We start from the raw sequence: 72,089 nt of genomic DNA on the forward strand, positions 1-72,089 counted from the left end.
TTATTGACCAAAATAGCCCTGAAAAGTTTCAGGGTATTTTGGTCAATTTTTTCTTGTAAAATATTTTTTATATATTTTTTGAAGATTCCCCTATTTTTGATGAATACAAGCACCAAATTTCAGGTCATTCTACTTTTTAGAAAAAAAATAAAAAAACTATGGACAATCGTGACCGCACGATGAACTTAGGACGGTGATGAGGGTAGACAAAATCACTGTTTATTTTCACCTATAGGCGTTGCGTAGTGTTTTCCTATATATATATATATATATATATATATATATATATATATATATATATATATATATATATATATATATATATATATATATATATATATATATATATATATATATATATATATATATATATATATATGAAAAATGTTTAGATTAGCCCACTAGCTCACATGAACATATGTGTTCATATGAGCCCAACGACTCGGATTGAATCTAGGCCGATATGGCGGTTACAACTTCATTTTTTATTTTAATTTTATTTTTTTTTACGAATCTAAATAATTTAAAATTTTAGTCGTGCATTATTCAAATATAGGAGAATCTAATAAAAATATCAAAAATAATAATTTGTAAGAAATAAATTGACCAAAATACCCCTAAAACGTTTCAGGCGTATTTTGGTCACTTTAGTTTTTAGGAATTATTTTTCAAATATTTTTATTAGGTGCTCCTTGATGAGAAAAATACATTCCTCAAATTTCATGTTATTTGGATTTGTAGAAAAATAACTAAAATTCAAACATAAAATGAGTTCGTGACCATAAGATCGGCCCAAATTCAATCTGAGCCGTTGGGCTTATATGTTCATATGAGCTAGTGGGTTAATCTCAGCATTTTTCTATCTATATCAGCGTTTTAAAAATCGCCGAGTCGAACCGGACTTGCCCGGTTCGACTCGGAATTCGCGAAAAGGGATCAGATCGTTTTAAAAATCGGAAATCGACCTGTTCTAGAGAGAACCGGACGATTCCGCACAGTGACTCGCCGATTCACTGTGCGGAATCGGCGAGTCCATGGAGAACACGGGCTGCACAGTGTTCTTTACGAGATTCTTTGAAATTTGTCATTTTTTGATCATTTTTCTTGTTTTTTTTGGCATGTGATCTGATTTGCAGGCTGTAATCAGCTTTATTCAGCTTTTTCAAGGATTAAATGGTGGAAAAATTGGTTGTTTTTGGATCACGAAAACTTCGGGGTTTAGGGTTTCCGCCTTTTCTGAAATTTCATGCCAAATAGGGCATGAATCTTTCAAAATTTGTAGGCATTTTCATCTTAAAGCTGTGAATCAAAACCTTTTGTTACTAATTTGTGATAATTGTAGAAAAACAGAGTTTTTTGGAGATTGAAGGCTTCGGTTCACAAAAACAGGTAGAACTTTGGGTTTTTTGTTTTTTCCGCCATTTGATTTATTTCACGGCATATTTTGAACATAATGAGTTCAATAATTAGGGTTTTTAATCTTTATTGTGTCTAGTATGATTTAAAATTTTCAATTTTACGTAATCTGGTCAATTACAGCAAGGAATTTGATATGAACAGTGAGATGTCTGCGGAACCAAATTCCGCTGTTTTTTTTTTTTTTTTCCGCCTTTTGATTTTGTTTTCATGATATATTAGAAATAATGTGTTAAAAATTTAGGGTTTTGATTCCTTATATTGTTGTTTATCAGAAAATATACTCAATTGGATGTAATTTATTCACTTAGAGGTGAATTTTTGAGTTAAAATCGCTTATGTAAAACGACTCTGTGAAGAACAATTTTTTTTTTTTTTTTTGTAGCCCATGATAGAATTTTTTGTAATCCATGATCGAATTTTTTGTAATCCATGATCGAAATGTTTGTTTTTTTTTCTTGTAATCCATGATCGAATTTTATTTTTTATTTTTTATTTTTGTAACCCATGATAGAATTTTTTGTAATCCATGATCGAATGTTTTGTAATCCATGATCGAAATGTTTGTTTTTTTTTGTAATCCATGATCGAATTTTTTGTTTTTTGTTTTTTATGTAACCCATGATAGAGTTTTTTGTAATCTATGATTGAATTTTTTGTTATCCATGATGTAATTGTTTTTTTCTTTTTTTGTATTCCACGATCGAAATTTTTGTTTTTTTTTGTTTTTTTTTTTTGTAATCCATGATCGAATTTTATGTAATCCATGATCGAATTTTTTGTAATCCATGATAGAATTTTCTGTAATCCATGATCGACTTTTTTGTAATCCATGATCGAAATGTTTGTTTTTTTTACTTGTAATCCATGATCGAATTTTTTGTTTTTGTTTTTTTTCTATAACCCATGATTGAATTTTTTGTAATCCATGATCGAATTGTTTTTTTCTGTTCTTGTAATCCACGATCGAATTTTTTGTTTTCTTATGTTTTTTTTTTTTTTTTTTTGTAATCCATGATCGAATTTTATGTAATCCATGATCGATTTTTATGTAATCCATGATCGAATTTTTTGTAATCCATGATCGAATTTTTTGTAATCCATGATCGAATTTTTTGTAATCCATGATCGAATTTTTAGAAAATTTGTGATTTTTTTTTTTTAATCCATGATCGAATTTTTTGAAAATTTGTTAATTTTTTTTTTTAATCCATGATCGAATTTTTTGAAAATTTGCTGTACTTTTTTTTTTTTATTTCTTTTTATCCATGATCGAATTTTTTGAAAAATGATGATTTCTTAAAAAGATGTGAAAATCGTGATAAAGTTTTGATTATCAAGATGTATTAAACCCAATTTTTAATTTTTATTGTTTGAGTTTGCTGTAATTTTTTTTTTTTTTTTTCCATGATCGAATTTTTTGAAAAATGATGATTTTCAGAAAAGATGTGAAAATCGTGACAAGGTTTTAATTATCATGAGGTATTAAACCATATTTTAAATTTTTATTGTTAAAGTTTTTGTTGAAAAAATTGTATGTTGATGGATTATTTATGCAAAAAAATGCATGTTATTATATTTTCAATACAAAATTGTATTTTTTTCATCTGTTGTTCATGGATTTTTTAGTTGGAATGACTGATGTTAGCCGGCTCTTTGAAGAATTGTTTTTATTATTAATTTTTTAATGCAAAAAATGTATGTTCTTGATAATTGAGTTGTAGCCATTTTTTGAGCTTGCATTTTGTATTATTCTAAATGTTTGTAATTGATATGTACGAAAATATTATTGTCAAAAAAGGTATTTTGCAATAACAAATAACAACGAATATGACTACATGAACTACCGCAACATATTATCACTACATATGGTGATTATTTTTCTTTTTGAACTGTCAGGTTAATTTAAACTTTTTACATCTTAAAACAGCTGAATCATGTCAAGATCTACAGAAGACCCTGCATGGCAACATGGGGTCAGACTTGATCCCAACAAGAAAGACAAAATTATTTGTAATTACTGTCAAAGAGTGATAAGTAGTGGGGTACATAGCTAGTTTATATACACCATCAAGCAGGAATGACACAGAAAAGCAATATAATTATGACCTAGAAGAGCAATATAATAATGAGCTGGACATGGCCACAAGATTGAGTTTACATGAACAATATCAGAGGGAATGTGGGTTTAGAATGCCTGGTGGGTCTAGCTCAGACATGCATGGTGGGCCTAGCTCCGATATGCATGGTGGGCCTAGTTCAGATATGCATGGCGGGTCCAGCTCGAGCATGTATGGCGGGCCCAGCTCAAATATGTATTGAGGGGTTGGTGGCAATATGTATCAAGGAGAATCAGTTGTTGAAGAAATTATTTCTAAGTTACCTAGGAGTGCCAGTATTGCAGGTCATGATCGTAAAGACCCATTTCTCTCAAAGCCTAAGTCACAACAGATGACCCTAAAAGGCATGGTTAAAGGTACAAGAAACATGTTAGGGAGATATGTTGGTAAATGGTTCTACGATAAAGGGATTCCCTTTGATGCAGCCAATAGCCCATATTTTCCACCTATGGTTAGTGCAATCCAGAGAGCCAGGCCCAGGGTAAAACCCCCGACGGCATATGAGCTTAGTGGGCCAATATTAGATGAAGAGGTAGATGAAGTTAAAAAGTGGATTGAAGAATATAAACAGAGTTGGCCAATGACAGGAATTACTCTCATGAGTGATGGTTGGTTGAATAAAGTTAGCAAAAATGAGTTTTTAAACTTCTTGGCCTATTCCCTAAAAGGTACAGCTTTTTTGTCTAGCAAAGACGTATCAGGGACTAAGAATGATGCAAACTTCTACGTACGACTATATGTCAGATAGTGGAGGAGGTGGGAGATAAGCATGTAGTCCAGTTTATTACGGACAATGCGCGTGCATGTGTTTCTGCGGGCAGCAAGTTGATGGATAAGAGGAAGTATCTAGTATGGACCCCGTGTGCTGCACACAGCATCGATCTTATGTTAGAGGAAATCGGTGAGATCAAAATTGTGAATGAGACTCTAGATGAAGCAAGGTTGGTGTCGAGATTTATATACAACCACTCTAAAATATTATTTCTGTTTAGAGAACACTCTAAGAAAAAAGAGATAATCAGGCCTGCCATAACCCACTTTGCGACCGATTACTTAGCTGTGGACTCCATTCGACAATCTGAAGGTGCATTAAAGAGATTGTTTACTTGTGAAGAGTGGTTAAATGACCGCCTCTCGAAGTCCAGTACCGGTATAAAAGTGGATAACATAATCTCAAATAGGCTGTTCTGGTCTAGATGTTCCAGTGTTGTAGAGGCCACTGCCCCTTTGGTCACGGTGTTAAGAATGGTGGATGCTGATAAGAAAGCTACCATGGGTATCCTTTATGAAGGTATTGAGAGGGCGAAATCAGCTATTGGGGAGAAGTGTAATTTTGCTAGCAAAGTGATCGAGATTATAGAAAAGAGGTGGAACACCAAATATGGACGTCCAATTCATTATGCTGGTAAATATATATTTATATCATTACAATGTTTCAGTTTAAATCATTTTTTTATGAAATTATAAATGACATTTTTCTACCTATATATTTTTTAGGTTACTACTTCAACCCAAAATTTTTCTATTTGACACCTGAACAACCCCACAAGATTATGGAAGGGGTCAGATACATTATTGCAAGGTTGGAGAGAAGCCATCGAAACCAAGTAGCAGCAATACAAGAGGTATTATTTAATGTTTGAGTAAGAACTTCATTGAGTTGTTATATTTGTGAGGAATAATGCACTAAAATGTAATATATTTGTTTTAGCTTGCTATGTATAGGGATGCTATAGGATCCTTCGGAACTAGACTTGCCAGAAATTCTCGAACTATGATGGATCCAGGTTATCCCCTCGCTAATGATTTGTTTATTCATATATTTAATCTTATGAATTGTTCTTGCCCTTACAATGCTTTTTACATTTTAATCCAGCTGAATGGTGGGAGATATATGGTACTGATGCACCTCACCTAAAGAGGATAGCAATCAAGGTGCTCTCCCAGACATGTTCTGCTACTGGCTGTGAGCGCAACTGGAGTACGTTCCAATGGTTGCGCACTACTAGGAGGAAGCAACTCGCTTCTGAGAAGCTTCATAAACTAGTCTATGTTCATTATAATTTAAACCTCAGAGAGCGACAAATAAGAAGGAAGCTTGAAGACTATGGGCCGATAGACTTAGACACAATATTTGTCACAGACACAGCAGACCAATGGGTAGTAGAAGAGGAGGAGCCAGTGTTGCACAAGAGAGCGTTCCTTGAGGCTATCGGTGATGAAGATATTGAAGAAAGTGATGAGCAGCATGAAAGAGGAAGCAGCCAGCCAATGTATCCACAATATGTCAGTGATATTGCACCTAATGAGGGAGAGTGGGAAGGGGGTCTAAGAGAAAATGAGAGAGATGATGATTCTGAGGCCACCCTATCCCAGCCATTTTATTCACATATCGAGTCCCAACAGCAACAATATAGGGATGAGCACGACAGTGCAGGTGAGCATGAAGGATGGACAAGCTTCGGGGATTTTGGATTGGGAACACAACAAAACACTAACACTCAGGGATTTGGGAATAGTCAGACGCCTGCTAATATCGATGATTCGTTTTAGATCGAATCAATGAATTGTCAAACGCATTCAATCAATGGCACCAGCGTGACCAAGAAGAACAACAACGTCGTCTATCATTTTATTTTTAGATCGTATGTTACTAATTTTATGCTTTATTGTAGTCCATGTATGTTGATATACTTATTCCATGATAATTCTATGTTTATCCTTTTGTGTGATGTAAATTAAATGTTGAATGGCGGTTCATGCAGAGAAAGAACATATCAATATTCGCATATTCATTCAAAAACATGAAAATTCTTAATGAAGTACCCTCATTTTTTATTGAATTCCTAAAAAACAATATTTATAATGAATTTTAATAATTTTTTCGGATTTTTTTGAAGCTTTATTCTGACCGATTCACCCGATTCTCGATCCGGATCGCCGATTAGCCGATCCTGATCGGTTTTTGGAAAGCCCGATCCGGGTCACCGATCCGGTTTTTAAACCATTGATCTATATATATATATATATATATATATATAACATTACGCCTATAGGTAAAAAAGAACAGTGATTTCGCCTATGCTCATCACCGTCCAAAGTTCATCGCACGGTCACAGTTGTCCGGTAGTATTTTCATTTTCATTTTTTTTATACAAATCCGAATGATCTAAACTTGTGAGTTTGTGTTCATAAAAAATAGGAGAACCTAATATAAATATAAAAAATAATTCACAAAATATAAATTGATCAAAATACATTTGAAAATTTATGGGGGTATTTTGATCAATTTATATATTGTGAAATATTTTTTTCATATTTTTATGAGGTGCGCCTCTCTAAAATTTATGCACTCTCCAATTTTCAGATCATTCCGATTTATAGAAAGGAATAAAAATTGAAATACTATTGGACAATCGCGACCATGCGATGAACTTTGGACGGTGATGAGCATAGGCAAAATCATTGTTCACTATTGGTGAAAATGTACAGTGATTTTTGCCTACCCTCATCATCGTCTAAATTTCATCGCACGATCACGATTGTCCAATAATATTTTATTTTTCATTTTTTTTGCTACAAATCGTAATAATCTGAAATTTGGAGCGTGCATTCATAAAAAAAAGACGAATCTACGAAAAATATCAAATAATCTCAAAACATTTTAGGGGTATTTTAATCAATTATTTATTATAAATTACTTTTTTTTATATTTTTATTAGATTATCTTATTTTTAAAAAACACACGTCTAAACTTTCAAGTTATTTAGATTTGTAGAAAAAATAAAATAAAATTCAAATACAAAATGAGATCGTGACCGTCAGATCGGCCCACACTCAATCCGAGCCATTGAGCCCATATGAGCAAATGAGCTAATATCAACATTTTTCATATATATATATATAGGGAAAATATGGGATTAGCCCACTAACTCATATGAACATATGAGCCCAATGTCTTAGATTGAATCTGGGCTGATCTGACGATTATGAATGTTCGGTAGTCCTTGAATTTTATTTATTTTTCTACAAATTCAAATCACTTAAAATTTTACGTGTGTGTTCTTCTCATCAAGGCATACCTAATAAAAATATATAAAAAAATTATACAAAAAAAAAGATCAAAATACCCCTCAAAACTTTTTAGGGGTATTTTGGTCAATTTATTTTATATAAAATATTTTTTTGATATTTTTAGAAGATTCACCTATTTTTTATGAACACACACCTAAAATTTCAAGTGATTTGAATTTGTAAAAACAATATTAAAATTCAAATACTAACGGACATCTGTGATCGTCAGATCGGCCCCAAATCAATCTGGAACGTTGAGCTAATCCCATCTTTTTCCATATATATATATATATATATATATATATATATATATATATATCGTGCTGGTCTTTTTCTCGCTTAATATATACTAGTGGGTTTATGTGCTTTGCACATAAAATTAAATAGGCAATGACATATTTGCCACAGTTATAATACATGCAATGATATAGTATTTTGATATGCAATAAGTCTTCACACAACTAATCACATTTTCTTGAAATGGGAGATTGCATAGATATAAAATGAAAATTAAAACAAATATCATATTCTATTTTCAATGCAAAAATAGTCACAGCAAATAATTTTAATTTAGATAATTACACAATACTTAAAAATTAAAAAGTTTTGGATTATTATTTTTATTTTAATTTAGATACTTACACAATATTTAAAAATAAAAAGGTTTGAATTAAAATTTTTAAAAAAATTATAATTTTGAGCAATATTCAACAAAATTAGAATTTTAATATGAAAAAATATTCTAACAAAAAAGCCAATGGGTCAATTATAACCATAATGGTAATATAAGGGAGAAGTGATAGTTGTAATATTTTAGGATAATTTTTTGTTGTAAATTGTACTGGTAAGATTATGTATTTCTTATTTTTAAGAAGTTATTTTTTATCTGTTTTATAATTTTTCAAAAAGGATATTGAAATTAGAGAAGGACCAAATTTTTTTCCTTATGTAAAAGATGGGTTTTGATGAAAATGTATCATATGATAAACGTGAGCATTTGGGGTGGTTGGTTTACAAACCTAAAAGGTGGCTTTCAGGCTACAGTTTTTAAATTTCAGATAAACCATCAGTATTTGAGTGGTTTACCACAGTTTTGAGGTGGAGTAAAATTTTTTTTTCAAAATCAATCTCTACCATATAAAAGGTGTATTCCATATTGGAATTCCATTAAAAAATTAAAGCTACCCATCTTCTCCATTGGAATTCCATTTAAAAATTCAACAAAAAGCCACGTATATGCAGTTATTGAAAACCATTTAGTGGGAAAGTACAGAAATGATCTTTTTCAATATTGTGATATTTGATATTTGGAGAAGGCATAAGAAATTTTTTTACAAACTATTCCAAATTACAGTTTGTTTTTCATTGCATTGAAACCAAAAATTAAAGAATATATTTTGTATCTTTATTTTCATGATGACTGCAGGTTTTTGAGACTAAATAATGCAAGAATATAAACATTAGAATTGGATTACAGCGTCGAACAATTCCCATAGGCCACAAAAAAACCATACGCTACAAAAAAAACTACAATGACTCCCAGAGGCCACAAAAAACCACAAGCCACAAAAAAAAATACAATGAGTATGAAATCTATATTAAAAAGGAACATGACATATATAGAGAAGGAGAGGGATAAGGGCTTACTTTTCATTACTTGACTTTATCTCTAGGATTTCGGTCCTCTTTAACGATATGGTCTCAAGGCTTTCAGTTATATTAAACGATATCGATAGAGAACGATACGGTCTTGTTAAGCTTTCAGGAAGGGAATGCGAGTATGATGAAATTGTAATAAGTAGAGAAAGAGAGATCGTAATTAGTAGAGAAAAAGAAAGATTGTAATCAGTAGGGAAAAAGATAGGATGAGTAACAGTAGAGAGAATGAGGAAAGTGAAAATCATAGAAAAAGAGAGAGAATTGAAAGAAAGATTGATGAATATAGTTTTTTTGTTTTTTGTTTTCACGTCTTTTTTTTTATTTTTCTTTTCTTTTGGCGAAGATCAATTACAAGTAGTCTTACTACAATATTTCTTGCTTCAAAGAAAATAAAACTAATAAATCCAATATCTTAAAAACCTTAATGGTATTAAACCAAATTTTTTTAAACAAAAAAAATATCCACTACTTGGGAATATAAATATAAATATGTCAAGAAACAAAAAGAGAGTGTCGAAATTACTTCAATCGGGATCATTATACCCCATACTGAGTCACCACCATCCGATGGCATAGGATCAACAGTCAACCTTCAGTATCAACAGGGAAAGCAAGCCCTCTAATGAAACTATGAAGTCCTTTATCACAAATCTCAAACCCTTAAGTGAATTCCTTTAGCAACCTAGTTTGCGATAAATACTTCTCTTTTCTACGTAAACCCTATAGTCTAAAACCCCAATGAGAGATGAGAGATCATAAGAGCGTTGAAAAAATTACCGTGAGACAGATATCAATGATGAGAGAGTGAGAGATATCAAAGATGAGAGAGTGGGGCGTATCCCTTTGGGTCTCTTGAGAGAGAGTAAAACTTTCTTAAGAGAGAGAAATTCTAAAGGGGTGCCCCTTTGTGGGATATGAAAGAAAAAGATGTGAATCAGGTGTAAGAGATAAGGTGTAGAAATTTTGGGTAGAGATAATATCTTTTTATAGGCTTTGAACATAATTAGGGCTTTTTAGGGTTTTCTTTGGCTTGTCTCTTCTTGTGAGATTGAATATAAACCATTGAGCTTAGGTGACTTGTGGGGTGAGAGATTTGAGCCATCCATTTCATCAATAGGTCATCAATATTATGGAAGGTGGTAGAACCTTTATCCCCGATTTTTAAACCATTTTCCTATCAATAGAAATTAAATAAAATAGTTTCATTCATAATATAATACTTATCAAAATTATGCACAAGCTTTCTCAAGCTTTCCAAAAATCCTTTGAAAGCTTCCTCAAGGCAAAATCTTTCCAAAACACTTCAAAGCTTTGTCTTCAACCCAAAGTTTGAACTAACGCAACGAAAGTTTCATTAGGGTGGGGTGTGCCACCCTAGGTAGTACTTCATGAGCCCCCACTCAGATGCAATAGTGGGCCCATTAACATATTGGACCTGCTATGCAATATTAAAAGTATTAAAATTAATTATATGATTTTTAGAAATCCATAAAATCAAATTTGAATATTTAAATCAATCTAAAATTAATATCTCTATTTTTATAAATCCAAATTTGATAAATAAAATATCTAGAGATCTAGAAAAATTTAAATAATAAATATAAAAATCATATATCATTAAAACATACATAATTAAATTCATTAGATGGGAAAATGATCCATTTGGCTTAGGAATTAATAAATAAACGAGGGACACTCCACCCTCAATTGTGGACTACGGTCCACACTTGCTTTATCAAACCGACCAGTGTTTCTCATGACCCACAATCCATGCAAGAGCTCATTAGTTGGTCACCAAAGTCTGTGTTTCTCATGACCCACAATCCATGCAAGGGCTCATTAGTTGGTCACCAAAGTCTGGCCATTGAGCCAATCAATCGTAATCTCAGTTTGTGGATTTTCTGTTTTCCCTTAGAGACGTACCAAATTCACGTAGACCTGATACGATCACAGCTCATATGGTACATATGGGTATCTCTAGCATATGCATAAACTTCACTCTAAAAGATAATTCGCTTTCCCGAAACGGCTATCATAATGCATGCCGCGTGATGGTTCGTGGATGAGGCTTTGGCGCCATCTCTGAAGACCACCATCACACACAAGGGTCACACAGTAAAATATGGGTAAAATCGTTATAAAATAGTCACACTTTCCTAACGATTTTTTAAAAATAATATCTTATTTTTTTGGCTGTTTAAATTTAAAAAACTCACACTTTTTTACTATCTCTCACATATCTCTATATCATAAAATAATATCTTATTTTCTTGGCAGTTTGAATTTAGAGAAAATTACGTATATACCTGAAAATGGGTAAAATCATCTTTTTTAAAAAATCTCATTATGAAAGTGAAAAAACGGATATGGAGGTAATAACGAAAACTGAAAGGTGGATATGTAATAACGCATAATATAACAGATATATAGATAATTTTCTCTTGAATTTAAAAAACTCACACTCTCACGTATCTCTATATCATAATATCTTTCAACGATCATAGTAGTTATCCTTTGTTTTTGATGAAGTGATTCAACCGTAATAGTAGTTATCTATTTTTTTTCTTTTTTCTCTCTCGTAAAAGTTACCTCAAACCCTATATTATCTTTAGGACATAGGGTATTTTTCTAATTTTTTGACACTATCATCACAATATTGTAGCCAACAATTTTAGAGGCACGCACTATTCTTAAAAAGATATTAAAATCGCTATCCCAGATTGAGGTACTCCATGCTAAAAGCAAAATATGTTAAAATCGCAATCCTAGATTGAGGTACTCATCCAGACCAAAAGCCACATTTTGTGTGTCGATTCATATATGGTAACTATTTGAGTGACGGTACGTTTCGTATTTGCTCCGATACCATAAGCCATATGACATTTACAAAAGAGAATGAGGGAGTGTAGATAGAACGAGGAAAGATAAAATAGTTATATAATAGACACACAATTGGTAGTTATGGGAGGTTCGAATTTTGTAAACTATATTTACACATATTTTTCATTGTTTTTTTTTTTGATAATTTAAATTTAAAAAACTCACACCTTTTCACTATCTCTTATCATCTCATGTATCTCTCGATATCATAATATCTCTCAACGGTCATAGGAGTCATCCCTTCATTTTTGGTGAAGAGATTGTCATAGTAGTTATCCCATTTTTTTTTTGTCATATTAGTTATCTCAAGTCCTACATTATCTCTAAGTCATAGGGTCATTTTCTAATTTTGTTTTACACTGGTTAATCCCTCAACCTTCACTTAATAAAGTAGTAGAGAATATATATATATATATATATATAGCCTTGGAGTTTAGCATCTTTTGCCCCGCATGATGCAACCTTATTATGGAAGGAAAAAGGTTATATAAGTCCCAGGTTTACGATACAAAATAGCGCTACATTTCAAAATCTCATTAAATTTTCTTGAAACCGTTACTTGTGATATAAGCGTTAACAATTTCAAGCCTAAAACTACTTTATCTTAGGAATAATTGACTGTTATTTTTTAAACTTTAAATTTTCAATCGAGGAGCAAAAAAAGATTTTCACATCATCATCGAGTTTTTTGGCACTCAAATTGCATTTTGCACGAGGGTTTGAAATGTAGCGTTACTTTTAAATGTAGGGGACGGTTTATAAAGAGATCATTTATTTTTTGTACCTAACACCACAATCATTTCCACTTATTAGATATCAAATTGGATGGTTTGGGATGAGTCATGAAATTTGAAAATATTTTTTATGGAATTTTGTGTTTATTCAATGACACTTTATCCAATTTGAAATTTAAGGGACAGTAATGATTATGACCTCTATATACAAGAGATAAATCGTCTCTTTATAGACAATACCTTAATGTAAAGACTAAGTGATGATATTTTGGGGTGCGGCTCTAGTTTTTAATTTAATACCTAGGCCACCAAAAAGTAATATGTATATTATTCACTCGAAAAGAAAAAACAATATAGCTTTCTAAAGTGAATTGGACTACCCAATGTGGTCGGTCGGAATGTCAATTGGTTCATCGAGTGTAAAGGCAAAATATAATTTAGTAGTAAATTGGTCAAAATTAATGTGACTTTGGTAGTTGTGAATGACCAATTGGCCAAAAAAATTGGTTTAATATTTTTTAATATATTTGACATATTTAAATTATTATTGATATTTTTTATTATTTTTTATATTTTCGACTAAGTTTTGAATAGACCAAACCTCATTTATTGAAAATAAACATACGTGCCCGTGATACATACCTACCATTCAGGGGTGGCAATGTGTGTAGCATCCATCCCCTAAAAACCTAAGTATGGGGCTACAAAATGTGGCCTGAGGGCCTGCCTACGGCCATGTCAGTCTTGGGCCAAGTCCACAATAGAGCTAGCTCGACTTAACTTTGTTCTACACCATTTTTTTTTTGTTCTCCCTTTCTTTTCCTTGAGTCTATTAGGCTCGAGTTGGTTCAGGGAGAGGCACCTTGTGCCCTGTCCAGACCTGGCCGGGCTCAACCTATCCTCAACGGCCAGCCCGACCAAGCTCGGCGTATTGCACACTCCAGGCCTGCGACATGCGCTGGGGCATTGGGCTGAAATACGTGGCGGCGCCAAAACCCACCCAAAGACAATTTCAACGGTGACGAGTACTTGCGTTCCGTTGTTGTGTACCAACGTCGCATGCATCCGGTAACGTGCAAGTCCTCTCCTGCTCAAAGCCATGAACATGTGGTCCCTCTCTCTCTCTTACTCTCTCCCTTTCAGAGCCGGACAAAACCAGAAGATGGAAAGGTCACTTTCTCGAATGCCAATTTATTTCCCCATCTTATGCTTTTCATGCTAATTTTTTTGCCCAAAACCTCTGTAAATCCCTCTCGCTAAGTTGCTCTCTCTCTCTCTCTCTCTAATATTATTACTTCTCTCTCATCCTTGTTCTTTCTTTAACTGAAATTTCTTTCGCCGCCGCAAAGACCAGTATGTTTTTCTCTCTCTGTAATCCTTTTTCACTTTCCTTCCTCAACTGAAAAGCTTTCTTATGCCGTTGCCAACAAATTGTTTTCTCTATGTGCCTGCAATTGTGTTCTCTCTCTGAAATCTTTCTCTCTCAACTGAAAAGCTCTCTTATGCAACTATCGACAAATAATTTCTCTCTCTCTCTATGGTCCTTTTTACTCCCATTCCTCAATAGAGAAGCTCTCTGATGCAACCATCCATAGATTGTTTTCCCTCTAGAGTTATTTTCTTCGTTCTACCTTAACTGAAAAGGTCTCTTATGCAAACCCACAAATTTTTTTCTCTATCTCTACAATCCTTTTCTCTCACTGACAATCTCTCTAATGAAGTTTTTTTTTTATATCTACAGTCTTCCTCTGCTCATTTCCTCAACTGAAAAGCTCTCAGGCGCAATCCACAAGAGAAACAATGAAAAATTGGAACTGAGGCAACCTTGGGCGCAACCCAAGTTAGAGAAAAATGGCCATAAGTTTGAGAGTATTTGCAGGAGAACCAAGTTCGAATCTGAGGAGCATTCCCTTATGGGATGTGCCCAGGTCTAATTTCAGGGGTTGCCGAATTCTTCAGCCTAAGTTGAGATTTAAGGTTGTTGGAAAATCACTGGGTGATCGATGGAAGATCACTGACATTGATGGAGGTGGGCCTGTTTCTTTAACCATTTCTTCAATAGATTTTGGTTCTAGGTGTATGTGAATTATTGTTTCTTGTGGCGCTGTTCTTTCCTTGATTTATTTGAATTCTGTCATAAAATGGCCTTGGATTTTATTCAAATTCTGCAAAATGTCCTGTGAATGCAAATGCAATTGTTATGATGATGAACATATGTGGATTTTTTTCGTTTTTATGTAATACAAACTTTTTGACTAATGCAATTCAATTCACATGAAAAAAACGTTCTTCTTTTCTTTTCTGTAAGAATTATGGAATGTTGCATAAAGGACTGATCTTAAAAGTTCGATAGCGAAGTACCATTTAAGTTATAATACTTGAGTGGGTCAATTTATTTAATTTAGCTGTATATACGATGTGTGATTCAATGCCTTAGGAGTAGTGTGCTTGCCATTCGTGTTACAATTGTCGTAGATGTGATATGACATTTGTAACCTCATATTTTACTTGTGTCGGGTCTTAAATTGAGATTCTTTATATTATTTAACTACGTACACTTGTTAAGCTATACTATTATTGCTCATCTGCCTTCCAAGGATAAATTAATTTTCAGACCTATCTCTGGTAATTGGTTATTTTGTTGGTTACATATTGGTTTTCATGGACTTTGGCTTTCATGTTATATTGCAGACAAGTTTTGTGAACCTCCATTAAGATATAATAACTGATGGCATAATACATGTTGATTCATTATTACTTGAACTCCCTTTCCACCATGTCTTCTATTCAGTTAGCTTACTAGCATTGTTTATTTCATTTTGTGTTGTATACTAAAAATAATTACATTAGTCATTGCCTTGTTACTATTGAAATTTTTTTTTTGTGTGTGATTTTGTGTTGGATATTGTAATTACAATCGTCATTGCTATTTAGCTGGGATTGACGTCAGGCTTTTTATGATGCACAATTATTTTATGATGGTGATCTTTTAGATAAGTAGTGATTATGATTAGTGATAATGAGGAAAATGCATGAAAATATAATATATTTCATATGATTTGGATACCCACCTTCTAACCTAGCACATGGGGATATATTATATCAACCTTGGGTCGGTTCATCTCATGCTTACTTTTAATTTTTATGAATTTTACTGGAAAGGAGTATCTGAGTTGTATCAAGAGGAATAATATTATGGACTTAATTGGTTTATGTGAAATACATATGGAAATATGGAAACTTGTAGAAGAATGAATTAATTCCCTTGAGAGTATGTAGTACTCGTTGGTGCAAGTAAATAAGTCCATGGTATAGTGTCTTCCCATTCATAGGTAGTGCTGGTATCATATCATTGTATGAGTTTGTCATGCATGAAGTGATAATCATCCTTATTGTCATTATCCCCCTCATTCAATGTATATCAACCCATTAATCCTCAACAGTTACAGTGTATTGGCCTCTTGCTCCTCTTGAGCCCAAGGCCTTGGTTTTTAACTCTATCAATACCAGCCTATCCTGCCAAACCTAGCGTGCACTCATGGTATCCAGCTTTGTATGGCGTCTTTCATCCGTTGAGCTCCTTGGTCCTGCATGAACCATCTCACACCTCCACTCAAAGTGGGTTGTTTGGCTTTTATTTCACCAATTACATGAGTTCCCACATGAGGTCATACAATACTAAGCCCTTTGAAGGCTGCAAAACCCAGCAACAACAATGTCATCTAAGATGGGTCCAGGAGTTAATGGGGTTCAAATTTCAAAGTAGGATGAAATCACAAGGCCACAATCTTTCTTTTCACTCTGTGCCTGATCTTCCATGTTATGTCCTTCTAAAAGAGCATACCATCTTGAGGTCCTCAACCATCATAACTGGGCAAGAAGCATGCCATAGGGCGTGGCATTGGCAATGTGCTGAGATACATTTCATGACTTCATATTTGTATCCATAAGGATTTGTTGACAAGAAGCCTGTTCACCTGGATCTCAGTTTTGGCATGATATTAGATCTGGGGCGATATTTTCAACAATTCAATTCCCATTATTGTTCTGAATCACCCTGTCATGTATGGTTAAGCCTTAGCTTTGGGGCCTTCGCGGGAGTTTAGCCACCTTCCTTTACAAACAATAATACCAATGCTTTTGTTGTTTAATAAGATGAACTAAGAAATGAAATAGTATTTATATGAACAATGACGTCAAATATTATCAAATCAATGAATGCGTAGGTCCTTGATCAGCCTATGCAGGAGTATAGAGCGTAGTTCCTTGATCTTCTATTGTTTTACCACGTCTAGGGTATCTGCTTCATTATGTAGCTTGATTTCATTGTTAATCTTCTAAATGTGGATACCTTCGTTTTTTTTTCTTAGTAAGTTGCTATCTCTGTTCCTTCCTATGCTTAAATTAGTCTATCTCTCTATTTATTTTTGCATAACTACTGTTGGACTTATGCTTGAATTCATTAGTGGGTTTGGGTATATAATGTTATAATTACTTAAAGAACCCTGTTTGAGAGGTAGATAAATATCCTTTGGATTTCATCTTAGAGATTGTGAATCGCTATCCGTGGATCTCCTGAATATTTTTGTTTTTGTTTTCTGACAGACATGGTACGTTCATGGCTTTTGAAAACCCAGCACTATTTGAATGAAGTAGCTGCTCCACTTGTGAACACTGGGCAAAACAAAAAGACTGAAGTTGAAAATACACAAGAAAACATTGACCTGGAGGACTTTTTCATGGCAGAACAAACCATTGATAGTAGAACTCCAAATGGAAATCTTTCTTTTGCTGCGATTGTTTCAATAGAACAAATCAGCAGGTAAAGAAACTTGGATAGTTTTTTCATCCTGTCAACAGTTCAGTTGTATATCTCATATATACATGATGCTTCTGGTTTTTGTCACCCACATATGGGTGTAACTTATGTTATTTTTCCTATACTATTTATATACACTGGTTGAAGAGGAATGAGGTTAAGAAAGTTTGTAGTGTTGGTATTGTTGTATTGCTTAGTTTCTTGTCTAATGCTACCACATAGCAATTATCATAAATCTGACAGAACAATAACAAAGAAAAATTATATATAACTTGCACATCGGAGTTCTTTATTTGTAAAACTTGGCAGTGGGTGAGTTGACATGGCCAGCTTTTGCAAGTTAGAGAGAAGTTTCTATTCACTGGTATAGTCTGCAACTTGGTTATGCAAAAATTGTAACAAGTAAAAAAATCTATGTAGGGACTAAATGAAATGATAGGGTTGACCATTGTCTCGAGAGTGCCTTCCCTAGGACGGTCCTGCTTCAAGAACATGTTTTGTATTCTTGGATCGGATCCCCCTTGGAAGCTCGCTCTTGATCATTTAGGTTCTCAACCACATTCAAAGTGGGATCATTGTCCATAACGCTAGATATATACTTATATATATTTTTTGATAATTGATATATGTGTGTGTATGTGTATACACAGACACATACATATGATGAGGAATTGTCAATTATAAACATGACTACAGTTACTGTACTAGAGTAGTGCATGTGCGTGCGTTTATTTCTGTATCTATATATGTGTTGATTATATGCGCTATATTATTAGGAGATTGTGGATAGATATCTAGGTTTCATGAGTACTATCGAAAGGCTGTGGCGATTTGAGAATAGATTTCAGTTTCCTTTCTTGTCATGCCCCTAAGATCTGGAAATGCTTTTTATGGCACTCTCTTGCAATGGAAATTCCATGGTGCACGTGTAATATATTAAAAGATAATTTTTTTAGTAAATTACAGGTTCTCCCTTTGTGTGTGTGTGTGTGTGTGTGGAGGAAGATATATAAGCCAACAGGCTTTAATGTAGCATGAGCCACTTTGAAAAATAGGGATCTGTTGAACCCCAAATTGTACACATGTAGATCTCATCCAAGCAATGAAATGTGAAAATAATTTTTGAATTCACATAAGAAAAGTGAGAAAATAGGTCCTCCATTTTTAGTAAATGCAGGATGTCCATTTGGTGAACGGTGGATCTAAGCCTTCAAGAATTCAATTTTTTTTTAGTTGTTGAATCTTCAAATCAAAGGTGTGTAAAATTTCAGTCCAAAAAAACCCTCTATCTATATGTTTTGGAGCCTCCACTTGTACTATACCTATAAACCTGTTGGCTTACAGAAGTTAATCCCTGCTGCTCCCTAACATGTGTTCCCAGGTACATATATAGCATACCTAATATATAATACACATATTGTAGGAGCACTCTCAAACAAGGGATCCATACGATCCCGGAGGTAGGGATCTTTAGGCAAGCGATGATCCCCTCCCTATCCCACTCCTAGCAACTATGGAGTTTACAGTTAATTTATATTTTGAATTTGCTTGTAAGGGAATGAATGACATTTGTAAGGTGATCGTAATAACTACTGAAACTGTTTAAAAGCTTCTCTTGAAGCATTATGCCTGAGACATACATCTGTATCAGGGCTTTTCAATTCCTTTATTGTTCTAGTTATTATGGTAATTAGATTTTGTAAAAAATGTGCATGAGAACTTGGGATAGATAATATTCTCTCGATAGACCCCAGCATGCATAGATTTCAAGATATTACTCTTATAAGGCCTTCACTTTTCTGATGCCTGAATGATTTATCTCAGATTTCTTAGTGGGTTAGCTCCATTAAATCCTAATATTTTTTCTGACCTTTGTTATTTTTGAGTTTCTGCAATGTCACCGAGTTCTGAGCTATACTGACCTTTATGCAGGATGAATGGCTTAACTGGGAGAAAAATGCAGAAAATATTTGAATCGCTTGCACCTGAATCCATCCGTAATGATGCTCGTAATTTAGTGGAATACTGCTGCTTTAGGTACTTGTCAAGGGATAATTCTGTTCTCCATCCATGCTTGAAGGTTTGTAGAGTATATCCATTTGGCTACTGATTATTGAATGTGAATGTTGAAATGTCATTATTCCCATACTATTCTCACCATGTTTCAATATTCCCCATAATATTCTTGCCATATAGAGCGATATGTTTAGTTCTTCATTGGGAATCATGCAGGACTCTCTCTCTCTCTCTCTCTCTCTCTCTCTCTCTTTCTCTCTCTCTCTCTCTCTCTCTCTCTCTCTCTCTTGCATGAGTGCGCACATACTGCTGTGCAGGCTAGAAGCATGCTCCAACACATCACAGACAAATGATACATATACACGTATTCCTCCATGTGGTTGTATTTATGTAGCTCTTGTGAACTATATTATTGTGACCAATTTTATGTACACAAACAAATATGTATGTATGTACTTATGCATGCATGAATCTGTATGTGATCATAGTTGATAACATGTTTTTAAATGTAGAATAGTGAAAATTTTATTTAAAATAACTACAGGTTATCATTTAACGTAGTTTACAATGTCATGTATTATTGGCAATGTCATGTATTATTGGTTGTATAATTAATAAGCAAAACTTTCTTTTGCGCCAATGAATAAAAAATGTTCCGCATGCCAGTTTTCTAATACCTTAACTGGCCCATAGATTTAGGTTTGTGCTGTCAAGTTCATAGGATTGGTAGCCTGAGAAGCAAACCTAGGTGACTCTTTAGAACGCATTGCCTTTGGGTGGTCTATAAAACTCGAAACAAATTTGGAAAATTGATTCTCATATAGGAATGAAAGATCAACATATACATTGATAAGCACACTCGTATCTGCAGCATTGCATAGAACTCCTTTGTAGTGAGTCTAGAATGTCTGACAAGAAGAGGCTATAATTACAGAAAATGACATTTCATGAAATTTGATGTGTACTCTTTTAGATAAGGGAAAATTTAATTGTAAAGAAGAACTAGTAGCGTTTAGTAAAGCACACCTGAGGCATGCCCCCTCACCCCCACACACACGCACACAGAGTTATGGACGCACACATACACATATATGCGTGAATGAATGGTGAGAAATTTTAACTTCTATTTCTTCAAAAAAGAAAACAGAACTTTAAAGTCTACAAACATAATATCTTTGTTATCTATCTTTGTTTGTGGACCATATTTTATTACTCGTGAGAGCAGGAGTTGGGGATCATCACCCTCTAGAAGCCCCCTAGGTCGGAGCTTGATCTGTAGAATAAATATTATAACAAGAAAAAAAATTCAAAAAAGTGGTTTATTTTCTTGTAGAGGTAAATAAACTCCTTTTCTTTTTATATTACATATTATAGTCCATATACATAGTTTATGTAAAGAAAAAGAACCGAGAAAAACAAATGCAATGCAATATTTTGAGCTACAAAGTAATGACAATCCATGAAAGTTGTTTTTTCATTGATAGATTACATTGTATATTTGACAACCTCCAAAAGCTCTCTCTCTCTCTCTCTCTCTATATATATATATATATATATATAGAGAGAGAGAGAGAGAGAGAGAGAGAGAGAGAGAGAGAGAGATGTTGAAATAACAACAATAAGTTAGGGGTGTAAATGGAGTAATGAAGTCCACAGGGTTGAGATGTTGAAAGTACAACAATAAGTTAGGGGTATAAATGGAATAATTGAGTCCACAGGGTTAAGTGTGTGTTATACACTCACACAAGGGCATTGTCTGTAATTTTGCTCATCAGTACTAATATGAAACATATGACTGATCCCAAGAAGGGGATGACATCCTTCTTCTCTCCCTCTCCTCACACAACGCTCTCTTCTCGGTCTCTGTCTTATGTCATTTTTTCTCTATCTTTATTCTATATCTCTATCCATCAATTAGTTGTTGTTTAGTGTAGACATAAATCATATATTTTCAACTTGGTGTCAGAGGAAGGTGTAGAATCGAAGGAGTAAGATTCAGGATCGTGGCATACTGGCCATGTAATTACTGATTTTCGCAATATGGCCAGACAATGGTAAAAAAGTTCAATAAAGAAACATTTAAAAGGCTATTTTTTGAAGATCATGGTGAGTTATATACAGTTTTATGACAAAGTATTATTTTCTAGGGATTGTTCTTGGATCTGATTTTTCTGTGAAAGGTATCAATCTTTTAGGGTTTGTCTCCAGAGAAAAAAAATTAGGGTTTTTTTGTGAGCCATTGATTAGGAATCCAATGATCAACCAGCTTAGGGTTGATTAAGGTTTTTTGTGATCCATTGATTAGGTTTTTTCCTCCTTATAAGAAACTTGGAATATATTTGTTGAGATTTCATTTCTTAGGATGACAACAACTGTTTGATGTGAATCAAATAAGCTTACAGTCGTGGTATGTCTGAAATTTCAAATTTGTGGCCACGATTGTATAATTGATTGGCCAATGCACTATGTAATGTTTTTGGTATTTATGAAGAGTGTCGAGAGAGAAATTTGTGGATGTATCCAGATTTTAGCATTATTTTGTAGTGTTTTTAATGTTTATGAAGAGTGTTTAGAGAGAAATCTATGTGTGTATCAAGATTTCAGCAACACTATGATTTGTTTTCTTGTGCCTTAAAAAGGAATAATGTCAGGCTGATGGCAAGTATGGAGTACTCTAGACTCCAAATCACGATGGTTTTTGATGGTACAACCATCTGGAATGGGCCAAGATTTGTTATGTTTATTTTGGAGGCAGGAAAAAGTAGGGTTATAGTGATGGTAATATAAGGAAACCAGATGCAGGGGAGTTTTCTTATTTTGATTGGGAAACGGATGAGATGATTGTTATGAACTGGATTCTAAACTTTATGCAAACAAATTTGAGTTGTACCTTCATGAATTGTAATACTTCAAACAAGTTATTGGATGCAGTGGCTGAAGCCTATTCATGAAAGAAGAATATAGCAAAAATTTATAGTTGGAGCAACAAATAAGCAATTTCAAACACTGTTATGCTGCTTTACGGGGTTTAAGGGATGAGCTAAATCACTACCAAGTACCAACCCATAAACTTCTCCAATTGTGTAAAAGAGCATAGAGCAAGGGTGGAACAAAAGAAGATATTTGATTAGAAGGCCTTAATCCCCAATGTGAAAATATCAAATCTGATATTTTGGGTGGCAAAACTTTACCATCACTTGGTATGGTTTTTCCCCTTCGTCAATGTGAAGAAACTTGCCGGAAAAATTATGGTTGTATCCATTAGTAAACCTGAAAGATCAGTTCTAAGTTCCAACTCTTAGTGGTGGCTGTAGTGGTGGTCGAGGTGGAGGCCTAGTGGTGACTTAGGGGCTTCACAGTTGATGAAAATGATAAGCTAAAAATGTACTCATTGTGGGAATCTCGGCACACCAATGAAACATGTAGGGATCTCATTGGACGCCTTAAATAGAATACATCTAGGGCTTATGCTGGTGTGACTAATGAGGAGACTGTTGTGGCTCGACAATAAGATGCTGATGTGTCCACTTTGTGACTACATTCCTCATTTACCTGAAGATGATTTTGTGACGATTTCCAAGCGAAAGTTTCCTGGCTTTAACCAGCGTACCCTCACTCATGATCTTGAGCTTTCTCCTCCTCTAATTGGCATCTGCACACCATTTTTCCATGACTTATTACTCTCCTTGGATTATTGATGTAGGAGCCTCTGAACATGACTGGTATGTCCAATCTTTTTTCTAATTATGCTACCTCTTCAAACCATGAGTCTGTAAAGATTTTTTATGGATACCTTGTACCCATTAGTGGGAAAGGGACTGTTCCACTAACTTCCTCCATAGATTTGTTGTCCACTTTGTATATTCGCAAGTTATCTAATAATTACTTATCTATTAGTAATCGTACAAAAATTTTGAACTGTTGTGTAACCTTTTTCCTATCGTATTACCTTTCAAGACTTGGTGCTAGGGAAGACATTTGGGCTGGTCTTGAGGCTAGAGGGTTGTACCTTCTAGAGGCATCAAAATAGAATCCTTCAGAGACACTAACCACTAGCTTGTCAGAAATTGGTATTAAATAACAGGTGTATATGTGGCGAACCTGCCTTGGTCACTCTCCTCTATTTGTTTTGCAATTCTTGTTTCCTAAAAGTTTTCCTTTGTTAAGTCAAGTTCAGTTACAGTGTGAGGCTTGTCAGTTAGCAAAACATCGTAGAATGTCCTTTCCTATCAGTAATAAAGGAGTGACTCTCCCTTCTCTATTATATATTATGATGTGTGGAGGCTTTCCCCAGTTGTATCTCTTTTTGGTTTTTGTTTCTTTGTTACTTTTGCAGATAATTGCACTAGACTAACCATACTTTATTTAATGAAACATAAAGATGAAGTTGCAACTCTTTTTCAAGATTATCACAAAATGGTCGAACACAATATAATGCAAGTATTGAAGTTCTCAGTTCTGACAATAGCGGTGAATATGTCTCCAAGGATCTCAGAGATTACTTAGAGGGAGGTATAGAGTTCTAGACAACATATCGTTACACTCTTAAGCAAATCGGATCACTAAGAGAAAAGTCAACACTTGTTGGATGTCACTCAATCTCCATTGTTTGGAATAAATGTCCCAAAAATCCTATAGTTTGAGGTGGTTTTTTCTGCAGCATTCTTGATAAAATCGTATGCCGTCACGAGTTCTTCAAGGCAATTGGCCTATCCAAATGCTACTTCTCGATACTCCTTTGTTTCCCATACCTCTCAAAGCTTTGGTAGTACGTGTTTGTTTATGTTTTGGGTCCTAAAAGAGACAAACTGGGCCCAAAAGCCCTTAAATGTGTCTTCTTAGGGTATTCAGCAAATACAAAAAGGGTTCAAATGTTATGATCTAGTTAATAAAGTACATTATATCTCTATGGATGTTACCTTCTCTAAATCTATTTTATATTTCTCCCCTGTTGGATAACAATACTATGTTCAAGGGGAGCATAGTATACAGGAAAAGAGCAATCCTGTGCGACCACCTTTATATGCGTCTCCAACTCCCTTCATTTCTAAAGTTTCTAAGATGTCTCAAAATGAGGATGGGAATGTTCTAGTTGCAACCAAGGAGGTGTTGAAGACTTATGTTCTACGGAAGAAGGTGGTACAACTCGAAGTTCAAAACGATCATGACTCAAGTGATGACTTGGAACCAGGTACTGACCCTTCTCATCCAAATATCTCTTCACCTCACCCATCTCATCCTACTATTTCTTCATCTCCCAATCCAATCCCGATGTCAAATATTAACTTGCCGATTGCATTATGCAAGGTCAGTTGTCATGTACACAATATCCTATAGGCAACATTATGCAAGGTAAGTGGTCATGCACACAATATCCTATAAGCAATTTTATTTCTTATATTGTCGTATCATCTTCCTATCATTTGTGTCTACTGTCAGCATTCCATCCTGTTTAATAAAGGTTCTATCACAACCTTAGTGGAAGGCTGTGATGTGGGAGGAAATGCGAGCTCTTGAAAGGAACAACATTGGGTAGATCACTAAACTTCCTAAAAGAAAGAATGTACTAGGGTGCAAGTGGGTGTTTATAGTGAAACACAAGGTAGATGGCATGTTTGAAAGATACAAGGCGAGGTTGGTTGCAAAAGTTTTACTCATACTCAAGATATAAATTACAAAGAGACTGTTGCGCTCTAGTGAAGTTGAATACTGTTAGACTCTCTCTCTCTTTGGCTGCAAATGAATCTTGGTCCTTGCATTAGCTGGATGTTAAAAATGTCTTTTTGCATGGGGGTCTTCATTGGGCAGCATATATGGCCCTACCCCCAGGTTTGTAGCTTCAAGGGGAGGCGTGAAAGGTATGTAGATTGAAAAAGGCAATATATGGACCTAAACAATCACCAAAAATTCCTTATTTTCTTAGTGAAAAATACCTTATTTTATTTTGGAATATTTTCTTGGTGAAAATATTTTGGTTGAAAGATATTCTTTAAAGAAAATATTTTATGATATTTTTATATCTAGTTTATCTCAATTTGAATTTCATTATTATCCCTTTGTAAGAAAAAAGGAATTCTAAAAGATTATGTTTGACTGGTCAAAGTTTTAGATAGATTAGAAGTGGATATGGATCAAATCTCATGAGATAAGTTTTCTAAAGATTTAGATCATGATGATTGATCTTGGAGATGAATGGCTCATATTAGATCTCTTCTCTCTTCTCTCACCTCACAGATCACTTAATAATCCTAGATTAAACTCCTAATCTAAATGGGACTCCCTACGCTCTAAGGGCCTATAAATAGGGGGGGAGGGGGTCTCCTCCCTTATTTCACGCATCATATTTCTCTCCCCTCTCTCTCCTCTCCATGCCATTCTCTCATCTCTCCTCTCTCTCTAGAAGGTGGCATCCCCCCCCCCCCCCAACATAAGTGTTGGGGCATGCACCTCAAAGAAGAGTCAAGGAGGGGGGCCACGCCCAGCCCTCTTGTCTTAGAAATTGGGGAGGTGCCACTTGTGATATGCCGCTAGGTTGAAAAGGGTTCTTAGTGAAACCCTAATTGTGATCTTGGTGCTCTTGCCCCATAAGATTCAGAGTGGGAGTCCCAAAGTTGCTTCCCAATTCAGATTAGTGGATTCAGGCGGTTCTAGGATCAAGTACACCATCGGTCGGGTGATTGGGTAGGCAAAAATCAATAAGTCTTCTCATATTTATTTAATTTTATTTACTACCCTTCTTGTTTAGATTATTCCCTAAATTTGTTATGTTTTATTCAGTTCGTATAAATTTTATTTTTGGCAGTAAGTTATTAAGATCCTAGATTGTAGTAAGCCTATTTTACTGTAATTGTGGCACCTCACCTGTGAGTAGAATTTCTAGCAATTAATAAAAGAAAAGGACGGAATTTTTTAATTTACAGCCTGGAATTCTATATTGCCACTTTTTTCAAGATCTAGGTCCAACTGATGTATTTTCTAGCTATTAAAGTGCCAAGGTCAATGAAGGAAATTGTAATTTGTCAGAGGAAGTATATGTTAGATTTGTTAAAACGACCTGGAATGTTGGAGGCCAAACTGATGGTTACACTTATGGAATTAGTCATAGATTTCACCAACAAATGGGAGAGTTACTAAAGGATCCTAGTTGATATTAGAGGTTAGTGTGCAAGCTTATATATCTTACAGTTACACGATTAGATAATTCTTATGTTGTTAGTGTAGTTCGTCAGTTCATGCATACCCTGCAAAAACCTGATTTAGATGCTGCCTACTATATCCTAAAGTATGCTGCCTACCGTATCCTAAAGTAGCTCAAGTCATCTCGTGGTAGAGGACTGTTATTTACTAATCATAGTCCTATGGCTGTTGCAATCTACACTGATACAGATTCTGCTGGTTGCCTCGTTAACAAATTGATAGCAGTACTCAACTACAGGTTATTGTACCTTTGTTGGTGCGCATCTGGTTTCATGGAAGAGTAAAAAATAAAATGTGGTAGTCAAATTAAGTGCTGAAGCATAATATAGGGTTGTTGCATATAGAGCATGTGAAGTTATGTTCGTGAAAGCTAGTGGTATATCAAGTGAAATCCTAGTGACAACTTAAAAAAATTCCTCATTGCAATGCAACATTGCTCCAATCACATGAAGTTGACATCAATGTTACAATTTCCAGCCACTGCCACCAAAGTTGTCTTCTCTTATACCTAAAATGAAAAATAACAACTGTAATTGGTCCCTTGAGAAAGTCGAAACACAAGATACAACAAGGAGATTGAATCAATACAAGACTATATACAAGTACTCAAAATTACAGCACCCTAAAAATTACATTGCCAATTTGTACATCAATTTGAAATTTCATCAAACACATCAAAATCAAAATGCTCCACCAAAACATATACTCGCATGTGCATAATGGATTTGATCATTGGTAAGCCATATATCGAGCTCATTTTGCATGGTCTATGGCCAAGGACTTAGATATGTACCATGGGATGACTTCTATGATGGTATTAAAATATAGGCCAAGATGCATTAACACAAACATTCCATAAACATTGCATACTCAATTCTCCATGGCACAAGATATTTAACAATTTGAAATTACAGAAAAATAAATGCAAGGAATTAAGGGGAAGCCAATGGTTGAACCCTTTGTGCTTGGCTCATAAATCAGACTCTTTAGGGACTGAATTTTGTCACATGGATGATAACAAGGATGACTTACAAACACAAGGCCTGATCCCACTTGATTAATGGGAAGCTCATGCACACTTCCTTACCACGTAATTGGCTTCGAAATGTGAGAGAGACAAACATTTAGTGGTGAAAATAGTTGGTAGAAGCAAAGTATAGACAACTCATAAGAAATGGGAGGAGTATATGCCCATGGTGTAGGGAATTTAAGTGTAGTTTCTCAAAGGAGTGCTCTAGGATTATAATCTCACAATTTGGTACTAAAAAAAACATAAAATGTTTGCTGATATGCATAAAAATACTCAAAAATTCTCAGAGAAATCACGTGGTAAAAACTTTGGGAAAACGGTGTCTAAATTGCATGAATCTAGTCCAGACCATGCATATGATGTAGTATTGATGCATAATATCTTATCATACTCAAAACTCAGAATAAAACGTGGATTCTTGGAGAGGCTATTGCAACCATTAATTTACAGCAAGTGAAAGGGATGGAAATGAATCCTTTCAATGTAGAAGGAACTATGAAACTTACCTCATATATGGACAGCATAGTAAACTAGACCCCATGGATTAATGGAAGATTGAACTTCATATGCCCATGGAAGCTATCTTGCTTCAAAATGGAGCAAGAAAAACACTTTGTGAAAGTGGGGCGTGGGGCTCTTTTCTCTCTCTTTCTCTTTCTACAATGAGTTAAGGTTGTATTGAAATGGCGCCAAGTAATGTTATTTAAAGACAAGTGGTAGGTGTGACTTCATCAGTGGTATGATCTTAGCCCTTGATGCTCTTCATCCATTGCACGAGAGGGCCATGATCCTAGCCATATATTTTGTCTAGCCACCAAGATGTAGGGATGTGATATCACACTATTACCACCCCATTAAATCCTAGAATTTGCCAATTTACCTCATTGTCAATAAGTTTTTAATAAATGTCTCATGAGCCATTTTAACATACCAAAATTGTCCATCTTTAACTTTTGAAATTAAAGAAGAATGAAGTGAGAGGGGGGTGTCCCTCATGGTCATTTGAAAATCCCATTTTGTCTAATTCTTTTAAAAATGACAAATCCATAAGGCTTATCTAATCAAATTGTGCATTGTGTACAAATTACATGGGTTCAACCAATGACATAATGCCACTTAAAAAGGTTGGTTCATTAAAGTTTCCATTATAAACTTAGGGTTTAAGCCAAATTATCAAGGCCTACCCTTAACCCTAGGCACATGGGATCAATGCCACATGTGGTAATCAAGCATATGACTAATAACATTCATTTAATTTTTTTTTTTGGAAGTGTTAACCTTTAATAGAAAAGAGAATAAGTACAAGAGACCTTGGCAATCCACAGAAAAGGATGCTCAAGGGATAAGAAAACAAAAAGTGGAATCAAAATCCTCTTTTAAGAGGTTACAGTGAGACACAACAACCTAGAAAAACATGTCGTTCCACCAAGTTAGGCTCGAAAATCAGAAAGCAAAAAACCAAAAAGGCAAAAAAATCTTCTAGTCGTTAGCCATCGCTGCTACTATGGCTAGGGAGTCAGCTGCTTGGTTTACTTCCCTCCATGTATACATCTACATGACGGACATATTCTTGTAAAGGTATTCGATTTCGTCAAACAAGTGGGCCAAATACCAAGGAGAAGAGGAGGGAAGACTCTGCGCCCAAGAGATTGTCTTCTTGAAATCTCCCTCCACAGAGAGAGTGCAGGTGGAGGGGTTGAGCGAGTTTGAGGCCTTGCAAGAGTGCAAGCATTTCGGCCTCCTTAGAGTTTGCATGGCCAATATGTTTGGAGACAGTTGCCACAGTAGAATAGAGGTGGTCGCTGAGGATAGTTCCTATGCCAGAGGAGCTGGAATTTTTGAGAGAACAGCCATCAAAGTTGAGCTTAAGCTGTCCCATGGGTGGGTTTCCATCTGGAAGCTCGCGGTAAGCGCGTGCAATGGAATTGAAGAACGGTGCTCCAATCCTGGTTGAAGGCCGAGGAGGAAACACCTTTGAAGTATTGGTGGTTGGTTGCCCAGAAGATGATCGTGGACTTAAGCTTGTTAAAGACTTTGGGCCAAGTTGAAAATTCCCCAAGAATATTCTGTTGTTGCGCTCGATCCAAAGTGCCCACAAAGCAGCAAGCAACGTCGTTTTCCAAAGAAGGATCCCTTCTTTATGCCAAGGGAAAGGTTTGACTAAAGATAGAATGGATGTCACCTCTGCTGATAGCACCCACTGCATGTTGAAAAGTTTGAGGATAGCTCCCAAAGATTGAAGGTAAAGGGGCAGTGCAGTCGAACATGGTTATTTGTTTCTTCTGCCGAAACGCACATGACACACCGATTTGGTATCGGGATTCCTCTTGTTTGTAATCGATCGACTGTCAGAACTCTCTGGGAAAGAGCCAGCCACATGAAGATCTTGATTTTAGGAGGGGAGAAAGATTTCCAAGCTTGGGCAGCTGCAACAGCAGGGGCAAGAGGGAGGGTTGGTGGAGGAGATAAGCTGCGAAAGAAAGAGGGAACTGAGAAGACCCCTGATGGTGACGGACACCAAATGATACGATCAGGCCCAGATGGTGCTAAGAAATAGGCCTGAAGTTATGCCGCTAGAGTGGCAAAGTTCTCAGTTTCTAGATCGGTGACAGCCTTCCTAAAATCTGGGTTTGACGAGCAAAGAGGCCCTACCAGGAGCATTTCGTCAGCCACAGTTGCTCCTTGATCTCTAGTTAGAGAGAAGAGGTCGGGGAATTTGTCCTTCAAAGGGGTGTGCCCTATCCACGGGTCTAGCCAGAAAAGAATGCGATTTCCCGACCTCGGATGGAATCTAATACGGGATTTGAAGGCGGGGAAAACTGAGCATATTGATCTCCAAATGCCAGAGGACCTCTGGTTAGCCCTGCAGTTCGGCAGCCAAGGAAAGTTTGGCAGGCGATATTTATATTTTAGGATATCAATCCACAATTGGTTGCTCAGGGTCAAAAGACACCAACACCATTTCCTAGGAGCTCCATGTTCTGGATTTTGAGGTTCTTGATTCTAAGGCCACCCCTAGTTTTAGTCTGACAGATTTTATCCCAGGCTATCAGATGGAGTTTGTTGTTGGAATCGTCTCCAGACCAGAAGAATCTTCTCATCAACTGTTCAATAATGGAACCAACTGCTACAGGCATGTGAAATATGGACATTTGGTATACACATTCATTTAAGTTAAAAGAACAATTTTATTTCAAACTTTATAAAACACTATTTAAAACAATTTTTCAAATGCCACAAGAGGAGAAGCACCTAGGGCTCCATGTCATGATGATGTTAGCCCCCTTAGGCTGAGGTGGGGTTGCCACGTGTCACCCTACGACCACTTGGGTTGCATGTGTGGACCCCCACTATATTGTCCTTCTTTGGAATTACTCCAAACAATCTAAAAAATCTTCATTTTCATGCTCAGAAAAATTTCAAAAATTCGAAAACGCTCTTAAAAAATTCTCCAAATCATTTTCCACTGGAATTACTCGCATTGGCATCAAACTAAAATAGGACAATGGGTAAATGGATCTCATGGTCAAGATCTAGGTATCAAAGTAATTCACTTAGGTAGTCTTGGAATGATGGTTCATTATCTCGGAATGATCTATAAAGCCTATGCTCTACAATATCTGGTAGGGACGTGTAATGTGGCTTATCAAAGTCACCCCCAATCAATGTCCCAACCCTCTCTGGTGTCAATGGATTATAAGGGCACCCTTGGGGATGGTTTAGTATCTAGGAATGATCTAAAAAGCCTATGCTCTACAGTATCTGGTAGGGATGCGTAATGTGGCTTATCAAAGTCACGCCCCAATCAACATCCCAACACTCTCTGGTGTCAATGGATTACAAGTGCACCCTTGGGGACATGAATTATTCATATGTAGGGGTCCTCTCAAGGAGCATGTGAACTAGCTCTTCTTAGTTGGATCATAACACATCAGAAGAATGCCTTCCCATGCGACTATGAGCACACATGCCATAGGGTGGTCAGGGTTCTGACTCATGTCCCTTGAGTCATGACCATCCTATGCAGGGCCATTACTTTCATTGTGCTCAGTTTCTAATCTCTTTTTGGTCTCCTAGCCTTGGCCTAATCACCATCTTATGAGGAAATTCTCTTAATGTACCTCTGACTGGAGGTGATCCTTGCATCTCCAAAAGCAGGGTCTCTCTCTCTCTCTCTCTCTCTCTCTCTCTCTCTCTCTCTCTCACTCACTTATATAAACTCTTTCCCTCATGCACTCGAGGTATATGATTCTAGGCCTCAGCATGCGAAGCACCTAGAATCATGTTTTCTTACTTACTCCTATTAAGTAAGAGAGTCTTGGTTTTAAGGCCTTGAAAGGCCATTATTCCAACAAAAACTATATTGGCTGATCTAGGAGTTAAAATTCAGTTATAATATGACCCTTTATTGTGACAATGAAGCAGCCATTTACATTGCTAAGAACCCTGTAATTTTTTTTTAACATCAACGGTTAGTAGTGGGTTACTGGGTTAGCAATTTTTGAAACCGTTAGTAGTTTTTGAAATGGTTAGCATTGGTAGAAATGGAAACCGAGACCGGTGGCTGAGTCAGGTGGTGCTACCACCTCGACCTCAACCCTATCTTTCATGAGAGGATGAAACAGATTGAGGTAGTCTATCATTTCATAAGGGATAATATCGCAGCCAAAATTATTTGTACTCCTCACGTCATATAGAACGAGCAGATATCTATACTAAAGATGTTGCCCATGATAGATTGTAAAATATAGCTGTCATGCTAAGTATGATTGACATATATGCTCTAGCTTGAGGGGGAGTGTTTTTAGTACAACGGTAAGTTAGGGATAGAAATGGAATAATTGAGTCTACAGGGTTAATCGTCGGTTGATAAACTCTCACAAGGGCATTTTTTATAAATTTGCTCATTAATAATATAAAACATATGATTGATCATTATTTTCTCTCTCTCTCTCTCATGCACCTAACTTTATTCTCTTTATTGTATTTCCTATATCTCTTTTTCCATCAGTTAGTCACAGACGTTTCTAGAGTTATTATCAGATTGTGGAATCATACATTAAGGGTCACGCCCTCATAGACCAGAACAGAATGTTGTTGTAGAGTGAAAGAATCGCAACATCATGGATTAGAGAGAGCTACTTAGGGCATTCAACTTATTGCTCCAACTTCAACTTTATATTTGCTAATAATGCGTTCCTCCATGGAAGGACCAAACATAATGAAGTTAATTGTCATTTTGTTCGTGAACAATTTCAAAAGGGTGAACTAATTCTTCCATATAGTCCTTCAGTTAACCAAGTTGCGGCAATGTTCACCAAAACAATCCGAGCAAGTGCCATGATCTCCTTTTGCACAAACTGATACTTGTTGATCACCCACATTACTTTGAGGGGGAGTTTAGAGAGAAGGATATTTAGTAAGTGAAAAGGTGTAATTTATAATTGTACTGTCCATTGTATTTTCCTTCTTCTTATGGTCATTTAGTAAAAATAAATATGGACAAAGGTTACTTCTGTGATATTCTTCTTATGGTCATTTAGTAAAAATAAATATGGACAAAGGTTACTTCTCCAAGGCCTCGCTTAACTATATGGCACCTTGCACTTGGAACCTCATAGGGATATTGATTCTTCACCTGTTTGATGCATCTTAGAGTTGATCCTGTGGGAACAAAAGTATCCTTTCATGTTCTAATTTGTAGCCTTTAATGTCCCAGCACTGGCCTCCGGGCACTGGTTTGAGTCTATAGACTGGCATGGTATGGACTACGGAGCATAGTTCATTGTTGCAAAAATGATTACTATTTTGTTGGTGTGTGGCTTATTTTTGTTTTGCTTTTCTCTCTCATTATTTTATTTAATTTTATGCACTACAATAATTTTGTTTGCATATACAGTTTGCATAGAGTGGATGGCTTACATTAATTACTATTTCTATATATTTTCCTTTGTAAGGAATATCAGGCTTCTTGGATGGTCTTCTGCAGTCTACAAATTTGAATCAAAATGCTTCTTTCGATGATAATAATAATGTTATACAGCTACTCATAGGATTCACATGTGTAATTCCTTTTCTTGGTGTGTCCATTTTATTCGTATGATTTTTCAATGGAAGGTCTTGAACAATGTCTTCTGTGTATTACAGGATGCTGCATTTCAGAGGCTTATGTTTATAACTATGCTTGCATGGGAACACCCTTATAGGTCAGATGGTGAACCTACTGCCAGTTCTTCAATGACTAGTTCAATACAGGTTGACACCTTTGCCATGCATTGAGATTCAACGAATGAATCACTAAGTTGTTATTTGCAAGTAGGGACTCTTGGTTTAAACACTCAATGTACAACAACTTTTTGTAGCAATACAGTTAACTCTTATCAAAAAAAAAAAAGTTGTTATTTGCATTTACGGTGAAGCATTATTAAAAGCTTTGTTTAGCCCTGGAAGACAAGAATTTATGGTAATAAAGTAGTATTATCATGGTTCAGACCCAACTGATAAATGAAACTGATTCTTAGTAGTTATGCATGAGCATGTTGCCTCGATAAAACTGTTGTCTCAATCAATCCAATGATATACTGTCTTAAACCCATAACTGTCTGTTTCTTTTTGGATTTGGACATGTTGACCTGGGATATACATCCCTCATAAAATGTGGTTTTTTTTGTGCAGTGTAATTATCTTAGATAAGTATTACAGCTTTTGCTTACTGAGCAAAAGACATTTTATTATTTACTTCTCTAACAGTTTATAAAATGAATTAAGCTCCTTAACAGCTCTTGTAAAATCCTGGCGGAAGTCCTAGCCTCCAGCCTTTGAGAGGTCCTTAGTTTAGTGGTTTACTCAACTCTGGTGCCTTTGTGAAAGATTGTCAAACTTTAGATGGGGCGGTAATAGCTTTGAACATATTCAATCTTGAAACCGGTCCAAAACTCCAACTTGAATGAGAAAAGGCCTCTCTTCATGTATATTGGTGCATCCTGGACCAGGTACTAAAGTTTATGGGGTCTGGGAGTTGGTGAAGTTGGCTGATTTTTGGGTGTAAAGGGTTATTGTACTTTTCGGTTCTTGTCAATGGGTGTCTGCAAGGTTTCTTCCCCTTGTTGAAGGGGTCTATGCCCAGGCGAACCCCTTTCTCCCTCATTTTTTCCATCATCCATCTCTAACCTTTGATCCTTTGCTTCTGTATCTTTTCGACTTTCTTGTTCTTATGCTATAGTTCTCGAGCTCATGAGATGATCAAGAAATGAATTATGAGCCCGATTCGAATCAAGGGTTGAAGAATGGAGAAGGTCTGGTGGCACCTTTTTGTTGATTGTATAAAGCCAAGTCCTAGGATGCACAATTTGGAACTTTTTTTCTCGATTGAATACAAGGAACCCGAATTACGACGACCTTGGACCACAACTTACCTCAAATGCATCCAAGATTTCTATATAATCATACACTTAATAACAACTTTTTCATGGCCTCTCCTACTCAAATAAAACTTCACTGCAGTCTTTGACAACTTGGGTGATTGAGCATAATTCAATACTATGGCTCAGGAACCGGCTTGCGGAGTTGCCATTGATCCCTTTCCTTACCGTGCATGGCTTGGCTTGCTTGATTGGATTTAATCATTCAAAAGAAGAGTCTCATCCTTGCTCCCAGTCTTACTAAAATATTGGCCATCATATGCCTATTTAAAAAATAAGAGCTGTTGTTTCCATTTGTCTTTTATTCATCTAGTGATTTCAGAAACTCTGTATCACAAACTATTATTATTGATATGGCCATTTAAACTCATGTAACATACATATAAGGTCCATTACAATTATAGTCCACCGGGTTCAAGATAAATAAGGCTAAGACCAAGATGGTGGGGGACTTTGTCAGCCGAGATGATGAGGAATTGTTGCTAAAAGACTTGGCTGTAAGAACCCCTCACCAACAATTACCTTGGTCCACCACTCTGCCTCGGAAAACCAAGAAAATCACAATCGGATGGGAGGCATGGAAAACAACATTCTTATGACTCATCATTTGGAAGCATGATTTTTAAAGCTACTCTGTCCAATATCCCTGTCTATTGAATGTCTCTTTTTAGGATGGCCTATGTCGCTTATTAACTTGCTTAAGTGCCTTATGAGAGACATCTCTTGGTCAGGGTCAAAGAAAGTCCAGATGGCAAAGTGGGATTTGTTTGTAGCCTAAGAGAGAGGGAGGGGGAAGCCAGGTATCAGGAAATTTAAAGAGTGCAACCTGGCCTTACTCAGCAAGTGGTGATGGTGCCTTGCATCACAAAGTGGCCTTTGGCAGTGTGTTATTCAGAGTAATGTCGTCAGGTTCGCTTGGGAGTCTACTTCGGTTTGGTCTAAAAAGTGAAGCAATTCGGTGCTTCAGCTAATTCGGGGGAAGGCTTCGGTTGTTTTTTTTAAAATGGTTATTTTTATAAATTTTAAAAAATTAAAAATAAAAATAATAAATTTAATAATAAATAAGTTTATTACAAATGAAAAATATCAAAATATAATATCGACTAACTTTGAAATTATGGACAACATCCTGGTGATTTAATGTTGATTAGTACAACAAATGGTAAAAAACCAGTCCACACCATCATTAAAATTATGCAATATGTACAATGTCCAATCCACCAAAGCTTTCGCCTGTTTGGTTGACACTTGTCAACATCATGTCTTTTTCTACCGAAACACACAAGATTTCAGTGTACATTATTTGCTTCGTTTTGGTTGAGTGTGTAAAACCGAAGGCTTCACCCGCTTCGGGCGAAGCGAACCGAATTTAATTACATTGATTCAGAGTAAATATCGCCTGGTCGGGTCAGGCTGGTTTCCGAAGTCCCCACAGGTGCTCGAGTACCTGGGCTTGGCAGGGCATATCCACTTTTTATGAAGGCTTCTCTCATAGAATGCATCTCATGCCAAAGATGGGTGCTCGAAACTGTGAAAGAACTAGTGGGCTGGAGACTGACTTTAGAACACCTATTCCCTTACTTCTTCGACTGACCACAGATCAAAATGCCTCTATTGAGCAATCCTATGAGGTGCTCATATCTGCTGTACACACAGACACGTGTGTGCATGTCTGTGCCCACACACACTTACCAAAATAAACCAATCCCACGAACTGTGTTGGGGTCAATTAGTTTGGTATGAGCTGTAGAAGAAATCTTTGGGACTCCGAAATCCCTCACTTGAAGCAGTTTTAGACCTTCTCAACGGCCAATACATAATGAGTCAGGAAGAGATAATGTCATCTGGCATCTTCTCAGTTTCTTCCATTTATAATGAATTAACTGCCAGGAATTGCAGCCCAGTAACTGCATACAGGACCTGTATTACCCCTGTTCCCCGCAAAATCCAGGCTGGTGATCTCCATGAAAGTACTCACCACTGACAAATCTCAAGGAGAGGAATCCCACTTCCTAGCAGATTTGTCATGTACAAGGAAGCAGATGAGACTATGGATCGCTAAGTTATGCATGGCTCGGTTGCTGTCCAGCTGTGGGCCTCTTTGTTGGGTGTCTTTGTATGGCTATGGGTGTGACCAACAAGTGTAGAACAGCTGTCGTTGGCATACTTCTCACCGTCTTTCCTTTTGACTGGCCTCTTCCTATGTTGTGCAACCTTTATGGCCACAGTATGATCCATATGGCTTGAATCAATATTCAAAAGTGAGGAGATGCAAGTGGACACATTGAAGGAGAAGATGGAGACCACTGTTGGTTGGTCTTCAACTGACTTTCTTCAAACTTGGATGATTATCCTAGCCACTAGACTGATCGAAGTCAGTAGATCTAACCTTTGGACTCCTCGCATTGGGATCATCAACTCGCATTGACAGTTACTCTTTAGGCAATGCATGTCCCTCGAGGGTGGAGGTACCTTTTACAAACCACTTTGCAGTATGCTTACTTTTTTATTTGGGTCCCATTTGAGTACTGAACTCTACAAATGAAGAGGTGATCACACTTTTAGAGGTTCTCTGTTTGATGGCAGTTAGGGTCCCTCCCTCAAAGTAGATGGGGACACTTTTAATGTCATCAGATGTGCCTTAAGGAAGGCCCCATCCCCCTCGGACCTTGAATAGGTGCTTGACCAAATCTTCACCATTTCCAACAACAACGGGATCTCATATAAGCCTGCCTGATGCGAGGCAAATGAGGCTGCTGATTCCCTAGCTATGGAAGGGGTGTTTAGCACCAGTTTTCTAGTGAACTGACATCAGCCCTAACCAGGACCTCCTTTGAATTTCTAGCTTCTTTGTTTCTTTTTATTGTACATAGATTCGGTGTTTTTGCTTTTTAACTATGTGGCAGCCCACAGATATAGCTACACCAATTAGAAAGATGTAAATCTCTTTGCGTGCAATATAAAAAGTCACTTTAAACAAAACAGAGAGAAGTGTTTGTGGTGTGTTGAGAGAACTTATTTATCTCCAGTAATTTCTCACGCAACATTAATCCAAATATTAGAAATGAATAATCTTCATCTTTAATTCATATCTTTGTGGTATTTCTTGTCATCCATTAGAGTTGCCATTTTGTATCTAATATACGGTAGAAAAATGTATTTTCGGTGATTTTATGTCTAAGTTCAACCATCTTCTTTTCTGGACCACGAATTGAAGCTTGTTCGCGATGAAGCTTTTGTTTCTATTGCTTTGGCAATTTCTTGTGTATGTTGAGAGAACTTTATTTATCTCCAGTTATTTCTGACACAACATTAATCTAAATATTAGAAATGAGATAATCTCCATCTTTAATTCATATCTTTGTGGTAGTTCTTATCATCCATTAGAGTTACCATTTTGTGTTGCAAATCTATCTTGTAAGATAAGTATCTAATATTCTGTAGAAAAATGTATTTTTGGTGATTCTGTGTCTAAGTTGAACCATCTTCTCTTCTGGACCTCGGATTGAAGCTTGTTGGCGAAGAAGCTTTTGTTCGTATTGCTCCCGCAATATCAGGAGTAGCTGATTGGTCTACAGCACATCATCTATTCAACGCTCTTGTAGGAGATGAATCTGTCCTCTCACTGAGCGTGTGGAGCTCATTCCTCTCTGAGCTTGTCAGGTACAATTTGTTGTGTTTCTTTGGAGACATGCATAATGCCCTACAAAATTATTCTTGAATTCTAGAATTTAATTGTATTCTTGATGTAGATGATCCTGTGACCAGAACTCCCTGAAGCATCTATTTGTATTAAGGCACCATAAATGGTGATTACACTTCTACAGACCAGCACAGAGTAATTGAGACAGTGTTATTGTTTGTCAATCTACATACGGTCTTATTATACTATTAGGGTCCTTTGCATTACATGTTTTACAATCACTATACTCGGATAAAAGGTAGCTTCATTGACATACTGTATTCTAAGAAACTTTCTACCCAGGGGCTTCTGCCCTCAGAAAATTTAGTCTTGTCCAACAATTCTCCTATGGAGCCCTTGATCCCCTGTGTGGCAACCCTTATGCATTAATTTGGAAATCACTGTCTCCATTTTCTGGGTTATGCCCATAGTTTTTTTCCTATTGTGAGTCTGGCATTGAAGTATCTGTCACTATACTAAACAGCATATGGGGTATGTAATAGAAATAACTTATAGGGGGAGCGTTAGCGTTTGGCTATAAGTTATTGGGAACATTGAGATAAGGCATGGCATTCAAGCATCAAAGTATTGCAAAAATTTTCTGTTAATTTACACATAGATCAGTTATCGTCGGGGATCATCAATGTGTTGGAGATATTTGAGTCATACAGACATCCACTGGAGGGCATGATTTGCAAGACTCAAATTATCTATAGAAACCATCTATATCCTGTAGACTTCTAGAAATAACAACCTCCTTACCTTGGGAATGCTATGTGAAGAGGTTTTGGTTTAGAGAGTCGGACACTCATTTGCAAGACTCAAATTATCTATAGAAACCAATCTATATCCTGTAGACTTCTAGAAATAACAACATCCTTACCTTGGGAATGCTATGTAGCTTGAAAGTTTATTTCTGGGAATTTGTCCAAGAGTTGTGTTCTATATGATGCAGGGTATACAAGGGAAGGGAATCCTACCAGAATCAGGAGAATGTCAAGGAAAAGCTTTCTCGTGAAGCAGTTCTATGCTTAGGTTCTAGTAGAAAGAGGCCCGTTTTAAAATGGGAGAATAACATAGTATGGCCTGGAAAGCTAACTTTAACCGATCGTGCTCTGTATTTTGAGGTATATATCTCTCTTGGTGAAAACTTGTACAAGGAATAATTCTTAGTTTTGTTCCAGCACATGTGAAATTGAGACTCTTATTCATTCTTTGTATGTCGTGGCTTGAATGTGCAGTTTTCCCTTTCTTGATACAAATAATTGTTAATTATGTTTTTAGATGTATGATGGCTGCTAATTAAATTCCCCTGTTTGAGTCTCGGATAAGAACTGTGTTTTCTTTTTCTTCTAAAAGAAGTCTAAACAAAATCGTTCACTGACTAATTTCATGACCAAGTTTGAATGCTTATTGGTGGTGGGAGAACACTGATAGATGGTCACAATTAGCTTGTATTGAATTTTATTTCGGTTTTCAGAAACTTGAACAGAAGCTCTTTTACCAAGAAGAGCTAGATTGAGGTTATAAGGTGTATTAACAAATATGTGTTTCAACCAACTCTGGGTTCACTAAAAATACAAATGTAGCAGACCTTACCTTTTTTAACATTACATGATCAGTTGTAATTTATCTGAAATAAGGGCATATAAAGTACAAGTTATACTCCTATCTATTGTTTTTTATTTTGTATGTAGGTCTTTTTATGTTAGTTGAAATGCTGTCAAGCAGAATAGTGTCAAAATGAATGTCATTATGTTTCAACCTAAACTCAAGAATTTTAGTTCATTTTGCTATCATGCTCCTTGCCATTTTGCTTCGAGAGCAAAAATCGTCTCCTTAGTACTGCAGCAGCTATAATATGTATTGTGGGGGTTCTAAATACTGCAGCAGCTATTATAAGTATCGCGGGGTCCTTGGACTCCATGAAAGCCTCTTCAGATTCTGGTTTAACCTGTCCCTCTCCATATGAGGCTATCTTTTTGGCGCATGTCCATTATGGCTATTCAGCAGTTTGTTTGGCTTGAACATAATTGACAAATTTCCAAGGGACATTATTCCATGGTGGATGCGTTGATAGGGAAAAATCAAAGGCCAATATGATCGGTTGCGCAAGTATTCGGAAAGAGTTATTGTCTCAGTAGTTGATTTCCTAACATATTGGAGGATGATCGCTCACGGTAAAACCTGCACCTCTCGGTGTCAACCATCTATTTGGAATCCTCCACCTCAAGGTGCTGTAAGGCCTCGTTCTATTGTCATATTTGGGGCCTGTCAGTACCTGCTATGCCACAACAGCTGAAGCCCATGCTTTGCTTAATGGAGCGAGGCTATATAGTCCAGAGTGGGGACTGCTGCAAATTGAAGGGACTGCGCAAGCACAATCCAGTGGACCAGAAAGTTAGTTGCTGTCACACCCCAAGATTTATAACACTGGAATCCCTGAGTGTAACAGTCTATCTTTAACAAAACGAAATTTTTCTACTTCACCATTTATTGCACTAAAACAGATTTTTTCCATTTCTAAGAGTCTGTACAAAGTCTACTCATAACTAGTATTAACATGAAGGTTTAGATATACATTTGTTGATAGGATAAAATTTACAATAGTGAATTTGAACAAAAGTCACAAAGAGAAAATTTCATCATAACTATGACTTCTTCCAAAGTTGGTCATGTTGTGCGTTCAACTAGGGAGGCTGCAATTACCCTGAAAATTTTTTACCATAGTTTGATGAGTTTGGCTACTCAGTAGGTGTCATCATAGTCCTCAAAAATAATCGTAGTCGGAAAATGTTGCCATTTTCAAAAAGGGAGGTCTATTAGAAACAATGCGAGCAAAAAGCATTTATGGATAACAATTTCACTTTCAGAAATGCACAATTAAACATAATCCAAATGATTGAAATGCATATAAATATTTTAACCGCAATGCATAACTCAAAGGATTTCACAAAATACCCTACTGGCGTCCCAAGTAGGTCACCTATATACCCCACCAACGTCCCGGATGGGTCCAAACAATCTCTGCAGGTCCAAACATACCTCACCGACGTCCCGGATGAATCCAAATAGCCCCTACCGGTGTAACCAGATAGGTCCAAACAATCTCTGCAGGTCCAAACATACCTCATCGGCGTCCCGACGAGTCCAAATAGTCCCTAACAGCATAACCAGATAGGTCCAAACAATCCTTGCAGGTCTAAACGTACCTCACCGGCGTACCGGATGAGTCCAAATAGTCCCTATCGGGGTCCCGAATAGGTCCACACATACTTAAATTATCTCAAAAACTCTTTAACATCAGAAAGCAGCACCATCGTATATTCAAAGTATCATTGAAATCATTAACAGGAATTCACTTGAAGCAATTGAAACAATTACTTTCATTGAAATATTTGGTAAGTAACCAATCAAACAATTTGGATAAAAATTGCAGAAAGGTAGCAGATCGAACAGGTATATTTGAAATGGAATCCAATAGGCAGTTGATTATCAATTTAAGAGCTTTTATAGAAATCCAAGGTTAAACACAAAAATATTACAATTTTATGGAATGTAATTTCATAATTAATTATTTTACAAGAATAGGTAAAACTTATAGTATCTAAAATTCATAGACAAACAAAAATACAATTAAATGCAAAAATGCGCAAATCTCACAGTATTATAATTAATTGCACAAATATCAATTTTTCACATAATGATTTTACCAGAAATGGCATCACTTACGCATAAATTTTACAGTGCCTAAAAGTCATAATAATAGGCAGAAATTTTATTTTTAATAATTTACAATGTGTAAATTTCTAATAAACAAAAATAATAATTTTAACAGAAAAAAAATGATACCATATGCGCATAAAATTACAGTATAAAAATGGTGAACAGACTATTTTTCAGGATAATGAGATCATTTACCTATAATATTTGAGAGGGAACTTTCGATAAAATTCGGCTAGAGTGAAGGAGTTCATTGCGTTCTTTAATTCATAAAGAGGGCTCAACGTTACTGAGAGGGAGGGCGTAAGAGAAAGTGTTTTTGCAAAGAGAGAATCCAACTCGTTCTCCTCTTTTTAAACACAAAAAAAATATTATTGTAATATATTATTAACCCACCTCATACATGAGGTGTTTAGAAAGTGTTACATTAACACTTAAAGCCCACGTCCCTAGAGGACGTGGCACAAGAAACAAAAGGTGAAGGTAAAAAGAGCAAAAAAACAAAATGATGGTCCCTAAGGATCAAATGTCTTCCATGTATCTTCATTACGAAAATATCAGCCCGGCTCATCCCATGCCCTGAAATATGAACCTTTATCGATCAGGGAGGACCTGACCTTTATTGAGCAGCCAAGCTTGATACTGGATAGGAGGGTGCAAGTATTGTGCAACAAAGAGATTCCTTTGGTCCGCGTATTGTGGCAGCATCATTCGAGAGAGGAGTCAACTTGGGAACGAGAGGACAAAATCAGAGAAAAATACCCCTATCTTTTTCAGCAATCAGGTACACAAATTTAGAGGACTAAATTTCTTTAAGGGGGGAGAATGTAACAACCTTTTACCTTTGATGGTCCATACAAATAATTTGGTCCTTAGGGACTATGGTAAAAAAATTTCAAGGTAATTGCAGCCTCCCTGGTTGAAGGCACAACATGACCAACTTTGGAAGAAGTCATAGTTATGATGAAATTTTCTCTTTGTGACTTTTGTTCAAATTCACTATTGTAAATTTTGTCCTATCAACAGATGTATATCTAAACCTTCATGTTAATACTAGTTATGAGTAGACTTTGTAGAGACTCTTAGAAATGGAAAAAATCTGTTTTCGTGGAATAAATGGTGAAGTAGAAAAATTTTGTTTTGTTAAAGATAGACTGTTACATCTCAGGGATTCCAGTGTTATAAATCTTCGGTTTGACAGTTGCCCATGGCATCTCAATAATATTTTTTTTCCTAAATATTTAATGCTCCACTGGAAGTTTCTATATCCTCCTCTCATGTATGGTGGGTGTCAAATCATTAGAGGACTCCCTTGCTCAGGAAGGAGCGACCAGAAATTCTACCTTTATGGTTGAAAACAACTTTTGATAGCATACACCTTTTATTTTCTTGGTTTTGAAATGAACAGTATCATTATGTCAGACACCACAAGTTTTGTAAAGATTATACTCATTAATTAAGTTTAATTAACCTTCAAAAAAGAAGAAAGTGATGCACCAGCTATTTAGGGAGGAAGGATGTACTCTAGAATTGCTATTAGCTTTCTTGACAGCAAAATAAAGAAAAGAAAATGACATATTAGAATTTAAAACTCAAATGCTGAGACATATACAGATCGAATACATATATTGTTAACATAGAAATTTGGAAAACTGAAATTATCTGAGAATCAGTTATGCTAATACTGAATTGGCATATCGAATATTTGAGGATCAATTTATTGTAATAATTAGATCTATCGCTAGTCATAGAATATGGAGCGAGTATTTAATAAAAATAAGAAGAGATTGTATAAGGGTTTTAATACATTCTAAAGGAGCAATTGCTCTGTAAGAGAGCATAACATATGCACAACTATTGTAGTTTGTTTTGTGGCAAGCACCCATGGAATCTGACTAAGTCTCCAACATCAAAATCTCAAAGTCAATTTGACATCTTGTGGTTGAAGAGAGAAATACTTGGGAACAATCTGTTATTTGTGAAAGTTTTCTTCTGATTATTATGCAGGAAATGGTAACAAATTTCCACATCTTTAATCAAATGTCGATCTTAAATGATAGCACTGTTTGTTTTGTACAGTGCGATTGATATTCTTTTGGAAGATATTTTGGAAATGATTTTGTTCACAAGGTTGTGGGTTATATATATATATATATATATATATATATATATATATATATATATATATATATATATATATATATATGCCCCAAACCTTTGAATCTGTTTTGGAACCTCTTATTAGTATTATGCTTTCTATAAAGCAAATGAGTACTACTTTAGATTTGAAAAGTGAACGTATCGTAGAAATTTCTATGTTTCTGTGTTGTTTGGAATTGCCATATACAAGTGATAGTCACTCTTTTTTATATATATATTAAAGAAGAAAAGAAAAGCTACCAGCTATGACTTCCATTGGATTCCTACTGAACTTGGCCCCTGCTGATGTTAAGGAAGTTGCCTCTATTCAGCTTTTTACTAGGGTTTTAATTTGCAGGCAATTGGCATTACAGGACATGGAGAACCTATAAGATTGGATCTTACAGGATCTATGGCACATGTTGAGAAAAGCAAAGTTGGACCTCTGGGCTCTGCACTTTTTGACTCTGCTATCTCTGTTTCATCTGGCTCTGAGTGAGCACAACCATCCTGCTCTTTTATTTGAATCTTATGCTATTTTTGTGAAGCGAAACACCTCATGCTTAGCAGCTTGTATCTTTCGTGCTGTGGTAGAGTATAACCATATATTTTTTGGACCATGGGAAATCATAGTCCATTGGGCCAATGATGTGGACAATGATGGAGAGAGTGGGACCCACCAGAATTTGACTGACCCGGATGCTGGGTTTCATTTTATTTCCATCACCGACCATTTATTTGGATGATGACCACAATGGACTTTGTTTTTTCATTGTTCTATGGAGTGGAGATGTACAGCTTTGCTTGTGTTGTTATTTATCATGCTCTTCTGAATCATAACCCTTTCAATTCCGGAATTCCAATGTGTTGTAGTGTGGACTTCATTGTATATACTCTACTTCAGATCTAACGCTAATGATACCAGGGCATAATATATGTTCCAAAAGGTTTTCTTTGATCAGAATTTTCGGACATATGCATGACTATATTAGGTAGGTTTCGTTCAGAACTGAACTCGGGTGTACCGAAACTACCAGTTTCCTACTTGTATTCAATAAATTAACATCTCCTTTTAATGCCAACCTGTCAGAAGGAAAGCAGACTAAAAGATCTGTTATTCGTTAAAATAATAAAAGCATATATTAGGATAGTGCCTGGAACACCTGCATATATATGCAGGTGCCCCAAGAATGAGCGATTATAACCATGTGCCTGGACCAGTTCATTTTTTTTTTAACCATTCTGCCCTGTCCACTATTGAAAAGAACAAACTAACATTCATTGTTACAGAAGTATGGTCCAATGTCCAAACCTAGGACTGAGGAAAAATGGCAAATTGTATTGAAACTGTATCAATTTATGACCTCTCCATTTTGGAATTTAATATTTTTTTATGACAATTCTTTAGAACAAAATTTTAGTCTGCTATTTCAAGTACCAGATTGTGTAGGATAGCATGGTCAAGAAAAAGAAGCTTGATAGGTCCAGATTTGTGCTTATAATCATGGGTTTTTGGGGCACCCACATATCGATGCAGGTAGCCCAGGATCAATCCTATGATTTTGTCTTAATATATGAATAGAGAAGTTTCATTCGGTTGTTGTCTCTGTCCGCCAATGCTAACTTGCTAAACTTCTGTTTTATTGATGTAATTATATTGAACAGATCCCAAACCTGGGTTCTCGAATTTGTTGATTTTGCTGGAGAAATGAGACGGGATGTTTGGTATGCATTTGTTAGTGAAATCATATCTTTACACAAGTTTATCCATGAATATGGACCTGAGGATAATGACCCATCACTCCAACATGTATATGGTGCTCACAAAGGGAAGTCAAAAGCAATTAGAAGTGCAGCAAACAGCATTGCAAGGCTGCAATCCCTTCAATTTATTCGGAGATTGTATAAGGATCCAGCAAACCTTGTGCAATTCTCTTATTTGAAGGATGCTCCAGATGGGTTTATTGTTTACCAAACTTTGGCTCTCAATTTCTGGGCTGGCCCCTTGGTTACAAAATTTAGGGGGAAGGACCATCAATTCACTGTTGGAATGAGACAATCTGAAGATCTTCCAGGCACTAGTCAACATGTGTTTGATATAGATGGGGGCATTTACTTGAGGAAGTGGATGAGATCTCCTTCTTGGGCTTTTAGTGAATCCATTGCCTTTTGGAAGAATTGCTCGGTGAAGCAAGGGGTGGCTCTAGGGAAAAATCTTGTAGTGGCTGATAGAAATCTGGTGGAAAGGGCTGCTTTAAATTGTAAGGAGAAAAGCAGAGAGGTGGAGAAGACACAGGCCACAATAGATGCTGCAATGATCAAAGGAATTCCCAGTAATGTTGACCTCTTCAAGGTGGGTTGTGTATTCATCATATACTATGTTTATGTGTTTGTTCATCATAGATCCACTTGATTTTAGAAATAACAATGCCTTTTTTGGGAAAAATATGTTCGAAATAGCAAATTTTTCATGCCAATAAAATGATTCCCTGAACATATCAAAAAAGAATATTTTGACTCTAATTTATAGCTTGTATAACTAAAATTTCTGTCTCCAAACATATCAAACAAGAGCAATCTGACTCCGATGTATTAGCTTCATAATTAGTTTCTGGAATACTATTTTTTGCAGAACACTTCTAATGAGAAATATTTGACCGATGTTGACAATTTATTATACAAGGAAATGATATTCTAGAGGCATTTATGCTGAAAGAGACGAGTTAATTAACACAAGATGAAAGCAATGTCATTACAATGTCAGTCATGCCTCAAATCTCCTTGATAAATCTGCGGTTGCTCTCAAGTTTGTGAATTCCGAACACACTAATCTAATTAGAATGATGTGATACGTGATATTGTTACAAAGATTGTCTTCTGGTTTCTTTGTTTAGTTCTTGATACTCTATCTTAGATTGGAAAGCATTTTTATCCTATTTCTGTAGAGTAAAGTTTCCAGTCGATCAATAGCGATTGTCAGTAGCGCATGTGATTGATAGAGACTCATCCATTTGAAAGATTCTTTTGAAGTATGGTTGAGATTTAGACGAGGCATGTTAAGAATATGCGTTTGAATCTGGAAAATGAAAGCTATTTTGAAGTATATATAAATAAAATCTATGAAAGCCCTTGTTGCTGTGTTGTTTCTTTACATTTTCTTGTCAAAATATGAGAAAAGCATATAATGACTGGATTTGTTCTCTAAATCTTGCTTTGTTCTCTATATCTCCTAGATATCTAGCAATTTGTAATGTGTATTCCACTTCCCAAGGACTCCTCATTTCAACAACTCTGTCATGAAAGGTGATGTCAAAGAACTTAATTTGCGATTTCCATGCATAGCCTTTCCCTGTCTGCTCTCTGTGTGCTTGGCATACTAGAGATTAATGAACGTCAATAAAGCATACTTTGTGAACCATTTTCGATGAATATTTGAAACCAATGTTCGAAAATTCGCCCGCCCAGCTGCCTAGGCAGAAAAATTTCAAAAATGCTTAGGCGCTAGTTAGGTGGGACTGTTAGGCGTCCTATGTCTAGGCGCTGCCTCATGACAGTTTGTCAAATGGCGAAAAAAACCCTTGGTGAGGGTCGAAATTTGTCATTTTTCCTCCTAAAAAGGGGGAAAAAGGGTTTTGGGGGATATTCTAAACCCCCAAAACCAAAACCGTGCCTTTTAGAGAGAGAAAAACTCCTCCAAAAACCTCTCTTTTGTGTTTTACCGAAAGATCGATAAATTTTTTATTTTTTTATTTCTTTCCAAAACAAAGGCAGTAATTCGTAAGTGTTTTTGGAGCTTCTAGTAGTCGATTTTGAGGACTTTTGACAACCGAATGGACGACGTTTGCACCGTCATCATTTTGATTTTGATATTTTCAAAGTATTATCATATTCGAATAAGGGTTTTGAATCTTTTAATTTGATTTTGCTATAATGTATTTTGTTGTGAATCATTTGTTTTTTTTTTTTTCTTTTACGTTACATTTATATGTTTGTATTTGAAAGATTGAATTTTTTTGTGATTTATTGAATTTTTCCTTGTTTGGACGATGAAATTGGGCTTTTGTTAATGGTCTTAAACTTTGGATAAAATTGATTTTTGGTGAATATTTGATATCCAAAACCAAATCTTATGGATATTAATTAATAAATAATAATTATAATATAACTTTCATCTTAATTAATAGTCCACCCGTCCGCCTATGCCTTTTTGAACATTGTTTGAAACCAAGAAGCTCCATTTCCCTTTTGGATCAGTTTCATCTTGTGGACAGCTTCTTAGATGCTTCAATCATCTAGTTTTCTTCCTAATTGTTAAGGGGTGACAACTTCTCTTTTGTCAATGGCAACATTCTGCAGTTTATATATGGGGATGATGTTTTCATTATTGTGTAGAAAGTTTGGTTCGCATGCCAGAAAAGTGTATACTTATTCCTAAGCATCCAAATGTATGTCAAATTTGTTGCTTGCTATTACCTTGGAGACCATTAAAGATTTGACAATTTTCACCATGCAGGAACTTATACTTCCTTTCACAATTTTAGGTGAAAGTTTTGAAAAGCTTAGGTGCTGGGAGGAGCCACTCTCAACTATATCTTTCCTTGCATTTTTCTACACTCTTATATTCAGGTACGCATATTTGAGATTAACCCTTATAAGTAAAACTGAGGGCAGCCACCATTGTGTTCAGTGTATCTAATTAACATTGATTATCAATGGTAATATTAATAAAAACAACTAGAAGCTCTAAGTATCTGAATAAGATATTTATATCCTCTAGCAAAAATGATATCTCGGATTCTCAATTATTGGTGGCAGAGACCTGAGCGATATTTGGTGCATAAGTTTCTGCATGATTTCTCCCAAAATAATCTTTGTATTCTCTCAGAGTAATGAGTTGACGGTCTGTATCCTGCTAAATTTTGATTTGCTATTGTAGGTTTTAGGAGTAGTTTCATATAATATTTTTGTGTGCGTGTGTATTTTAATGTGTGTGTGTGTGTGTGTATTTTAATGTGTGTGTATGTGTATCTATCTTGTACTCCCTCAAGACATCCTCTTTAGCCCTCAATTGTGACTAGTTCACACAGATCAAAGAAAGTTACCTGGGGATCTGAGTTATTGCTAACTGATGTTCAAGGAGTTGTTTGTGATGCTTAGTTGAGATCTCAGTCTTGCATATCAATTTGGTAGCTTCCAGACATCGGGTGTTGATCATGGTGGTCATTCTAAATTCTTGGTTGACTTGTCCATGGATATCATTTGATTTAGATTACTGAGAGGAAGATTTGAGTAACTAAGTTGTCTGTGCTCTTGTTTCTGTAGAAAATTATCTACCTTTCCATTGTTCTAACTATTTGCATTGTTTCATTGTGACACATTGCATTTAGATATTGAATTTGCTTGTAGTAGAGCGGATTTGCATATGCTCGACATATTGACATTACAGATCAGCATTTTATTTTGGAGGCAGAAACATCCGTATTTGTACCCTTACTCTATAGAGCTTAAGTCAGCTATCCCTTGTGTGAATTCTGAAACTTATAATCGCCAAAATCCAGTTCTTTTTTAGGTTTACATTTTTGTTTGCCCTTTTCCAGGCTTCTAGTTTCACCCTATTGTCTTGCATTATCATTAGAAATAAAGAAATCTAATATAAGTGTAAAGTTTCTTCTGGCACTCTCTTGTGCCACACAAGCCATACTGAGTAGGTACGCTATGCAACAAATGTCTCATTTTAGGTACACATGAATACTAGAATTCATATGTATCTTACAAAAGTCAAGGTTTCAAAAAACGCTAGGCGGCCCCGAGGCGGCCTGCCTGGCGCCCAACGCCTAGGCGGGCGCCCAGAACCTCAGGCACCCTGTAATTTTTTTTCACTTCGGGGGTTGAGGGTTTTTTTTTTTTTTCACTTTGGGGGTTAAAAATAAACCCCATAACATTTTTATACAACCTTGGGGGGTGAAAATGAACCTTTTTGCCTTTTGGGCGATTTAAAAAAATGAAAAAGGCCTAACGGCCCTGGGCGCCCGCCCAGGTACATCCGCTCATGTAGGGCCGCTTGGGTCTAGGCATACGGATTTTTGATCCAGGGCGCCTAGGAGCCAGGCGGACCATTTTTTAAAACATTGACAAAAGTGATGATTCAATATCTTCATACTATTGAGTAGTTCTTATAAATTTGATATTGTTTATCAATTGTAATACATGTAGAAAATACATATAACTCCCATGTGTTCACATGTGCACACAAAGATGTACACAATTCGGGGGTATCATACACCAGAAACATCCCCATGACCAGCCCAAAAACGTTCAATGTAATCATTGCATGTTAGCGTTTGAATAAAAATGATCTTGTGCAGTGTCCTTGCCCCCTTGATTGGATCCCATAAAAATCTCCCAATTAAGTTTATATTTACCTGAAGGCTTGGTGACTGTTGGATTACGATATTTTACATTTGCAAGACATATTACTCTATATTACGAAGGAACTCATAGTATTTGGCCTTCGTGGAGCAGAATTTGATGTATATAAATTGTAATTTATTTCTTTGATCGATTGGTTTTCAGGACAACTGAATAAAACAAGTGGTTCTGTGGACGAGCCTCAAATTTTGGCTCTCCATTTCAATTTGCAAGTAGTATGATTGTAGAATATTGTTTTATTATGAAGTGTGATCATTGCAGTTGATATGCTATGAATCCTTATCATGATGTGGTTCCCTATGCTTTCAAGTTTGAAGAACTTTGCGATTTAGTGTTTTACGTGAGTATGTCTGGTTGCATATGATATTTTTTCTTTTGCCAGGAACTTGCTTGCATATGTGTTCCCTATTACTCTGATGATTTTAGCAACCACCATGCTCTTATTTAAAGGGCTCAGAGCACAAGGTCGTCTAGGACGATCCTTTGGTCAGGTCACTATACGTGATCAGCCACCTTCGAACACAATCCAGAAAATCATTGCGATAAAAGAGGCCATCGCTGACCTAGAAAGTTATCTCCAAAAAATGAATGTTTCACTTTTGAAGATTCGCACAATTATTGTATCAGGTCAACCTCAGGTTCGTTACTTTCTTTGATTACAGTTGTGACCATACTCTTGTTTGAGAACAGTATATACTTATTTTGAAATCTACTTGTTTAAAAGTGCATTTAAGCTCTTCTATCCTATTTTCTCTCAACATTGAGGTTTGTAATCAAGTGGGAATGCAAGCATCAATGGGACTAATAGCAGGGATGTAGTTTCCAAAAACTTCTAGTGTTTATAGCATCTGGTAAGCATCTATATGAAGAGTAGGATAAAGGCACTTATATAAACTTGTTTTGGTAAATCGAAGAAATACATATACTTGTACATCAATTTCTATTAATGAAATTTGTTACTATCAAAAAATAAAAAATGCCCATGCCCTGATATTATGGCAGACCTGGTACCAAGTTTTAGGAAATGCAATTCCTTGTTGAAATTAGGACAAAGTACCCAAATTTATAGTTTGATAAATAAGAAAAAGATTGAGTTGCCTGTAAGCCGGAGCTGAATGACAAGAACTCTAATTCGACAATATTGAACAAGTAAACAAAGAGAACTCAAGAATGGCACTTAATAAATCCTAATAAAGATATAAATGTTTTCTAGAATATAAATATATATAGACACAGAAAATAAACAAATAGAGACTATCATGATGGACAGCTGTGTGCCTTATACTTGTTAGAACACTAACTCTACTTTCAGTTAAAGCCAAATCTAAACGTAATAATGAATAAATACCTTTTAGGCGATATATACACAATAAACTAATAAAGAATTACTATTATGGACAGTGATGTCCCTTACTCATGTACAACATTTAACTCTTATTTCAGTTAAAGCCAACTCTGACATTTACTCCTTTGTATGAAATATCTTGGTTTAATTGACTTTGATTACCTAGAAATTGGAATAACTTAATACATGGTTTTGGAGTTCAAGCTCATAGCTCAATTGAAGGCATATCTAGTTACATACTTGAGGCTATGAAATCAAACCCTGTTTCCCATCATAAAAGAGAAAATTATGCTATCAAATTGGCCTCCATGTCACTCATTTTTCTAAATTGAATCCTTATCATGACACAGTTCACCTTATCCATCAGAAAAACAATAGAAAACACCTAATCAAAATCAGATCGTAAATTTCTCCCTTCTTTTTTTAAAGCAGTTTATCCTTCTTAGTCCATTTATTTTTTCCACTCATGTATACTTGTATATCGTGACTTGTATGTATACATTATTTTCCCCGTTCTTCCTTTTTTTTCAACCCTTTTTTGCTGGTTATAAAAGTCTAAAGGTTTCTTCTCACAGTGATGGTCATATGACAAATTCATTAAGTGAAATAAAAGAAATTTTATTTCCAGGCATACAAAATTATTACATTATCTTGTTTTGGGAATATTATAAGCAAATGTGGAATGCGGCCTCGATGCTAGGGGGGTCTGATGCACCATGCAGCTCGACACGGCCCCAAAGTGTGCACATCACCTCCAATGCGGTTAATAAAATTTAAAAATAAAAAAACTAGAAAACGTATAAGAATGCAAAGAATAACTTGAATTTGTGATTTATATGATAGTAGTTTAATCTTGTAGTTATCTTTAATATATTGTTGCTTGAGTCACTGATAGCCTAATATCCTGATAAAGTATAACAAAATTTGTTGTTTCTATTCTTTTATAGTCTAATGCAATTAACATGTAAATAAATTAATTCATCACATTCATTAAATAGAATAAACTTGCCCAACCAAGCACTTAGAAAATATATTAGTATCTAGGAACCAAGGTTACACATTGGGCTGTATGGCCAAAATCCAAATTGTCAAATACTCATGGCATAACATTCGAAGACCAAAAGGACTTCACGACTGCATAACATCGAAACTCCAAAGACCAAAAGTTCATGACATATAAAATAAATAATGTAATCAATTCAGTCGCATCTATTATATAATTGCTCATTTGCTTCTTCCACATATGAGGCTGAGGCTGTAGAGCCATCATCACAAAGCAGACTCAAATGGTTGCCCCAAGAATCCCCAAATTCCTATTAAATTCATTGGATTTGATAAAAAAAAAATGATTTCAATTTCAATTTTTTAACCCCTTTAGAACCATGACAAAATGGTTCTGAGGATTTTTTTTCTTTTTTCTTTTTTTTGGGGTGGGGGGAGGGGAATGACTGAATGACCCTGTTCGTGGGCACATTTCAGCCCACGAGCAACCACCTGAATACGTAAGCGCATAATGCATTATGCAATGTGCTCATTATGTGGGCTCATCATGAAATCATCATGTGCACGGCACCCATGGGCCGCACATCTGTTTTGATCCTACCGCATAATGTGTTATGCTGTTAAGTTGTTAGACTTAATGATAAATACTAAAATTTTATTACAGTCTCATGATTTTATGATCATGATCATTTTCCCAAAAACAGAAGTGAAGCATTGGGCAAGCATAAAACCATAGATCAATAGAAAACAACAAATTATTTGGGAAAAAAAGAAAACGATTCCAGGTAAGGAGCAAAAAAATTAGTCACGACATAAAATACCCCAATCAGTTAAAAGTACGCTTATCCAAGGTGTATCCGCACCATCTGTGTATTTGGGTGGCATTGGATATTATTTCACAGGATTAAATTCTGTTTGCTTATTGTATGACATTTACCAATTAAAAAAAAGCTGATGCTCAACTGTAAATGTAAAGGATAAGCCAAAAGTAACAAAAAAGATGCAACTGATGATTAATTAGCTGATACAAATTGAATTGATTTTTGTTTAGCAAGTCATCAAGTCCTTTCTTTCTTATTCTGATAGGTCCTATCACGGCTCATCCAAAGATTTGAGATATATTTATATTCTTAAAACAACAGTGCAAAACTGTCCAATTTTAAGTTAAAGGCTCAATGATTCTGTAAACCATGTTTGCAGGTGACAACTGAAGTTGCTCTGGTACTCTGTGGTGCTGCAACCATTCTCCTCATGTTCCCCTTCAGATACGTGCTCGCATTTCTCATTCTTGATATCTTCACTCGAGAGCTTGATTTTCGTAAGGAAATGGTCATGAGGTTCAGGAAATTCTTGAAGGATCGTTGGGCCACTATACCTGCCACCCCTGTGGTTGTATTACCTTACGAAAGTGGTAAAGAATTGAACACCAAAGCTTCTGCCCAGGATGACAGTCGGATTGACGTAGGTCTCTCAAATGATAAGAATAATGAGAATGTTAGAACTAGATTGAATTGAAATTCTTTCATGTGATCTTTAAACATGTACATAGTGAAATATATGAAATGGAAGCAATTTTAATCAATAAAACAATCTCGGATTTCGAATCTTGGAATGAAGTGATATCTTTCAAGCGACTGGTCTTCATTTGGAAAGTATGGGAAAGGATGCTGATCATTCCATGACTTATTGAAGGATAAATCTGGTATCATCTGAGACGATGTGACTTTCGCAAGTTTTCTTTGTCCAGCATCTCTATAATCAATGTGATTTATTTGCTGCCAACCCCAACTTTTTTAGAGCTCAACCAAATCTTCTAGAAGTAAGAATAGGAGCAAGATCACCCAAAATTTTCATTTACACTGAACAGTTTCATTTCCCTCTCTCTCTCTACCTCTTTTGTTTTTTTTTTTTTAACCCGGGTATCTCATGTTAACTCCAATTACCCTTAAGAAAGCTCCGTATCTTCTTCCCCAACATGGTGAACCTCTTCAGGGAACACAAATAACTAGGCATCTACCCAACTTCTTCCAGCTTCCTTCATGCCCTTCTCTCTGATCACCTCCCTCAACATGCATGACTCCTTCCACATGCCCATCCTAGCGTACGCATTAGAGAGAGTCACATATGCCGAGATGGTATTTGGCGAGGTAGCCATAAGGCATTGTGCAGCATGCTTACCAAGTGCAACATTCCCATGAATACCACAAGCCCCAAGCATGGCAGTCCATATATCTCTATCAGGGTCATGTGGCAGGCATGCCATTAACTTCTTTGCCTCTTCAAACCTACCAGCTCGCCCAAGAAGATCTATCATGCAAGAGTAATGCTCTATACCTGGGATGACTCCATGGTCATGGCTCATAGACTCAAAATACCTGCATGCATCATCAATCAGCCCAGCATGGCTACAAGCTGAGAGAATACCCACAAAAGTGACCTCATTTGGATTCACCCCATATCTTAACATTTCTCCAAAATAGCCAATTGCCTCTTTGGCTCTCCCATTTCGAGCGCACCCCACAATTATTCCAGTCCAGGAAACTATATCTCGGTCCCTTAACCCATCAAAAACAGCAATTCCTTCCTCGATTTCACCACACTTTGAGTACATATCCACAAGAGCAGTGCTTGTGATAACCTCTGTTTCATATCCTCTCTTAACGATGACAGCATGGATTTGTTTACCACTAGCAAGAGCGGACAGTGTGGAACATGCTTTGAGAATGCTCGAGAGAACGAAGTGGTCGGCATTAACACGTGATTCAAGCATATCTTTGAAGATTGAGAAGACTTGTGAGCTCAATCCTTGATGAGCACAAGCTGCTATCAAGCTGGCCCAAGTGACATTGTCCTGTTCAGGAAGCAATTGGAAAAGTCTTTGTGCCTCTTCTATTCTTCCACATTTGGCATATAAATCTACCAGGCTGCTTCCTATAACTGCATCCAAATGATACCCATAGGCCACAACCAGGCCATGCACCTGAGCCCCAAGTCTCACATTGTCTTGATCGCATCCCAGCTTTAAAATGTTTCCAAAGGTGAAGGAGTCCAATCTCAAACCAGACTTGTACATTTGAGAAATCAGTTCAAGAGCATCACCATAATGCCCATTATTAACATACCCACCTAGCATTGAATTTGAAAGGGCCAAACTCTCTCTAACAGACCCTTCACCATCAGAACGTTGCATAAAAAGAGTCTGAGCTTCTAGGGTTTTGCCACACTTGACATACATATCAACCAGAGCAGTCACAACTAACAGTTGCGACTCAAATCCTAATCTAAAAACATAAGCATGAATCTGTTGACCCTCAATCAGTTTCTTGAGAGAAGCACAAGCCTTCAAGGCACAAGGAAAAGTGAATCCATCAAGCCTCAGCCCTTGCATGTGCATCCTGTGCACTAATTCCATCACTCCACCATGCCCAAGCTTCGCATAGCCTGCAATCATGGTGTTCCAAGAGACCGAATCTGGTTCAGGCATTGATGAGAACACTTGACCTGCCTCTTCAATTTCGCCTTCTGCTAAATACCCAGCAATCATGGTGTTCCAAGAACCTGTATTTTTCAAAGGCATACCTTCAAAAACCTTTCGGGCATCGATCAAACTGCCAGACTTAATGTACATGTCCACTAAAGAGTTCATCAGAATGGTATCGGACAACAAATTTGCTCTAGAAATTTGATCATGAATCAACCGACCTTGTTCAAGGTCTTTCTTGATCGAGCAGGCCTTCAGGGCAATAGAAAAAGTAAACAAATTAGGCTTTTCAGGCGAGAATTCCATTTCAGAGAAGAGTTTCAACGCTTCATTGGGTCTTCCACCATGCGTATATCCGGCTATTAGTGTTGTCCAGGACACAACATTCCTCACAGGCATCTCATCGAACAACTTATGTGCAGATTCAGAAAAACAAAAATCCATGTACATGCTAATCAGGTTGTTGCATATGAAGGTTTTGCTTCCAAACCCACATTTTATTATATGACAATGGAGGGCCTTGCCTAACCCAAAATCCCCACTTCTTCCATAGCCTCTTAAAGAGGCTGCAATTGTTTCAAGGTTCATTTTAGATCATGGATTTTATAGGGGAACAAGAAAAGTAACTTCTCTCTGATTAGGGAAGATAAGGACAATTACAAACTGTTGTGACTTCATGCATCATCATCATTATTAGAATTTTATTTCAAACTATTTGGAGTCGGGTATACGAATATGTTATTTCGCTTTAACAAAGGTCATATTTATGTAAAACCATATTTTTTCGCACTTTTTACATCCATGCATACCAGTAAATAATGACGAGTCCCTATAAATTTTTTAAAATTATTAACTAGCCTCTATTCATTTTTTGAAATTGTTAAAATATTTTTTAGTGTGTTCGGTGAAAAAAAAGTTTAGACCTTAACTGAGGTAACCACTACGACCCCGACCCCTACCCCGACCCATTCACAATATGCAATCGACTTTTAACGTGCATTCTATTTAAAATTAAAAACCGCTACAAACTAATCGAAGGGCTGTTCCCGTTATGTTGGCTTGTCATAAGGGGCATAATGCAGTTAGTTACAAAAATTAGTTTGTTATTTGGCTGCATTTGTTGCAACGGAAATTTTGGTGCATATCTTGGAAAAGTTGTCATTAAAGAAGGAAAACCATATCACGAGGGATCCGGTTTTTATGCAGCCAAGCCCTCATATGTAGAAATGAGGGCCTCTTGATAAATCTATTTTTTAGATAGATTTTAAGACTTAATTTTTAAAGACATGTAATCTCTAACATGGAGATCATGAATATGAAAAAATCTCAGAAAATGTTATTTTAATGTTGGAAAAACCTCTAATTTGATCATCTGGACGAGATGTGTGAATATGAAAAAGAAAAAAATATATATATATATTTTGAGTCCCATAAATAGTGCATCTTGCAATGTATTATCTAGACCATTCATTTTCAAGATTTTCGTATGTTTATACATCTATTTGATTTTAACTATTTTTGGAGTTTAAAATTTTATAATTAAATATGAAAATAGATTTTGACATAATCCTAAGTATTTTTTTCACCAAAATTACAAGTTATGATAAAATTAGGAGGTGTGTCTTAATTGGATTGTTTAAGGTTGCGACCTTATAGAAACCACACCCTTAAAAAAATCATCTCTATTCTAACATTAACCAACCACTATCCATTAAAAGTAAAAAAGGTAAAAGAGATACCTTCGAAATCTTCCCTTATTATTTTCATACCCATTACTTCTCACAATTTTTTCAAAGGACTAAATTGAAGGTTTAAAGACAAACTTTGAACTTTAAAGGTCTAAATTTAACTTCGTCATAAATATTTTTTTTGAAGTAATACAAGAAATTGAAACTTTAGCCGTTAAGGTCTACCCTTTCGAAATGTATTTTTAATAACATAAAAAAAATTAAATAACTGATTTTGAAGGTTTGGATTTCTTTTTAAGAAATTAACTTTAATGTACCTATATTTTAATAAAATAGAAAAAAAAAAAACAAAAAACAAAAACAACTTTCTCAAACCTCGCCTATACCTTTTTTTTTCAATTATCGTTTTTTTTTGACAAAAATACCCCTTTACGGTAGTTTTTTTTTACCATAATGAACATTATGGTAATTTAAATACCATAAGAATAAGTTGAAGGAGTATTATAGTAATTAAAATACCGTAATACTACTTTAAGGTATTACGGTAATTTAATTACCCTAATACTCATTACTGTAATTAAAATACCGTAATACCTTAAAAGTAGTATTATGGTAATTTAATTGTCGTAATATTGCCCAAGCCTCATAACAAAGAATTTTGTATTCTCTTGAGTCTATTATCTATTTACTCCCTCGACGAAAATCCATGCTAGCTGTATTTTTTAAATATTTAAATTTTAAAATATAATATCTACTTAATTTTTATATAGTTCTCAAAATTTTAGAACAAAAACACTCTTGAATAAGTATTTTTTGAGCAATAGAGTAGATCCACATCGTGCTCTGATGGGAATATGGATTTTTTGAAAAGAGAGAAGGATAGCCCTGTTTGAAGCTTTTCAACCAGTAGGAGGGTGGAAAGTCTTTACCGTAATCTTTACGGTATTCTTATTACCTTAATGTTTTCCCGATCACTTTCACCTTCCTATTGGTTGAAAAACTTTAAACTGAAGCTAATATCAAGGCTACCCCTCTCTCTTTTTAAAAAATCCATGTTCCCATGGGAGCACGATATGGATCTACTCCCTCGTTCAAAAACACTTATTTATGAGTGTTTTTGTTCTAAAATTTTGATAACCATATAAAAATTAAATAGAGATTATATCCTAAAAATTTGAGATTTGAAAAATACAGCTAGCATGGATTTTTGTCGAGAGAGTAAATAGATAATAGACTCGAGAGAGTAGAAAATCCTTAGTATTAAGGGTTGGGCAATATTACGGTAATTAAATTACCATAAGATTACTTTAAAGTATTACGGTATTATAATTATCGTAATGAGTATTATTGTATTTAAATTACCATAATGTTATTACGGTAATTAAATTGCTATAATACTACTTTAAGGTATTACGGTATTTTAATTATCGTAATGTTCATTACGATAGAAAACTACCGTAAAGGGTGTTTTCGTCCAAAAAAAGCCAAAAATTGAGAAAAGTGGTGTAGACGAGGTTTTGAAAAATTAAAGGTTTTTATTTTATTTTATTAAAATATAGGTATATCACCGATAATTTCCCTTTCTTTTTCTTTCTTTTTCTTTCTTTTTTTTTTTATTTTTTAACTTTAGACCTTAAAAGTATTAAGTTTGCTTTTTTAACTTTTATATAAAAGTTAAAATTGGGACTTGAAAGTTAGAGGGCAAGTTGGCCATTTTTTAAAGGGTGCAGTTTGTAGAGGGCCTAGGCTCTAGACAATCAAATTAGAGCCTACCCTCAAAAAGTATCGAGAAATATAGTTTCAATATTGGAAATCTTTGTGACGGTCTTAAAATATATCTTTGTCTTTATTTATAAAGTTTAAAGCTTAAAAAATATTGTAGATCAACAGATTTATGAAATCTTGAAAATTGACGGTCTAAAAATGCATTACAAAATACACTATTTCACAAAACTTGAAATCCATTTTTTTTTTCATGTCCATACATCTTGATGTCGAGATAATCAATTTGAAGATACTTGGGAATAAAAACAAGCTTATTTAATATAATTTTTTATGTAGGCTCTAATTTGATGGTTTAGAGTCTCGGCTCTATATAAACTTTTCCTTTTTTTAAAATATGAAAAATAAAATGAGTACAAATGTAATCATGAATTTTTTTTGAAAAATTCTTAAATAACAAAATTTTTTAGATGTGTACCAGAGACGAAAAAGATTATACAAGGTGTCAATCTTATATTATAAGAATAAAGTGCAACTCTAAAACTCATTGGAAACGTTTAATCAGTTTAATCATAAATTCTCTAATTAATAAACAAAAAATAAATTATTTTTAAAATAGTATATCTTAGCACATTATCTAAACCGTTTATTTTCAAGTTTTTCTACTCTATTAAATCTGCATTGACTTTTTCGAGATTTCGAATTTATAATAGAGAAATGACTTTGTAAGACCTTCTCACATTCATGTGTATGATCTTCAAAGATCATCATTAAATTTGACACATATCTCTGAAAAAATCAAATCTCACATTCATATGATAACTTTTATAAAGATTTATATCAAATTTAATGATAATCGTTTTTTAGGTCCTAAACACATGGATGTGAAAAAAAATCATAATTTACCCTTCATAATAAAAGCGACAAAATAGATTTATATGGCATGATTGTCATTGCCCTGTAAAACGTCTTTCACAACCGTGACAAGTAGACCTTAAATAAGTGCCAGCGACCTTTACGAGGCCCCGCAATGAAATATGCCAATAATTAGCCCGGCAGCCTCGGTAGCAGGTAAATCTAAACCGGTTTGTCTGTTGTTTTTCTTTTTCTTCTTTTCTCTTCTTTTTCTTTTTCTTTTCCTTCTTTTTTTTTTTTTATTCTTTTTTTTTTTGTGAGTATATATGAGTTTTATTAAGATAGTGAAAAGCACAATGGGAAAGCAACACAAGTATAAAAATAAAAAAGAGAAAAAGAGGGGGGGGGGAACCAATCCTCAAGAGGCCCGATGAAAAAGCAGTAGAGGAAGGCTAAAAACAAGATGTAACCAAGGTAGCCAAGTAGTCAGCATCCGAATTGAATCCACATGAAACATGAGAGAAGACAACATGGAAGTCTCTCAAGGGAAGACAGGCCCAACCTACTTTTATTGGTAGATTAAGAGTTAACTTTTGAAGGTATTAGTGGGGTACACATTTGTTAAAAGTAAACAATCCTTTTGTATATAGTTTCAAAAAGAATTGTAGCCTCTGTGTACAAAAGATATGAATGGAGGTCATAATTATTCACTCATTATATATCAAATTTATTGCCACTCATTACATATCAAATTGGATAACTTGGGTTGATAAATTTTTTTTTTGGTATTTAGTTTTTATTCAATGACACTTTTATTTACAACCACCCATTTTGAAATCTAAGGGACAATAATGATTGTGACATTCATATACAAAAGATAAATGACGTCTTTATTGGCAGTCCAATAATTTATTTTGATCAATCTGAACAGTATAACCCATTGAAAGAAACACCAGTATATATCCACGGTATAGACTTAATTTTTTTAACCAAAAGACGATCATAAAATAAATTTATTTTTATTTTAATTTTTTTGATAAATTATCCTTATATACAAAATAGGACGCACCAATAAAAATAACAAAAAATATTTCAAGTAAGAAAACCAAATAAGTCTAAGGGGTATTTTGGTTATTTTTTATGTGAAATATTTTTATTACTTTTAATTAACGTTATTTTAAATTTACCTGTAATACATCTATAGTTGGTTTATTTTGGGGTTTTGCCCATCCAGGTTTATTTTGTGGTTTCACAAATGCCCATCGATTTCCAATCTTGAACATCCGAAATCAATAAAAATACACGATCCAAGGCTTCTTTTTTCACAAAAAATTTTGGATTTTCAATATCCAAATTTCATAAAAATATAGGATTCTCAAAAAAATTGCAATTTTTGGATTTGAAAATCTGAAATTTTGATTTTAAAGTAATTTTTGGATTTCTAAAATGTTTTACCCCAATTTTCAAACAAATTTCAATTTTTCAAAATCTGAAATTGTTGTGACACCGAGATGCAAATTTTCGGATTTCAAAAATCCAAAAATCACAATATTTGGATATTATAATTACCATTTTTCAAATTGGATTTCAAAATCAGAAAATTAAATTTTTAAATAAGTTTTGGATTTTCAAAAGGAACAAATTTATATAGAGTTGAGGCTCTAAACAATCAAATTAAAAGGCACCTCAAAATTTTCACTAGAAGAGGTTGTTTTGATGCCCAAATATCATCAAATTGATCATCTCGACATCAAGATGCATGGACATGAGAAAAAAAATAGATTTCAAAATTTGAAAATAATGCATTTTTGGATGGTCAATTTCCAAGATTTTCATAAATCAGCTCAATTTACACTATTTTCTAAGCTTGAAATTTTATAATTGGGTGCCGTTTGTATGGAGCCTAGACTCTAAACAATTAAATTAGAGCCTACCTTGAATAGTGCCAAGAAATGTGGTTTCAACTCTAGAAATCTTTTTGATAGCTTTAGAATATATTTTCATCTTTATTTATAAAATTTAAAGCTTAAAAAATAATATAGATCGAGAGATCTGTGAAAACTTGAAAATCTTTAAAATTGACAGTCCAAAAATGCATTACAAAATACACTATTTTCAAAACTTGAAATCCATTTCTTTCTCGTGTCCATACAACTTGATGTTGAGATGATCAATTTGAAGATATTTGGACATCAAAACAACCTCTTGAGGTAAGCTCAAATTTGATTGTTTAGAACCTCGGCTCTATATAACCTTTTCTTTTTATAATTAGAGATGAAATATATTTTAAGACCATCACAAAGATTTCCAATATTGAAACCACATTTCTCGACACTATTTGAAGGTGGGCTTTACTTTGATTGATTAGAGCCTCGGCTCTATACACACCGCACCCTTTTCTCCACACCAAAATGTAATATTTAGAATTTTAAACATCTCATCCACAAAAAGGTAATTTAATCATTTTAAAAAACTACGAAGTATTATTGTAATAATTGGTAGAAAACAAGTACAAATATAATAATAGAAAAATTGGGAATGCGTATAATGAGACCACTCAACCATCCAATGTTAAATATGATAGCTTTGATGTGTCACAAAATTCGAAAAAAAATTTATTGAATTTTGAGTTTAATCAATAAAATAAATGCAGCCACCCAATTTCAAATCCAATGATCAAGATTAATTATGACTACCTGATACCAAAGATAAATGTCTCCTTTATATATTTTCTGAAAAACATTAATGATAAGATTAGATAATGTTTGAAAATATTTGTCGTATTTTTTATTGGGCACGCCTTGTTTTGAATCGGGCTAGATTCAATCTCAGCCATTGTACTAGACAAGATATGAGAGGCGCACCTTAGATTTTTTCATGCACTCACTTATATAATTTGAATAGTGTTGGTCTCCCTGTACAAATAAAACATAAACTAGATTTAGTGTCTCTCTCTCTCTCTCTCTCACCACAAGACAGGATGCAAGGCTTTTTCTGGCTGATAGAGCTGCTGTGGACAATGTAAATCCAATTTAAAAATCAGGGGAGACCGAAACAGAGAAGAAATAATCATACATCCACCATTGATCAAATGAGAACCAACATATTGTTTCCCAAAAACAAAGAGAACCAACATATTGTTTACAAGGAGACCTCAACTGCATCACAAACCAGCTCAGAACTGAGTAATGGGAAAACTATTCTGGTTTACAAGATGAACAGAATTCATTGGGCCTCGATAACTTCCAGCTCACTGCAACAGCTGAATATGAAGATGTGTGAGTCAAATTTGACTAGCCATGACGACACATACATTCGGGGAAAGGATGACCATAGATGGACCCTTTGGGCTTTCTGATAGCGAATCCCGTGTGGTCACTTTTATGCAGCATTAATGTCATGTTTGCTTTAAAAGTTTCCCACCTGAAAATATTTGAAATGGATTGTCATCGAGGATTAAAGAACAAGGACATGGGTTAACAGAAGACATAGGTTACCAGAGAGAGAGAACCTGATTCCAGGATCATCAAGCAAAACGACCAACTTCCGTTTATCGGGCTTGATGGTCATGGCATGGCCATTATACATGTATCTCCTATGACCCATCAAGAAATGTGGAAAGTTACCACCATGGCTTGTCACAAAAACTTCACTGTACAAGCAAACAGTATAGTCTAAGGCAGCCATCCTTGAAGAATAACCCTGAAATCAAAAGCAACAACAAAATACCAAAATAATGAGAGAGAGCGTGAGAGAGATGTTATTAATTTGTTATAATATGTTGCAACTCTGTGAAAGCAATAGTACCTCGAAAGGAGCAAGTTCCTCAGGGGTGGCAAGAGTTTCTTTAGTCTGAAGAAGAGGGAACATCTGCAATAATGGGGCCAGGTTTCTTTCCGCCTGGTATATTTTACCAGATGCCATGTAGATTGAAGTGTTGTTATCGAATCCCATACCCCTTAGCATCATCCCCACCTAAACTAACAGAAGAAACGGAAAAGAAAAGTCTCATTACTACACAGAATTTCATTATCTGTCACATTAATGCATTTGACTGAAAACCAGTTTGTAGGGCATTTTAACTTGATCTGTTGTGGCGAACATAATTTAAGCACAGAAGCTCACCTCCAAAAATCAAACTACAAAATAGTAACATTAGAATCAACAAAAAGTTAAATAACTAAATAGATAACTAAATAAATAAAATATGACAACCTTTGAGATGTATATGTTCAAATTCGTTAAGTATGATAAATGTTCATCGAAGATATCAGTAGCGCTTGAAGGTGGATCCCAAAAGAAACCCAAGTCATATTTTCCTTTGAAGTAAATTATATATATATGTATGGGTGTGGTTTGTATAGAGCCTAGGCTCTAAAGTATCAAATTAGAGCCTACCTTCAAGTAGTGTTGAGAAATGTGGTTTCAGGAAATCTTTGTGATAGCCTCAAAATATATTTTCATATTTATTTATAAAGTTTAAAGCTTTCAAAAATAGTGTAGATCGATAGATCTATGAAAAATTGAAAATCTTGAAAATTGACGGTCCAAAACGCATTACAAAATACACTATTTTCAAAACTTGAAATCCATGTTTTTCACATGTCTATACATCTTGATGTCGAGATGATCAATTTGAAGATATTTGGGCATCAAAACAACCAACTTGAGGGAGAAGAGTGCCAAGCTTAATTATCTTGTCCATCACTTTTCCTTCTGGCTAAATTTTTGGAATTAGTCCATGGTTGTTCCAGTGTACTGCAAATGTTTAATGACTAATGGTGTTTGCCAGCTTACTACAAATTTTTCCAAAACAAAGCTCAATATTATCACATGCCTTTGTTATCTAGGAAAGTAAGAATGACAAAAAGAGTTATCAAGAATTCACTGAATGAGCAAAACCAATTGATTCAATTTACAAATGCATATAGTTTAAATGAAATTCACTAAAGCAATGCTTATATAATGAATAGTAACCAAACGGCACATTTAAATAATATTTTAAGCAATTACAACTTAGTAATGACTGTTATCTAGTATTTAAAGCTAGAAAAGTTCAAAGTTTCTTTTAGGTACCTCCAAGGGGGTTAAAGGACATTTCCCATTCACACGATTCATTTCAGGTTGAATCATTCGACCCTCTCGATTGAATTTTCCTTTCCAACCTATTTCACGTGCAAATTCCATCTCAAGTTTTTCAGCCTCTCCTCCATCATATTGACAGCATGAGAAGGCCACCATATCCTACAGATTTTATCAAAGCAATAATCAGTTACGAGAATCTCAAGAACCCCAGCTGTTAGGTAGAAGGAAATGTCTAAATAGTTGCAACTAGCCATACCTCCTCAAAACGAAGATGGACAGAAACATATTTTCCATGGGACTTAGAACTTTTCTCCTTCATTCGATCTATTAGTTTATTTGTGAGAGACATAATAGCAGTAGAGAATGTCAAAGCTTCATAATTGGCTAAACATCTGAGAAACTGAATATCTGGTGGAACTTTTTGTGCAAGTCGATTTGCAAATGGAGAAATGCGTATTACCCTGCAGAAAAAAGGCTAATTATCATATGCTTTGCACCTAATCCATGTTAAAAAAAAATTCCACAAGTATAAAATGAATACTCCATGGCGAACAAATAATAGAAGAGCACCTGGTCATTATGTAAATTTATGGAATTGCAAGTTAGAAGCCATTAATGAGTTGATGACACTATGTTCTCAAAATCTTATAGAGAGAATGCACTGGTATAGCAGTCTTGTGCCTCAATTCAATTCTTATGGCCATTAAATCCAATAATCTAATTCGAGCTACTTAATTGATTTGAGCATTTCCCAAACATTAGAGAGAGTGGTTTTCATGCATTTATGACCTTTATGGTTAGTGGCTAGAGACAGTGGCACATTTTATAAATTTGAGAGGCACAAACTCAACATATTTTTAGTAAAGTATTGTTCGAGGCACCCAATGATGAGTAAATTACAAGAGTCAACGCAGAAAGCAGATTGACAAGTGGTCATGTAAAGTACATTGACAATTGCCCTGGAAAAGTGTGAAATATACTCATAATTATGGATGCAAATCGGCCAAGAACAAGAGGTACTTATGGGTGGAAAAAGGATATTGTAAAATCTAGAGGTTGTTTCTAGACGAGAAAAGTTTGAAGGCATGAATATTCCTTGATCCCTGTCCAAATATTCAGTGAAAACATCTGCAAGTTGGTCATGAGATGACACACTAATGTTACCATCTTCTTAAAAGCAACTCTTTCATGTTGATTCAGCCTCTTGGCATAAAGGTTAAATAATAAACAGTTACGTCCATGCTGCAAATCCCCCGAGAGAGAGTGTGAATATGAAACAATTTACAGAGGAATATCAACACTTTTAGGCATGTAAATGCATATAGAAAGTGACTCCGAAAAGTACGATGTATAAAGTTTTGTGGGATACAGAGCTCTGGTAGTTCACAAAGAATGAGTTAATTGCATTACCTTGAAGGGTAGAAGGCAAGTAAATGAATACAGAAAGCAAAGCCACAATGAGATGTATAAAGTAATGTGGGTTACACATTCTGGGAGTTCTCATGGCTCACAAATTAGGGTAACTTGTGATTGGTAATAATGCCCTAAAGATAGCCAAAATGCTTCAATGAAATCAATAAACGCCAAAAACCTTCAAACAAGATCTTTGCAAAACAAATAGAGTGGCCTCCTCTGAACTTCAAGGGAATACATGTCAAATTCCCAGTCCTCTCTCATATCCATGATTCATTAGACTATTCATGGTTGCTCCTTTGGTCTTCAGTTGTCTAGTAGTTTTTAAGAGCCTTTATATTTGCAAACTTTGGTTTGCTTAGTGGATGCTAGTAAAGAGAAATAGTGCCAAAACCAGCCAAGTGCCAGGTTACGGATGCTCATGTTTAATAAAGATGAAATCATTGACTATGATTCCTATGGTCCAATTAAAACTACTTAAAGCACTGTATTATTTGTCAATAACTTTTCATTGCTAAACTTATGAAAGCCTAGAAAATAACTGCTGTGTAATAACTATAAGAATCAAGGACATATAAATTATATATGATGTAAATATTTTCTAAAAGTAAGGGAAGTGCATTCATAGAGTACAACTATCTCAAACACAAATCACTCCAAAAAAGAAGAATGTCTAGGCTTGAAGCAACATATATCTCACATTCCATATTCCCTCTTCTTCGTATGTTTCTGCAGCATTCAAGTGATGAATTTATGATACAACCCATCAAAATATAATGAATTAAAAATGCAGGTGCATAAAAAATATGCATGAAGAGTTTTTCTGCATACCCTGTCTCATGCAACAGAGGAGAAATGGCTTCCAAATAATAACGAACTGGTGACCAGGCATTCACTTTTACGTTTGGTATGTTGCTAATGTTGTAATCAAATCTCTCCATTAAGATATCTGGAAGCCTCTTAACCACCCTCACATGGCCCTGTAGAGTATTCATAAAGTGGTCCTCGTTATAGATATCCCTGAAGTTGCTGCAAAATAATCAACCAAAATTGGCTTTTTAAACAGTCACTCTCCAGTGAACACATCATAGAGGGAGCAAAATATTCTGATAAACTTTGAAAATAATGGAGGTGCACACAAATTAAGCATCGGTTGGTTGATTAGTAGTACATGCATAGGTTACGTGGTTAAGAGGTTCCCAAGGATTTCTGTATACAGTAACACCCCATGACAATGTTTACAAAAGTTAGAATCACACAAAATTTAAATTTCTTACCTAGAGTCCTTCCAAATGCTATGTTTATTTAATTCAGGAACAACAAGAATAGCATTCAGTAGTCCAGCTACAGCCACTGCATTGCATATCTGCCAAAAAAACAGAAAGAAAAAGAAAGTTACGGCAAAAGGCATTAACTACACTGAGAAAACTACAAATATGAAAAATTAAACCAACAATAAGCCTTGCTGGCCTGAGTTTTGCTATGCATGTGTTGTAATACATGAAAAAGATATTACAGGAGTTTTCAGTTATAATGTGAACTTTCAGAGGCTTCTTGTACTTTTATGCATGATAGCCTAAAATCTGTCATGTGCTATAAGCTTATTGTGGAACAGTATTCTTTTATGTAGAAATGAAGTACCAATTTCCAGAGTCTTCATTAAAACACCACAAGAATAATACAATTCCTAACATCCACACACACATTATCAAGGGAATTCAAACAATGGTGACAGGAATTCAAATAATGGTGACTTCAACAAAATACAAATAATAATTTAAAGTAGCATCATACCGATGAGCGCTGTTGGTTCAAACCACCATTAGCTTCAACAATCAGATAGCCATTTGCAGGAGACAACTCTGGATATTCAAAAATTAAAATGAGAAAATATTAGCATAAAAAGAAAAAGCAGATCATTCTTTTCGTTTTAAGTGAAGCAACAAAGCAACTTTATAATGTGTTACTCAAATGAATATGGATACATGGATCCATAAGTCCTTTTTTCTTACAGCCCAGCTTATCAATAGCTTACAACTGATAATCCTTTTCTTTGAATGTTAGCGTACAACTCATAATTTCCACAGTAATGAAAAGCAGTTCCAGGACGCGAAATAACATTATAGCGATAGAATTTCTCCATAGCTATTTGGCAAAGTTATCTTGCCCATCAGGATCCATAAAAATTTATTATGAAAAGAAGTCACATTGTCCAGATTTATTCCACGAGAAATTATAAACCTCAACATAGTCAATGGATCAATACTTACAAAACAAACATAAACCAACACATTTTTTAGAGCTTTTATGAGCATCTACCTGCCATTGTCAAACTTAATCAACACGAAGGTATTGGATGCAAAAAGGTGAATATTATTAAATCCCGTATAGACCTCCATGTAAAAACACATTTTCTATATCTAAACGAAACAAGAAGCATTCATAGGAGCACAGTGGGCAATGGTAGGCAGGCTGATATACCATAGGCAAATAGAAAAATCACATCTCCATTAAAATTATACTTAGAATACTAGACTTTTCCCACAAGTCCTGATGAGTGTCATTTCATTGAGGCTTCAGCATCCACATATTAGTTCTCAGGTCTTGTTTTCTCCAATGCATTTCAGTTCATCAAAGTATAGCATCTCTCAAACACTAAAGAGAGAGAGCCACTTGAAAACAATGGGGCTCATGGCCATTAAAGAGAGAGAAGATACAAGCTCCATGCAAAAGAAAAGGTATAAAAAGTGAATAATTGAGAAAGGTGCTAGGTGATGGTGTAAGGAAATAAGGAAAAAATGTATACAAGGTTGCAACCTTATACTCTAGAACTAAGACGCACCTCAAAAATCCAATAGAAAAGAGTGTTCCAAAGTTAGAAAACCTTCCAATTGATCATCTTGATCTAGAGATGTAAGGATATAAATAATAATAATAATTTCAAGTCTTAAAAATAGTGTATCTTTTAACAAGTTATATGGACTATTTTCAAGATTTTCAAGTGTTTATACTTTATAGATATGCTCGATCTATACTATTTTTGGAATTTGAAATTTCATAATTCGGGTTGAGCATGGATTTTTAAGCCATACTGGAACTACAACTTCCAACAAAATTTCAAGGTGCCGTACTTGTATGGTACAAGGTGGGCACCTTATACACACCTCACTCAATAGATGAAGTAGCTATATAAAAGCAGCAAGAAAAATTGAAACATACCAGATGATTGCAATATCCGGTTTTTCACTCTTTTCTGATAAAATGGTTTCGATGTCTGATTTGCACAAAGCTTCCACCCAGCAGGACTCTTATGATATTTCCAGACTGCTGTAAGCTACAAAATCAAAAGAAAAACACAAGGCAATGTATTTTGAAGCAATCAGTTACATCCAAAATCATGAAAGAATGTGCGATATAGTCATTAGCTACATAAACAAAGATCAAAAGTTCCAAACACCAGTACAACCAAAGAATGAACACGAGAGAGAAAGAGAGAGAGAGAACAACATCAGTGGAATGCCCATTAGAGAGCGAGAGAGCAACATCAGTGGAATGGCCATTAATGAGAGCAACATCAGTGAAATGAAATGGCCATTGGTAAATCGCATTGCACTCCAGAGCTTCTGAAGGCATGAGAACATTAGAAACCAAACTACATAGAAGATCCTGGACTGCATCTTCATTAGATGCACTGGCTAAAGAACCAGAAAAACAGTGGAAAATAGAACCATCAAGAGAGAGAGAGGACATGAATTTCACTGATATTGCATTGCAGGATAGACATTACAGAAGACCCTACAGAGATCCCTGTGACAAAAAAAATCAGATAGACAGAGCACCAAGCTCATATGAGAAAGACTCTAAAAGGCCTAAGCAGTAGAAACCAAAAAAAACCCAACAACAAGAAGAGAGAGAGAGCATCAAACCCAAATCCTAGAAAGTGAAGAGAGACCCAACAACAGTAAGCCAAAAAGATAAGAAAAGGAAACAACCAAGAAACAGAGACAGAGCGCCGACCTCAATTGAGGAGCCATTATCAGATTGCATTGCAGGCCATAGCTTCCAAAAAGCTTCCGAACTCCGATACAGAGAGCCCGGTGGCAGTGAAGGAGTTGTAGAAAACGGAAAAGGGCCGGCACAAATGAGCATTGCAGAGACG

General features: G+C 35.4%; 3 protein-coding genes and 1 long non-coding RNA gene across 13 annotated transcripts in view; 2 read left to right on the forward strand and 2 right to left on the reverse strand.

The window, feature by feature from the left end:
* The first annotated feature begins 5,032 nt into the window (after positions 1–5,032).
* Positions 5,033–5,906, forward strand: LOC148779888 (uncharacterized). Its single transcript, XR_016044073.1, has 3 exons — positions 5,033–5,161; positions 5,248–5,323; positions 5,680–5,906. It is a non-coding gene; the product is annotated as an uncharacterized LOC148779888 (long non-coding RNA).
* Positions 5,907–13,921: 8,015 nt separating this feature from the next.
* On the forward strand, positions 13,922–55,273 carry LOC18436774 (chromosome-partitioning protein, putative (DUF639)). 9 transcript variants are annotated; one of them, XM_020668794.2, is made up of 12 exons: positions 13,992–14,053; positions 14,625–14,912; positions 17,489–17,705; positions 19,635–19,782; positions 34,093–34,200; positions 38,878–39,029; positions 40,004–40,175; positions 45,269–45,405; positions 46,576–47,263; positions 49,424–49,536; positions 51,722–51,977; positions 54,887–55,273. In XM_020668794.2, the coding sequence occupies exons 2-12, from the start codon at positions 14,735–14,737 to the stop codon at positions 55,199–55,201; spliced, it is 2,484 nt and encodes an 827-aa protein (XP_020524453.1). In that variant the 5' UTR covers positions 13,992–14,053; positions 14,625–14,734; the 3' UTR covers positions 55,202–55,273. The 9 variants fall into 9 exon arrangements, 7 of the variants coding, with proteins under 7 accessions (XP_088708175.1, XP_020524453.1, XP_020524451.1 ...); XR_016044545.1 differs by having other exon boundaries at positions 14,035–14,527; positions 45,269–46,447; XR_016044544.1 differs by having other exon boundaries at positions 14,035–14,527; positions 49,452–49,536.
* LOC18436775 (Pentatricopeptide repeat (PPR-like) superfamily protein) lies at positions 55,182–57,755 on the reverse strand. The gene has a single exon (XM_011626102.3). The coding sequence runs from the start codon at positions 57,753–57,755 to the stop codon at positions 55,692–55,694; it is 2,064 nt and encodes a 687-aa protein (XP_011624404.1). The 3' UTR covers positions 55,182–55,691.
* Positions 57,756–64,489: 6,734 nt separating this feature from the next.
* LOC18436776 (O-fucosyltransferase 10) overlaps positions 64,490–72,089 on the reverse strand; it is a 7,840-nt gene continuing 240 nt past the window's right edge. The window contains exons 1-10 of one of the 2 annotated variants that reach the window (XR_016044546.1): positions 71,948–72,089; positions 71,150–71,264; positions 69,725–69,792; positions 69,208–69,296; positions 68,762–68,959; positions 66,774–66,978; positions 66,509–66,676; positions 65,240–65,412; positions 64,944–65,134; positions 64,490–64,855 (exon numbers count right to left, since the gene is read on the reverse strand). The exon at positions 71,948–72,089 is cut by the window's right edge and continues 240 nt beyond it. Coding sequence is in view for 1 of the 2 variants with exons in the window: in XM_006846998.4 (XP_006847061.1) it covers positions 64,726–64,855; positions 64,944–65,134; positions 65,240–65,407; positions 66,509–66,676; positions 66,774–66,978; positions 68,762–68,959; positions 69,208–69,296; positions 69,725–69,792; positions 71,150–71,264; positions 71,948–72,089 (1,474 nt within the window). In the remaining variant the exon portion in view is untranslated. The remainder of the gene's footprint in view (positions 64,856–64,943; positions 65,135–65,239; positions 65,413–66,508; positions 66,677–66,773; positions 66,979–68,761; positions 68,960–69,207; positions 69,297–69,724; positions 69,793–71,149; positions 71,265–71,947) is intronic. The other variant, XM_006846998.4, reaches the window with a different exon arrangement.

The sequence above is a fragment of the Amborella trichopoda genome, chromosome 11 (assembly GCF_054954075.1).
Source record: "Amborella trichopoda isolate Santa Cruz 75 chromosome 11, AtrichopodaSantaCruz75HAP2 v2.0, whole genome shotgun sequence".
NCBI classification, from domain to species: Eukaryota; Viridiplantae; Streptophyta; class Magnoliopsida; order Amborellales; family Amborellaceae; genus Amborella; species Amborella trichopoda.

Bases quoted from the DNA above. Each gene is read 5' to 3' on its own strand.
- LOC18436774 (XM_020668794.2), top strand. From the start codon at position 14,735: ATGGCCATAAGTTTGAGAGTATTTGCAGGAGAACCAAGTTCGAATCTG. The intron at 14,913-17,488 runs GTGGGCCTGTTT...GTTTTCTGACAG, and splicing joins GATCACTGACATTGATGGAG to ACATGGTACGTTCATGGCTT. The intron at 40,176-45,268 runs GTATATATCTCT...TTTAATTTGCAG, and splicing joins ATCGTGCTCTGTATTTTGAG to GCAATTGGCATTACAGGACA.
- LOC18436775 (XM_011626102.3), bottom strand. From the start codon at position 57,755: ATGAACCTTGAAACAATTGCAGCCTCTTTAAGAGGCTATGGAAGAAGT.